The 72,089-nt window shown below is 44.5% G+C and overlaps 1 protein-coding gene and 2 pseudogenes across 1 annotated transcript; 1 reads left to right on the top strand and 2 right to left on the bottom strand.

The window, feature by feature from the left end:
- LOC132533717 (polycomb protein EED-like) overlaps positions 1 to 2,008 on the bottom strand; it is a 6,927-nt pseudogene extending 4,919 nt beyond the window's left edge.
- A 26,822-nt stretch (positions 2,009 to 28,830) lies between these two features.
- On the top strand, positions 28,831 to 41,252 carry LOC132533718 (NADP-dependent malic enzyme, mitochondrial-like; annotated as a pseudogene).
- A 4,044-nt stretch (positions 41,253 to 45,296) lies between these two features.
- On the bottom strand, positions 45,297 to 51,437 carry LOC132533985 (coiled-coil domain-containing protein 81-like). Its single transcript, XM_060177405.1, has 8 exons — positions 51,321 to 51,437; positions 50,404 to 50,497; positions 49,969 to 50,112; positions 49,319 to 49,423; positions 48,293 to 48,465; positions 47,090 to 47,168; positions 46,664 to 46,884; positions 45,297 to 45,468 (listed from the first exon to the last, which is right to left on the bottom strand). Exons 3-8 carry the CDS (start codon positions 50,092 to 50,094, stop codon positions 45,339 to 45,341), a joined length of 834 nt encoding a protein of 277 aa, XP_060033388.1. The 5' UTR covers positions 50,095 to 50,112; positions 50,404 to 50,497; positions 51,321 to 51,437; the 3' UTR covers positions 45,297 to 45,338.
- Between the last annotated feature and the right edge of the window lie 20,652 nt (positions 51,438 to 72,089).

A 72,089-nucleotide genomic window follows, 5' to 3' on the forward strand; every position in this document is an offset into this window, starting at 1 on the left:
AGAAAAAAGGGGAAGGTTGGGGACAGCAGATGGCTTACCAAGGTGCCAGCACAAGTCACCACATGGTAACATCTTGGATGGATGGGGGGTTTGCCAAGTGGTGGAGTGGTGTTACAGTCTATCTCATTCTCTGTCACTTACCCTTTATCACAAGAAGAAAAAAAGAATAAACTGGACACTACAAACAGTAGAGTCCTCTAAGCATTAAAGTCCCAAGTGCATTCTAGAATTGTTGACTTGACATATCAGCAAAAAATACAAAGAAAGCACCCCCAGTGAGAATGGTCGGAATGATACTACCTCTATGTGGCCTCATGTGTGCCAGTCTCTTTAATATTCTGGCTTATTTCGCATAACTGATCTTTTGCTTGGGAGGGCTGCAGGTTTCAAACTCACTTGCACTTAACCTGCTGTGATACCTCCGACTCCCTATCTGTGGGAATTCTAACCTACTAACTGTATCCAGTCTCAGCTTCTAATCACTACAAAAACTTGCCTAACAAAATTTAAGAGAATAAAACATTTCCCAAGGACAGGAGTAAAAGAGGTAAAAAATGTCAACTCCTGGTGGTGCAAAACACAAGGACTGGTGTAAGGATCCCAGTTCAAGCCCCTGCTTCCCCTCCCGAAGGGGAGTCGCTTCACAAGCAGTGAAGCAGGTCTGCAGGTGTCTTTCTCTCCCCCCTCTGTCTTCCCCTCCTCTCTCCATTTCTCTCTGTGTCCTATCCAACAACAACGATATCAATAATAACTACAACAATAAAACACGGGCAACAAAATGTAAACTCCCAATACAGAGTAATATTGGAACTCAAGCAGGAAAGGAAAAATGATGTAAAATGCAGTCTCCAGAAATTTCAAGTACAAATACCACAGGCAAGCCCCCACTATCTTGTATACTTTGAAAGTCAAGGCCTAGCTTGCAAAGGCTGTGTCTGTGCTGGTGTATTTCAGTGATGGAGACTCTAGGGACTAGATGTGTAAGATGTAACCTTACTCCTAACAGGGGTCCAAAGCAAATAAACATCACACACCCTGAGAAACTTACACCAGCCTCCTGTGACAAACCAGTTTAAGCTATGATCTATCGATCTATCAGAAGAGGCTTCATATTTTAGAAGAGCAACTTTGAACACATCGTCACTGAGACAGTTTGAGGACCTCACTGGATAGAAACTTCACAATGAAACTGGGCTTAGTGGTAATATTCTTTTTTTTTTTTTTTTCTTTTCCTTTTTATCAGAGTATGGCTCAGCACGGGCTGCTGGTGGTGCTGGGGGCTGAATTTGGAACTCTGGAGCCTCAGGCAGAAAAGTGATTGTGCAGAACCATTATGCAGGTCTCCCTTGCCCTAATAATGCCAACCTGTTATTATTATTCCATGTCTCGTGACTGCCTCAACACAGTCAGTCAATACAGGCCTAGATGATTCACCAAGGTTCATGGCAGAGCTTAAAAAATTTAGTAATAGTCATCATAATCATAACAGTAATAGATCCGACTCTGGAAGTTGGGGAGGAGGCACAGCAGGCAGGGTGCAGGTTTTGCAAACGCAAGGTCGCAGGTTCGAACCCCCAGTCCGCACATGCCAGGTTCCTGCTCCAGTCTCATTAACAGAACTTTTAACAATGTTTTAGAAAATTATCAATGTTATTTATTTTATTAATTTATTTTATTAATTTAATTAATTTAATTTATTAAATTATCAATGTCAATTATCAATGACCAGGGGTGGTGAAAGAAGGGGAAGGGAAGAAAGGGAAAGGGAGATAAGTCTGTAAAAACCAGAACCTCAAGAAGCCAGGAGTCCTTGCTCAGACTCCCTGCTGCCAGCGGGGTGGGAGCAGAGCACAGCCAGAGCCCTGTGCTGCCAGCCCCAGCGCCACACTCACAATCTCATCCCCAGACAGGTCCGGGTTGCTGTTCTCCTCTCCTAGCTGCTCAGCTTCTGCTTCTTAGCGGCAGGTATGTAGCTTCCTGCCTTCACAGCCGCCTCCCTCTTGGACATGTTCCCCTGCTGCCACCACTGTGGCAAAGGGCTCCCAGCCTCCGTGGGCGGGTGACCGCCACACTGCTGACAATGGGGCGCAGGGCGCCTGCCCGCACGTGTCTGGCCCGTCCACGACTGAGAGTGATTGCCGGGCTCTGAAGGCAGCGCCTCGCCTCGCCTCGCCTCGCCTCGCCTCGCCTCGCCTCGCCTCGCCTCGCCTCGCCTCGCCTCGCCTCGCCTCGCCTCGCCTCGCCTCGCCTCGCCTCGCCTCGCCTCGCCTCGCCTCGCCTCGCCTCGCCTCGCCTCGCCTCGCCTCGCCTCGCCTCGCCTCGCCTCGCCTCGCCTCGCCTCGCCTCGCCTCGCCTCGCCTCGCCTCGCAGGACCCCTGCAGGACCCCTGGCCACCGGTGCTTGGACAGCAGAGGCGGGCTCCGAGGGTTTCCCCTCAACCCCAGCTCCTACGCAAACGCTGCAGGAACACTGCCCAGCCCTCTGCGCTGGGCCTCATTGAAGACACTGACGTCTGGGTTGTGGACTCGCCCATTCGGCCTTGGTGGCCCACCGCACTGCTCCATATTAAAACCCTCACGTTATGCACAGGGATGTTCACAGCCCAACTTTTTAAACTGAGACCGGCATTGAAAAGCTAGAGGAAGCCGGACTGGCCTTCCCCATCCTGTTGGTGGAAGAGTCTCTGGCAGGTGCGCAGGCACCAGTTGAGTTCTCCCGTGGGCGCTGATCCAGGCCACGCCCCATCGGGCCAAGTCCCCTCTGGGTTGTGCTCTCAGACCAGGGGGATGTGACCTGGGATGGGTTTCTAGGCGCCGCCCCTTGTTCTGCTCAGGGCCGCCCTATTCAGCCCTCATGGATATTTATGAGACTGAGTGATAGGTGTCCTCCAGGTGGTGCTCCTGCTGGGTCAAGTGGAAGAAATCAATCTAGAACTAGGAATATTGGTCTAAACTCTCAAGTGCTCTTTTTATTATTTATTTATTTATTTATTTTTAAAAGTTAGCCAGAGCACTTTTCAGCTTTCCTATTCTTTACTCCTCTGGGAGTATGGACCCAGGGTCATTATGGGGTGCAGAAGGTCAATGTCCGGCTTCTGTAATTGCTTCCCCGATGAACATGGGCATTGGCAGGTTGATCCATCCAGTCCTATATAGGACATACGCCCTGAAATGCTCCTGCACCCGCATAAGATAATGTCACATGTAGAGCAAGCCCCGTTCTTTGAAATGCCCCCTGCAGACCAGCATAAGATAAAGTCTTGTGCAGGGCAAGCCCTATGCGGCCCCTGAGTTCTCTCAAATGCTTCTTACACCAGCATAAGATATAGTCCTGTGCAGGGCAAGCGCTACATCTGTATAGCCTGATAAAGTTAGACGTACATGTCACGAAGCCCCCAATTTTCATTGACTGGAAATGACCTAATCCACACTCCAGCCTAGCTCAGGAATAAAAAGCCCCAGACTTTTGAACATGGATGGCAACTTTTGAACTGCATGGTAGTCTGTAAATACATCCAGCATACCCCGTGGCAATCAACACACTGACATCAGTCACGGAGGCATCTGCAGATTCCGAACCAAGCCAGTAAAGGATTCAGACCATCTCCCTGGACCAGAAATGGACCAGATCAGGACCAAAACCAGACCAGATCAGGACCAGAACCAGGACCCAGCCGGACCAGAACCAGGACCCAGCCGGACCAGAACTCTGCCTGGACCAGCTTTCTCAACCTGAGGACATCACTTGTTATGACCTTACCTGCGCACCTACCTGTCTTATACTGAGGAGGTATTTGGGATACATAATTGTAATTATAAGAATTTGATGTCAGAATATTATTGAGATTTATAAACTGCATTTAAATAATTTAATGTAAGAGTGTGATGTTAAAGTGTAACATAGTGTTAGAGCCGCCCCATCTAGTGTCACTAAATGAGTACTGCAGCACTTATAAAATAACAGCCTTGGTCTCCACTGGCAGAATTCTTTCTCCTATTTAATTAATGAATATCAGGGTCATTTTTTCGGTCTATGCTCACGACAGTCTGGAAATTGGTAGCTGAAAAAGAGTTAAGATATAAAGAAGATCAAATTTTTGACTAATCATAAACCTAAAGGCAAGAATATTGCAGATATAGATTTGGGGTCTCTGTCTTGGAAAAAGCAGGTAGGTATATTTTATTTACTAGTTTTTGCCTGAGCCTGAGATCTGATATGCAGGTGGACCCAAATTATTGTCTGGGGAGATGGCATCATAGTTGCAAAAAGGACTGGAAAGCTGGATGAGGGAAGAGAGTAGTTCCCAAATATGGGAAAACTATATAAATATTGTTAACTGTAAATCCCACCAGTTTGATCTGAGGCCCATATTCATCACAGGAGCCTATGTAACCTCTGCATCCCTGTAGGTCTGAGCTCAGATTCTGTGGTCACTACTAGAAACACTCTAGGCTGCACTAATTTCAGGACCTATCTTCCTCGGCTGGTAGGTAGGGTAAGTTATCCAACCTCCCTTTGGATAATTGAACAGTCCTACCATTGTTGATCTACCTTGAGGGAAAGGTCCTCAACATAAGAGGCCCACAAAGGGGTCCATTATGTTGGTCCTGATGGAGATGACCAGTGGCAGTGGTGACAGGGATCTCTTAGAGGTCTAGGCCCATCGTGTCTCCGTGGGAATCCCAGGACTCCCTGACTAGGGTGATGGGGTGGCCTGGTAATGACTAAAGAGTCATCATTAAAGTATGCCAGTCTCTTGCCCTTTTTCAGCTTTAGTAGTCCTTATTTTGACAAGGTTAGCTTTGGAGTGATGGAGGGAAGTGTAATAGGAAATAGATGAAATAGGTATCTAGGTCTAAGTAGAAACTATTTGATTAGGTACTTTATGGTGTCTTTTTAATTTTTCTACTTTGTTTCACTTATAGACTCACTGCAAAATATTGTGCACCTTTGCTTAAAGGTATTTATTCTCCCCTAATTTATGAATACATGTGTATATATGCCCTATCTCATGGGCCCTGGTCTATATCTAGGTTTTGAGACTTTGTTAAGAAGTAGACCGCCTGAAATGGAATTTAGGAGACCTATGAGCTAGGAAAGGTAATGAAGCTGAAGAGTTGACATTCAACGCCTGACGTCTCTGAACACAGGCTGAAGTGAAACATGCCAAGGTGGTACTGGTTGCATTGATGAGGTTGATGCAGTATCAGTTGGTATGACTTGAGAGAAGCATCCTGGAAAGTGAGCCCCACCCTTAAGGTTCCAGGACTGAGAGAAATACTAGCTTTATAGGGAAAGGGGAAGGTTCCTGATGTCTTAGGGTTTAAGAAGGCAATAGATTGCTCTAACCAAATTATTTGGCAATTGGGTTAACTTTGAGAACCCCATTCTTAAGATTTGCTATATCATAGAAAACCTTACCATAATTTATGTCCTTTAATGCTATTTTTATAAAAACCATGTCTTAGAAAGTAATGCAAACAGTTGTCTCTGTACTCCTTGGTCTAAGCTTTTAGGAGATTTAATATTTCAAAGAACAAGTCATTATTAGAAATGTGTTAGCAAATGAGCACATCCAAAAATGGGCAGAGGAGATGAACAGAATATTCACTACAGAAGAGATAAAAGGTTAGCAAACATAGGAAAAATTGTTCCAGGTCACTGATTATCAGAGAAATGCAAATAAAGACAACAGTGAGATACCACCTCACCCATGTAAGAATGGCATATATCAAAAAGGACAGCAGCAACAAATGCTAGAGAGATTGTGCAGACAAAGGAGACCTCCTATAGTGCTGTTGGGAATGTAAACTGGCCCACCCTCTGTGGAGAGCAGTCTGGAGAACTCTTACAAGGCTAGACATGGACCTTCCTTATGACCCAGTAATTCCTCTCATAGGGATATACCCTAAGGACTCCATAACACCCAACCAAAAAGATATGTGTACACCTATGTTCAACAGCACAATTTGTAATAGCTAAACCCTGGAAACAACCCAGGTGCCCAACAACAGATGAGTGGTTGAGAAAGTTGTGATATTTACATATATATATATATATATATATATATAATGTAGCTATTAAAAATAACTATTATGGGAAAGAGATGAACACAGAGTGCATACTCTCCTGATTTACCCATGTGAATATTTTAATCTATGTATCTGGTAAAGAAGTGCCTTTCCTCTCTAATATGGAGACATAGCCTCAGACTGCATTTTCTTTGTGCTTGCTCTCTTGGCAATTAAAACAGTGGCTGTAGTTGCTACCCCTCCTCCCCTCCACATTGCTAAGCTAATGGGCCCCAGACAGCAGTGCTAAAGGTACCTGATGACTAGGGAATAAATTGAGCTGTCTCAAGACTGATCCATAATAGGCACTATTTTCTCCCCCTTTTTAACCAAACCACGGATAAGGAAGATCTATAGCAGTTACTGGAAAGATTGCCTTTGTCTGTTTCTGCCTACTTTGTAATTGTGAAACAAGCCTGCTCCCTCCACCCCTCTGCTGAAGGGGGCCTCACTAAAACTGTGTGCTTTACAAAACTGTGGGGAGAACTTCTCAGAGGGACCTGGAGTCTCTTATACACCGGTGTAATAAAGTCCTCTAATGCACCAAATACTGGCTCAAGTCTTGCACTTTGGGAATCATTTCTGTAAAATAATGGACCCACATTCTCTGACCCATCTTGGAGGGAGATAGAAGGAATTTTTGCCTGAGCCAGACATCTAATATGCAGGTGGACCCAGGCTATCTAGGGATTTTGTGTCATAGTTGGAAAAAGGACTAGAATGCTGGGTCAGGGAAAAGAGTAGGGAGAACATTCTTTATTGGATGGTAAGCTCAAGGCTTTAGTCACTGAGCACCCAACAAGAAAGCCTTCCAGTAGCATTGCTTTCAGAAAGCCTGTGAGTCATCTATAGACCGGCTGTAACACTCCTCTCTCCTTAGTTTCCAGAAACCTCAAACTGTGGATGTAAGTATAGCAAACACAGAAGCTTCAAAGAAATATCCAAACAGTGTTCCTTCCTTTCCTAGGTGAATGTAATGCCCCACAGGTTCCACGAGGCTACCAACACTGACCTCCAAAGTTCTCTGCCAAGTGCATACCACTCTGACACCACTGTACTGGATCTGGTGCCAGAACTAGAAAAAGGACATTCAAACTAATACCAAAACCCAAAGTCAACCCCATCCACCCTGCATAAGATTACCTTTTCAGACCTCAGTTTAGAAGAGGCAGGTCACAGTCAGACTCAGGCTAAAAAGAGAATGGGCCTAAGGCTGTGACTTCTGCATAACCAACACCAGACACTCCCTCCTGGGAGACGGGCTTATGTCAGAATTATCAGGCTGGCTGGGGTGCTGCTCGGAAATGAGTATTCTCCTAATGTCCTATTCAGATCCAGTGAACAACATTTTGACCCATTCCTAGAATTGAATTCAAGTTAAAAACCAACAATGAAACATTGGACAGTAGTCTGTGACTTCTACATAACCAAGTACAGACACTCACTCCAGGAAGACAAGCAGGTTAATTTCAGATTTATCAGGCTGGCTGGGGTGCTCTCAGAAGTGAGAATTCTCCTAGTGCCCTATTCAGGTCCAGTGAACAGACAAACTTTAAAAAAAAAAAATTTTGTAATTTTATTTATTCATCTTCCCTTTTTATTGCCCTTGTTGTCTTTTTATTGTTGTTGTAGCTATTGTTGTTGTAGTTGATGTCGTCGTTGTTGGATAGGACAGAGAGAAATGGAGAGAGGAGGGGAAGACAGAGAGGAGGAGAGAAAGACAGACACCTGTAGATCTGCTTCACCACCTGTGAAGCGACTCCTCTGCAGGTGGGGAGCTGGGGGCTCAAACCGGGATCCTCATGCCAGTCCTTGCGCTTAGTGCACCTGCGCTTAACCCGCTGCACTACCGTCCAGCTCCCAAGATAAACATTTTGACCCACTACTAGAATTGAATTCAAGTTAAAAACCAGAATTATATCATTGGATAATATTACTGAAAATATCAGACCAAAAGGCAAACCAGGCAAAGACGATCTTCAAGATTTTAGGTATTATCTCCTAAAACCAGTGGGGAATGTGGCACGATCCCCACTTCCTTAATGTAACTGACTCCATCTTGACTTAACCTGAACCTATTCAACCACTTTACTTGCCAACAAAAAGTAGATACTAGTGTTCTGAAATTATTAATTGTTGATTGTTGATTGTTTCCGTAACAAGTTGTCCTGACTGCAGCAACAGACCGCCCAACCCCCACATCTTGGGCTTCTGTAACCTAGCTTGCTTCCTGCACTGGCCTCTATAAATGGTTGTGCTACAGTAAACTCCAGACAGCACTCTGAGCAGTAATTTTAGTTGTTGATATAATAAAGACTCTCAAATTTCTGGGCGTTGGGCAGTAGCACTGTGGGTTAAGCACACAGGGAACAAAGTGCAAGGACTGGCTGAAGGATCCGGTTCAAACCCCGGCTCTCCACCTGCAGGGAAGTCACTTCACAGGCGGTGAAGCAGGTCTGCAGGTGTCTGTCTTTCTCTCCCCCTCTCTGTCTTCCCCTCCTCTCTCCACTTTTCTCTGTCCTACCCAGCAATGATGATATCAATAACAGCAATAATAATAGCTGCAACAATAATAAAAAAGAGCAACAAAAGGGAATACATAAATAAATATTTTTTTAAAAAAGACTCAAATTTCACTGAACTGGCCTCAGGTGGTCTCTGATGCTTACCCTAAAACAACCTTACATATCTCTAACCTTACATTTGTGGTCAGAGGGTCCTTGGATAACAGTCTCGTAAAAGCCCAAGACTTCAAAGACAAGCTCCAGCTAGCCATGGACTCCACCACAGCTTCCCCGGCTTCTCTCCTGCACCAAATCTCCTCACATGCCAAGGTGGCTCTTCAAAATTGTCCTGAAGTAGACCTTCTGGTGGCAGAGAAAGGGGGGAATCTGTGTTTTCTTACAAGGAGAGTGCTTCTACTATGTTAATGAATCCGGCCTAATCAAGCAGATATTCTGGACACTCATAAAGCGTAGCAAAGACCTGTGATTCTACCATCTCTCTGCCACATCCCCAGAGGACGGCTGTGAGAACAAGGATTCTGAGTTGATGTAGACACTGCAAATCAAGCAAAATTGTGGCCACTGCCACAAACCAAGGAGCTCAGACTATCACACCCATCTTGCTGATTGCTGTTGATACCTCCTTTAATGAAACACACTTCATGAGAAATCCATTCTTGGGGGAGCACAAGAAGAAGTGTGAAGGTAAAAAAGCAAAAGGTAGGAACAGACACATGGTGTCATTGTAGGAAATATACTATCTCTGCATGTAGTGCAACAAGGTCAATAGTGCGGTATATTACAGTGTGGGCAAACAAAAATGGAATTAGAGGATGAGCAGATTCTGGAGATATCGGATGCTTAAGGAGAAGGAAGCAGTGTTCAAGAACCAGGTAGTGCAATGCTTTGATTTAGAGGTGGTGCAGTGGGGGCAGCAGACAAGACAAGACCACTGCAGATGTCCTGCGCATGTCTGCCTGGCAGTGTGCCAAATCAGGCGTTTCATGTGAGAATGAAGTTTGGGTCATGGCCAAGTCTCCAGGAACAGACTAAAGGCATGTTTGGTGCACTACGTTTAGGAGCTGATGCTACTTTCTGATCTCCTCACAGCTTATATAAATGCATTGGCGAAGGGCTTGGAGGATGAATGGAGGGTTTACTCTACACTGATGCATGAGTGCAGGAAAGAACATAGATGGCCACACATTTTCAGGTGCCATTCTGCTTGGCTTACTTGGGCCAGACCTTGGATTTGAAAATTAAAGGCCTTGACTGAAAAACCTCTCCTCAGCCAAAAAACAAAACAAACAAACAAAAAACACAGAAAAGCTGATAATTTGGACTCCTATGAAATGTAGCCTTTGTAGAAAGAAAGATTAGAAAATTAGTATTCTGCGTGAACAGAATTACATTTCCAGCCTTTCAAAATTTATTTTCTTTTTCCTTGCAAAGTTGAGACTAAATGCCAAAAAGGAATATTTTATGAAGTGTGTGGCCTAGTGGTCCAGAGGTGGCATAGTGGACAAAGCTCTGTTTCACAAGCATGAGGTCCTGAGTTCAATCCCTGGCAGCACATGTACCAGAGTGATGCTTTGTCCTTTCTGTCTCTCTCTCTCTCTCTCTATCTCGCTCTTTCTCATTGATAAAAATAAATAAATATTTAAAAAAATGAATGCAGCCTATAACCTCAGCCTTGCAGAAGCTATCAGAGCAAACAAGAACAAGAATGCCACTTTTATGTAAGAGTTGTTTCTGCCTCTCTATTGAATATAATCCTGTCTTGGAATGTTTGAACCCACTCTCTGGAGGGCAGATTGAAGGGATGCCAGTGGCCTTTCAAGAGTGACACTTCCTCTCTGGGTGGGAGCTTATTCCATAGAATCTTGGGCCCCTCCCCATACCCCCAGAACTGAGGTCTCCACATGAGGAAGAATCTCAGGTGGACTGTAGGTGCAGAAGGTTCTAGAAGCCTCATTTCAGATGGTAGTGAACATGCTTCACCACCATTTTTATGTTTTTAGTCACTATGCCTTCTTTTTGTATCTGCCTAAATCATCCTCTTTTCAAACCATTATCTAGTTAACCTGACAACTCTCTGGACATGATAGATAGTCCACTGTATTGTTCACCATGCAGGGCTTTGGGCCAGGGGTAGAGCTTAGTAGTGAAAGACTCTGTGATTGCACACCTGTGGATCTGGTGTTTGATTGCTCACACATACACACACACCCCATAGGGAAGAAAAAAAAAAGAAATACAACTTCTGTCTGTCACTGTAGCCCAAAGCTGCAGCCTTCACAGTGGCTCTATGTTCCAGCTGAGACATAGACCTTAAAGACTGTCCATCTATAAGCCCATGGGCACCTACACCATCGTTGGGAAGAAAGAGAAAGCAGCAGTGAAGCATAGAATGTATGAAAGAACAGACAGAAGCCACTGTAGGAGATAAAAGAAAAAAATTATCTCGAGCCACATTGAAAGTCAGCAACAAGACAAACACATGCTGCAGAAAATCTAATAATAGTAAGGGGTGTGGGCCTTCCTTCCCCACCATAACCCTCTCCTCCTTCCCCTCCCCCTCCTCCCCCACCCCCTTGACACTGTAGTAGAAACATGGGTGGACAAATGGAGAGTTCATGACTGGCCCTAGCTCACCCCACCCCTGGTTCTCATCTCACTCTCCCCAGTCACACTGTGAAGCTGTCACATGTCACATGTCACCCTATGAGATGAGATTTTAAATCAGTTAAAGGAAATGAACAGTTTTGAGTGGTAATTGATTGACCAGAAGAGGGATTTGGCTGAAAGCAAGCAGTCCCAGACCCCTCAGTTATCAGAGAGCTAGAGTTCGCTGTTCCTTCTCATGTCATTGACAGTTTTTCTTTTTTTTCCTTTTATTTTTTGAAAAAAATATCGATCTTGTATAGAGATAGGGAGAGAGGCAGAGAGAAACCTGCTGCACTTCCCTCTTGAAGCTGGGGACATGAGGTTTGAACCTGGGTCCTTGCACACTGTAATGTGTGCCTTTAACTAGGTGCACCACCACCTGGCCTCTGCCTTTACCTCTTATTTAAAAGAGCGAGAGCAAAACTAGATTTCCCACTGAATCCAAAGAAGAGAGGACTTGGGGGTGCGGTGGTGGCAGTGGATGGAGTCAGACTCTTGCCTTCCCTCCAGGCATTTAGCAGAAAGATGTGCAGAACAGGATAGAAGGAATAAAATCAATTTCAGCCTACAGAAAGAATGGGATAAAGACTTTGTGCTGAAGCAGCAGTGAGATGAAGATGCCATGGCTTTTGACAAGTAATTGCCCTCTGGGGTTGTAAGTTGCCTCCTCTCCTCGTTTCTGCCACTCTGATCTGGGGCTTGACAGGGCTTCATGCAGGTGAGTGGGGGCTGCCAAGTGAACTCTATGGAGGATAGAACTCTGGGTTTAGTGTGGGGATAGCTGTGTTGCCTGTTAAAAATCTACCAACAGTGGGGGTTGGGCGGTGGCGCAGTGGGTTAAGCACATGGGGTGCAAAATGCAGGGACCGGGAGCCCCTGGCTCTCCACCTGCAGGGGAGTTGCTTCACAGGCGGTGAGGCAGGTCTGGAGGTGTCTATCTTTCTATCCCCCTCTCTATCTTCCCTTCCTCTCTCCATTTCTCCCTGTCCTTTCCAACAACGAACAACATTAACAATGGCAATAATAATGACCACAGCGAGGCTACAACAACAAGGGCGACAAAAAGGGGTAAAAAATGGCCTCCAGGAGCAGTGGATTCATGGTGCAGGCACCGAGCCCAGCAATAACACTGGAGGAAAACAAAAATCTACCAACAGTGTTTTGGTCTGTCTCTACTCAGAGGAAATTGGTTTTCCTTTTATGGAGGGTGGGCAAACCTGGGTGGAATCAGATGACAGGGCATTTCTCTTAGGAAATAACAAGTTGGAAGCAAGGAGAGTGATTTTCCATCCCAGGCTTATGGAATTTTCAATTTAGAGCAGAGCTGAAGAATCATGGGTAAATGGGTGCTTGGTTAAGAATGGAGATGAACCCTATGGTTTTGTTAATTTATCATTTCTTAAATAAAAATCAATTTTAAAAAATGGAGCTGAATAGTCATGGGTAATGGGTGCTATACAAAGTGAGACTCCTAGCAGGGAACTGGCCCAGAACATCCTACCAGAGGGCTTCTGTCAGCTCTCCTCAATCTTCTGTCTCTACTCACCACCCAGGAGCAGAGCCTCTAGCCACGGGCCATGGAGGTTGACAGCTAGCCTGTCTTATTTTCATTTGTCAACAGGGAAAGTTAACACGTGCCTGACTGAAAATGTGAAAAACGTGCCAAAACAGATGGAGATGCTATCAAAGCCTCAATATTCCAAACTTTTTTCCCCCAGAGCTCAGATCAGGCTTATAGTGGATTTGGGAATCAAACTGGAACATAAAAGGGAATGAAAGTCGTTTGAAGAACCACTGTGCTATATCCCCAGCCCCCAAATATTCTAAATGACCAATTAACAAATTGTTATCATGAGTAACCCATGGATAACTCCTTCTCCTCCTTCCTCTCCTCCTACTCTTCTTCCTGTCTCTACTCCTCCTTCACTCTGGCTGTATTCAATCTGTATTCCTTTGATTTCTTTCTCTTGCCTGATTGCTATGGCAAGAACTTCTAATACTATGTTGAAGAGTAATGGTGATAGTGGGCATCCCTGTCTAGTCCCTGATATGAGGGGAAATGCTTTCAACTTCTATCCATTGAGTATGATGTTGTCTGTTGGTTTGCTATATATGGGTTTCATTATCTTTAGGAATTTCCCATCTATTCCCATTTTTTGTAGAGTTTTCAGCATGAATGGGTGTTGGATTTTGTCAAAGGCTTTCTCTTCATCTATTGAGATAATCCTGTTTTTTTTGGCTTTGCTTTTATTGATGTGGTGAATGACACTGATTGACTTATGGATGTTGAACAAGCCTTGCATTCCTGGGATGAATCCCACTTGGTCGTGATGAACAATCTTTTTGATGTGCTGTTGTATCCGGTTGGCCAAGATCTTGTTGAATATTTTGGCATCTATGTTCATCAGAGATATTGTTCTGTAGTTTTCCTTTTTTGTTGTGTCTCTATCTGCTTTGGGTATCAGAGTGGTGTTGACTTCATAGAAGGTGGAAGGGAGTGTCCCTGTTTCTTTGATCTTATGGAAAAGTTTTAGGAGTATGGGTATCAACTGTTTCCTGAAGGTTTTGTAGAATTCATTTGTGAATCCATCTGGTCCAGGACTTTTATGTTGGGGAGATTCTTTGTAACAGTTTCGATTTCTTTGTCTATGATTGGTGCATTTAAGTTTTGTAGTTCTTCTTGGTTCAGTTTTGGAAGGGCATATGCTTCTAGGAATTCTTCTATTTCTTCCAGATTTTCCATCTTGGTGGTGTATAGTACTTCATAGAAGTCTTGCATGATTTTCTGGATTTCTGTGGTGTCAGTTGTGATATCTCCTCTATCATTTACAATTCTATGAATTTGAGTCTTCTCCCTTTTTTGTTTAGTGAGTCTGGCTAGGGGTTTGTCAATCTTGTTTAATCTTTCAAAGAACTAACATTTGGCTTCATTGATCTTCTGTATGGTTCTCTTATTTTCTATGTTGTTTATTTCTGCTCTAATTTTAGTGATTTGTGTCTGTCTGATTGCTTTAGGGTTCCTTTGTTCCTCTTCCTTTAAGTCCTTAATGTGTGCAGTAAGGTTGTTTATTTGAGTTTTCTCTTGTTGTTTAATATGTGATTGTATGGCTATGAGTTTCCCCTTCATTACTGCTTTAGCTGTGTGCCAAATATTTTGATAGGTTGTGCCTTCATTTTCATTTGTTTCCAGGAACACTTGTATTTCCTGCTTGAGTGTCTCTCTGACCCAGTGGTTCTTAAGCAGTATGTTGTTTAATTTCCAGATTCTGTGACTTTTAATAATTTTCTGTTTGTTGTTAAAAGTTAGTTTTACTCCACTGTGGTCTGAGAAGATACTTGAGATGATTTCAATGATCTTGAATTTTTTTGATGCTGTCTTTCTGGCCTAACATGTGGTCTATCCTTGGGTATGTGTTGTGTGGATTTGAAAAGAATGTGTATTCCAACTTTTTGGGGAGAAGAGCTCTGAAAATGTCCAAGAGGTCTAGTCTGTCTATCTCTTCATTTAATTCTGTTGTTTGTTGATTCTGTGTTTTGTTGATCTAAGCGTGAGAGTGGGGTGTTAAAGTCTCCCACTATTATTGTATTACTATTGATATATTTTTGAAGTTCTTTGAGAAGGTGTTTGATGTATTTAGATGGTCCCTCATTGGGTGCATAATGTTAATAATTGTTATATAATAATTGTTATATCGTCTTGGCTGATTGATCCTTTAATCATTATGTAATCACCTTGCCTATCTTTTATTACTTTATTTAATTTAAAATCTATTGTGTCTGAGATGAGAATGGCTGTCCCTGCCTTTTTTTCTTTCTTTTTTTTTTGTAGTCCATTAGCCTGTAGGAGTTTTCCATCCTTTCCTAAGTCTGTGTTTTTCTTGTTGGGTCAAGTGGGATTCTTGCAAGCAGCATATGGTTGGATTATGTTTTCTGATCCAACCTTTCACTCTGTGCCTATTGATGGGTGAGTTTAAGCCATTGACATTTACTGATATTATAGATTTAATGTGTTGTGGTGCCATTGTTCAACAAGTTTTTATATGATAAGTTGCAGGTATTATAGTGATGTTCTTGTTTAGAAGAGGTCTTTTAGAACCTCTTTTAGGGTCATTTTGGTGGCCATTGCTTCCTTTAACTGTTGTTTGTCTGAGAAAGTTTGGATGACTCCTTTTGGTATCAATGAAAATCTAGCGGGACATATTATCCTTGGTTGAAACCCGTTTTCATTCAGGGCTCAATAGATATCTTGCCATTCTCTTCTGGCCTTTAGAGTTTGGGTAGAGAAGTCTGCTGATCGTCTTATAGGTTTTCCTCTGCATGTGATTTTGTTTTTCTCTTGCAGCCTTTAGGATTCTTTCTTTATGCTTACTTCTTTTCACTGTGACTATGATGTGTCTTGGTGTCTTCAGGTCTGGGTTGATTCTGTTTGGGACTCTTTGAGCCTCTTGGGTCTTAATTTCCTTTCTGTTGTTCAGGTCTGGGAAGCTTTCTTCTATTATTTCATCTAGAATGCTTGCTCCCCTTCCTCTCTGTCTGCCTCTGGCAGGCCAATTATGTGAATGTCACTTCTTTTGAGACCATCCCATATGTCCCTGTTTCTGTTTTCAGTGTCTCTCAATATCTTTTTGAGATTTTTCACCTTTTTCTTAGTTTTCTCTAGCTCATCCTCTGTCTGGTTAATTCTGTTTTCTACCTCTGCTAGTCTGTTTTCCCTTCCCTTGGTTGCTTTCTTCATTACAGCTATTTCAGCTTTCAGTTCTCTAATTGCCTCAAGGTAGTTAGTATTTTCCTTAAGGGTCTCATCTGTTGTTTCCCTAATACTGTTATTCCTTTCCTCCAAAGTTGTTTTCATTTCTGTGATTAATAAATTTATTATTGCTTGCATGCTTTTCTTTTTTGTAAACTTTTGAACAAATTATGAATTTATGGTGTTTATTCATTTTTTTAAATTTTTTATTTAAGAAAGGATTACTGAACAAAAACATAAGGTAGGAGGGGTACAACTCCACACAATTCCCACCACCCAATCTCCATAACCCACCCCCTCCCATGATAGCTTTCCCATTCTCTAGCCCTCTGGGAGCATGGACCCAGGGTCTTTGAGGGTTGCAGAAGGTAGAAGATCTGGCTTCTGTAATTGCTTCCCCGCTGAACATGGGCGTTGACTGGTCGGTCCATACTCCCAGTCTGCCTGTCTCTTTCCCTAGTAAGGTGTGTCTCTGGGGAAACTGAGCTCCAGGACACATTGGTGGGGTCTTCAATCCAGGGAAGCCTGGCCAGCATCCTGGTGGCATCTGGAACCCAAGTAATGAAGCTGAAGGATTGTCATTCCGCACGTGAAGTCTCTAGAACAGTATGAGGTGAAGCATGTTGAGGTGGCAATCGTTGCGTTGGTTAGGTTGTGATCGGCGGATGCAATATTATTTGGTTTGGATTGGGAGATACATACGGGAAACTGGGCCCTATCCAAGGGTTCCAGGACTGGGGGAAGTAGGGGCTCTATAGTGGAGATGTGAGGTTCCTGCTGTCTTAGGGTTCAAAAAGACAATCGATAGTTAATGTTATCATCACATTATTCGTTAATTGGGTTATCTTTGAAAAAGTCCTTTTGTTATGGTTTGCTGTACAGTATCCAGTATCTTGCATATAGCTGTGCTATTGGATGCTTCTAATCTACTTGGTCTAGGCTTTTGAGAGAGTCCACATATCAAATACACAGCCTATATATTAAAAGGATTCAGTTTGTGTTTTGAGAAACTTTGAGACATACAATTGATTTTCCCCCTCTCATATTTATTAACTACTGATTTATATGTCTACATTTTGCTAGGAGTGTACATAAAAACCATTCCCACCACCAAAGGACTGTGACCCATCCCTCCCACCCACTACCACCCCCCACTGGCCCAGGAATCTGAATGTCTACCCCTCACCACTGGGTTTTTACTTTGGTGCCCTACTTACAATTTGATCAGGTCCTGCTTTTAGTTTCCCTTTCAGATCCTCTTAATCAACTTCTGTTGATGAGTGGGATCATCCCATACTCATCTTTATCTTTCTGACTTAGCTCACTTAACATAATTCCTTCTAGCTCTGTCCAAGATGGGTCAGAGAAGGTGGGTTCATTGTTCTTGATAGCTGCATAGTATTCCATTGTGTATATATACCACAGCTTTCTCAGCCACTCATCTGTTGTTGGGCACCTGGGTTGCTTCCAGGTTTTAGCTATTATGAATTGTGCTGCTATGAACATAGGAGTACACACCTCTTTTTGGTTGGGTGTTATGGAGTCCTTGGGGTATAAGCCCAGGAGAGGAATTACTGGGTCATATGGAAGGTCCATGTCTAGTCTTCTGAGAGTTTTCCAGACTGCTCTCCACAGAGGTTGTACCAACTTACATTCCCACCAGCAATGTAAAAGGGTTCCTCTGTCCCCACATCCTCTCCAGCATTTGTTGCTGCTGTCCTTTTTGATGTATGCCATTCTGACAGGAGTGAGGTGGTATCTTAGTGTTGTCTTAATTTGCATTTCTCTGACAATCAGTGACCTAGAGCAGTTTTTCATATGTTTGTTAGCCTTTTGGATCTCCTCTGAGGTGAATGTTTTGTTCATATCCTCTGCCCATTTCTGGATGGGGTCATTTGCTTTTTTGGTGCTAAGTTTGCTGAGCTCTTTATATATTTTGGTGATTAGTTTCTTGTCTGATATATGGCATGTGAAGATCTTCTCCCATTCTGTGAGGGGTCTCTTTGTTTGTGTGATAGTTTCTTTGGATGTGCAGAAGCTTTTCAATTTGATGTAGTCCCATTGGTTTGTTTCTGCTTTAGTCTTCCTTGCAATTGGGTTTGAATCATCAAAGATGTCCTTGAGGTGTAGGTGGGAAAGTGTTTTACCAATGTTTTCCTCTAAGTATTTGATTGTTTCTGGTCTGACATCTAGGTCTTTGATCCATTTGGAGGTGATTTTTTTTTCTGGTGAGATAAAGTGGTTCAATTTCATTCTTCTGCATGTTTCAACCCAGTTTTCCCAGAACCATTTACTGAAGAGAGCCTCCTTTTTCCATTTAATCCTTTGGGCCCCCTTATCAAAGATTAGATGCCCATAGGTGTTGGGATTTACTTCTGGGCTTTCAATTCTGTTCCACTGGTCTGTGTGCCTATTTTTGTTCCAGTACCATGCTGCTTTGATGATTATGGCTTTATAATATAGTTTAAGGTCTGGGAGTGTGATGCCTCCATTTCTGTTTCTTTTCCTCAAGATGGTTTTGGCAATTCTAGGTGTTTTCTGTTTCCAGAAATGATTGTAGTGTTTGTTCTATTCTCTTAAAGAAGCTTGGTGGAACTTTGATGAGTATTGCATTCAATTTGTATATAGCTCTGGGGAGAATATTCATTTTGATGATATTTATTCTTCCAATCCATGAGCATGGGATATCTTTCCATTTCTTGGTATCAGTTTCTATTTCCTTGAGTAGCGACTCATAGTTTTCAGTATACAAGTCTTTCACTTCTTTGGTCAACTTTATTCCTAGGTATTTGATTGATTTTGCTGAAACAGTAAATGGGAGTGATTTCTGGATGTCTTCTTCTTCAGATTTAGTGTTTGCATACAAAAATGCCACTGATTTTTGTACATTGATTTTGTAGCCTGATACCTTGCCTAATATATTGCCTAATAACTTCCAGTAATTTTCTAATGGATTCTTTAGGTCTTTCTATGTATACTATCATATCATCTATATCATATCATATCATCAAATAGTGAGAGCTTGACTTCTTCCCTTCCAATCTGTATTCCTTTGATTTCTTTCTCTTGCCTAATTGCTATGGCAAGAACTTCCAATACTATGTTGAAGAGTAACGGTGACAGTGGACAGCCCTGTCTAGTCCCCGATCTGAGGGGGAATGCTTTCAGCTTCTGTCCATTGAGTATGATGTTGGCTGTTGGTTTGCTATATATAGACTCCACTATCTTGAGGAATTTCCCATCTATTCCCATTTTTTTGTAGAGTTTTGAGCATGAATGGGTGTTGGATTTTGTCAAAGGCTCTCTCTGTATCTATTGAGATAATCATGTGGTTTCTGGCTTTGATTTTATTGATGTGGTGAATGACATTGATTGACTTACGGATGTTGAACCAGCCTTGCATTCCTGGGATGAATCCCACTTGGTCATGATGCACAATCTTTTTGATGTGTTGCTGTATCCGGTTGGCCAAGATCTTGTTTAATATTTTGGCATCTATGTTCATCAGAGATATTGGTCTATAGTTTTCCTTTTTTGTTCTGTCCCTATAAGCTTTTGGTATCAGAGTGATCTTGTCCTCATAACAGGTGGAAGGCAGTATTCCTGTTTCTTCAATCTTATGGAATAGCTTAAGAAGTATGGGTATTAACTGTTTCCTGAAAGTTTTGTAGAATTCGTTTGTGAAGCCATCTGGTCCAGGGCTTTTGTTGTTGTTGCATGCTTTTCTTATCTAGGGTTACTTCTGTCTGATTTGTAGTTTCTTCTAGGCTCTTGTCTTCATTCATCGGAGTAGCAGTTTTATTTGCCCTTGATCTACCCATTTTAATGTGTTTTTATTTTTATGTTCTGCTGTTCCTCAGTTGCTTTGTTTTATGTACAAGTCACACTATACTAAATACCTTTATGACAAATGCAATCACCACTCTCAGAAATTACAATGGTAACTAAAGCAATGACTGAAGAAGTTTAACCAATACTAGTTACTCCCACAATGTCTCCAGTTCAAGAAAATATAGCAACCAAATTTAAATGGAAAAGAAAGAGAAAGGAAAAAAGGGATAGCAGGAATAGACAATTATGCAAATCTACTGTCTACTGTAGATTCTAGGGTAGCAAGAGGGGAAGGGGAAGTAGAGCAGAGACACCCACAGAGTCCCCTCTGAGTCAGACTTCTTTCCTGAAATAGTTCACAAATAAGGATCAGTGAATTCAGAAGGCAGAGGGAGGAGGAAGGAAGAAAGGAAGACAGGGGGAAAAAAGAGAGAAAAGAAAAAAGAAAAGGAGAAAACAGGAAAAAAATCAGTGAAAGGAGAGTTTATATATATATATATATATATTTTTTTTTTTTTTAATTGGCTTGGACGTGAGAGAAGGGCGATAGTGTATAGAGAAGGTATGAAAAGTGAGACAAGTTTCTCTCACAGTGGGTGATAATTCTTGTCATCTAGCAATGGAAAGTATACTAAGAGTTAATTTTGGTCACCTGAGGGGGGGAAGGGATATGCGTGTATATATAATAGTATTTGTAAAACAGAGCAGAGTAAAAGCCCAAGCAATGAGTCTACAGCTTGGTCATCTCCCTGTTAGCCTATGTAAGTTTAGTCTAGACAACTGATTGAGAAAGAAAACACAATACAAAGCTAATGTGAAAAAAAGAAAGAAAAAACTTTCAAGCAGGCTGGGAGAGGCTTGCTTGATCAGCTAATTGTCACTTGAATGGGTCTAAGTCCCTAAATCAGAGAAACAATAAAAATAGCCTAGAAATTAGGAAGCAGGGTTTATTGGCACCCTGGTGGGCCATGAATCTTGGTAAAGAAAGGAGCTCCATGGGGAACCTGCTAGCAGCAGCTCTCTACCCCTGAGGTCTGGTTATGGGGAGAGGAGGGCTGAGACAAATAATCAAGAATTTTCCTTTCTTTTTGATCTAATTTTTAATCCAAATTGAATTATAATCACCTCCCTGGTCTACCTTTAGGATGCCTACTTGCTTGTCCCGCTGAAAGCCAGGATTTCAATGCTTTCTAGCAGTTGATGTCACAGCCCACTGGTGCTGCTACATTCCAGTCACCATCTTGGATCTTCCTCTCAACATATCTGTTTCTAGTGTTCTGAAGAGTCTACAGGTGCTGGGTGGTGGCACACCTGGTAGAACACACACATTACAATGTACACGGAGCCTGGTTTAATTTTATATGTGTCAACAACTATAGTGTACACCATTATCCCCCAACAAAATGATTAAAAATATTGATAAAAAGAAAAATAAGAAGAATCAAAATAATCTCCAGACTGCTTCCCACAGGGCTTGGATTTGCATTCTCCCAGATGTATAGAAGGCTTTCCCTCTCCCCATCCCCTCGCCAGCACTTGGTGTTTCTGTCATTTCTGATGTCTGACATCCTCACAGCTGACATCTCATTGTTGTTCTTACTTGCATTTCTCTGATAACCAGTGACTGAATGTTTATTCACATGTCTACTGGCCCTTGAGATCTCCATCTATCACAAGGAGATAAGAAACTGTCCTCAGGTGTCAGTAACTGTCCTGTAAACCATGATTTCTCCCAGGAAAATTGCTTGTGGTGGGGGATGGACTGCAGAGCTAGCTCAGAGGCAGAGGACATGCATGAGTTTGATTCCTCAGTATCTTGTTTCTGAAAAATACATCAGAAACTTGTGGCTTCAAACAGTGAAATGTCTCATCTCACTGCTGGAGGCTTGCATCCTGGAATGAAGGTAATGGTAGGGTCATGAGCTTTCTAAAAGCTATGGGGGGGGTCCTGTCTTATCTCTGTAGCTTGTGAACTTCACAAGCAAGCCTAGTCCATCCTTAGTTTGTAGATTCTCCTGCAGTCTGCCATCATCACTACATGCCCATTTGCCAGGAGCCATTTCACTGCTTTATAGATGATAAGCTTTCAGACAATGGAACCCCTCAAGACAAGTGTTAATTCCCCCCTGGGCAGGCCATTTCTCCTTAGGTAAACCATTTATCAGTAATCAAGTGAGTCAACACAAGTGAGTCAACACACAGTTTGGTTCCTGCCATTTGTTGCAAGGAACATTCCGCTTTGAAGGTTGCTCCCCCTCCCCCCTCCTCCAGCATTCCCTCTCCTTCCCCAAAGCCTTATAATGCCTGTATTCACAATAAAATTTTGCTGCTTGATCAGAAACTTGTCTTGCTGTCATTCTTCGTGTCTCATGTTCTTTGATTTCAGGTCTCATTGGGTTCCTAGCCCCTGTTCACCGCCCTGCTGGTCGGGGCATTCTGGCACCCAGAACGTGGGGCGAAGAAGCCTTCTGGACCTAGAAACTCCGCTGATGGAGAGGGTAGGCCTACCCGAATTCAATGAGTCACCTTGGCCGAAGGAGGGTAACGCAAAGACTCGCATAGATAGCCACAGAGATACTGGACCGTGAGTAGCATCTGGAGGAGAGTGTCACAGCGGCTGAGGTAAGCAAAACCATGGGACATGAATTTAGCAAACAATATTTATTCATTATAGGACTCAAGGAGTCACTCAAGACACGAGGAACTAGGGTTAAAAAGAAAGAATTAAAGAAGTTTTTACATTATATTGGAAATATTTGCCCCTGGTTCCCCCAGGAAGGCACTATAGATGAAAAACATTGGAGAATTGGTGACTGTATTAATGATCACTATCAGTCTTTTTTCCTGAACATGTAACTGTTTCTGCCGTTTGTTACTGGAATTTAATGATATCTTAAACATTTATAATAATCACCCTGATATTAAAAACCTTATTAAAGAGGGTGAAAAGGTCCTCCGGCAACTTTCTAGTCCGCTGTCCAGGACAAAGTCCCCATCCCCATGCCCTTCTGTGATTATTGATCTTGATCCCCCAGTACCCAGTCAAAATAAAAGCCTCCCAGCACCAGATGAAAGTAAAAGCCCTGTTCCCCTCCCTACAGGTTCCACCGCACTCACTGAAGTTCTCTCCATTGACCCTCCTATTGCTAATTCACATGAGAATGAAACCCAGCATTCTTTCCCCGCCTCTATCCAGTTTTACAAACCCCCCCTCTCCTGAAGCACTTCCCTCAGAGAATGAGGCTTTGCTAGAAAAAGAGGCTGCCAGATACTACAATCCTGATTGGTGTCCTCCTCCCTTTAATTTCCCTCCCTATATCCGTGCCCCTGCTCTCCAGCCTGACCCTCTTCTTGACAATTCTTCTATCAGGCAGGCACGCTCAGGAGCCCTTACAGGAATTTCCACCCTCCGCAAGGTCCTTGCTGACCGGAGAGAGCAGCTTCAATTAATGAAAGAAATAGCTGCAGTTACAGAAGAGCTTACATTCTTAGCCTCACCAAAAAACCCAATCCCTAAAACTAAAACTAAACCATCTAAATCAAGACAGGTTTTGGCTTTCCCTGTTACTCGGAGCCAGGCTCAAACTGGCTAACCCTAACCCCTATGCTCTTCCTTGTCCAAACTGCCTCCCTACACCACCGCCCCTCCGTTTTGTGCTCTGGTCCTTGATTTGGCCAATAATACTGATTAGACCACTTTCTTTAAAACTGTAAAATGTACCTTAGCCTAGAAAAAAAATTTCAAGGATTTTTCTCTGTTCGGCGGCGGTAAACTAAGCCCGCCTGTTCCGCCTGCACAGCCAATCACGGCTCAGAGCCCCTGCTCCACAGATTGGCAAAGACTGCAGTCAATCATTCCCTAGTTACAAAAGCGCCACCTGGTTAGATAGTCTGTGAGTTAGAAATCCAAAAAACAAAGCGGTTTTTCAAAGGGAAAATTTTCTTTTCACCAAAAATGTTTGTTTTAAGTCTGTGCTAACCTTGTTTTCATTAATGTATTTTAACCCCTAAGTAACTAAAGTTGTTTTAAGTTTTAAATAAGATTTAGTTAAGCTAAATGTGGTTTTAAAGATCCGGACTCATAGAGTTGGCACACCTTTACCAGAGTAAAATATAAGACAGTTTCGTCCTTCTGATAGCTAATATCAACATCAATTCATTAGTTAAAATATTTTCTGAGATCTCTAGGCATGGTAAAATGCCTCTACAGTCTCTCTCACTCTTGTGAAAATTGTAGATATTACCAGCACCCCAATATCAACTGCCACTGTTTGTTAATTTAATTCCATGCTTGAACTGACTTTCTAATAACCCAGTCAGTGTAGAGCAGTGGCCTTGCCAGGAAAAAAAAGGGTTAAACATATTCCTGGCCTGATAAAAAATTTTCATTCAACAGATGTGATTCAACAAAATTATTTAGTGTAAAATAATCATCTAAAAGAAATGTTAACAGTAAAAATTTATTTTAACATTTTAGTTATAAGTTTTATCTTAGCTTTTTAAGTTACCTATCCAAGTCAAAGTGAAAGATCAATTAAGTCGTGTACCCACCCTTGTTCATAGCTGCCTTAAGGGTGTGATAGCTTCGTGATAAACAAAGGTCCTAGCAAATAAAGTTTAACATTTTACTTAAAATTGTTTTTAATACTGGCTTGGGTTAGTAAAAGATAACACAATGGTTATCTTAATTATTTACATGTCAGAGGCTTTTGCTCTGGTTTTCCTCTTTATATCTTTCTGCTTTTAAAAATTATCTGGTTTTAAGACACTGCCAGAGGTTTATTCTTGATAAATTAAGGTAATAAATGGTGTTTTTGGTCTGATAGAAGATTTGTTTTGGCAAATCCTGATTTAACAAAATTAATATTTTGAACATTTAAGTTATGAGGTTTTATTTTAGCCTTTTAAGTTGCCATATTAGAGTTCTAAAGAACAAAATCTATTAAGAGTTTTATATCTATGCTTACCCATGATAGCCTTGTGATGAGTAAAGATCTTAGTAAACTAAAGGTATAATAGTGTGCTTAAACTGTCTAATCAGTTTAAAATAATGCCAAAAAAAGGTAAACATTTTATCATGTCAACACTTTAGGTATTGACTTTCTATAACATATTGGTATATTCTAATAAAAAGCCTTCTAAAATCATAGAAAAAAAACTCAAGCCAATTCTAACCATTAGATCATCAATTAACTTGGTACAAGTTCTCTCTCTAAGTAAATAATTATAGGTACATCTGCACATGAAGAACTGACTGCTCATATGGTAAGATTTAAAACTAAATATTTTTTATTTTTATTTATGGGTGTGTGATGACTCCTAAAGTCACTCATATCCTAAAATTTTTCTCATTTTTTTTACAAGCCTCTAAATATTTTAACGCTTGACCTGCCATAGTGAGAGCACTTTACTGGCTCCTGCATTGATTAATTAAGATCCTGTTATTCAGACTTTTAAGATTAATCTCCATTGATAAAAGCCAATGCTCTCTGACAGATTGATGTAATTCACCTGCCCATGTTTAGTAAACAAAAACTTTTTTTTTCTCAGTTGATATTTTTTCTAAATTTATTGGGCTACAGCTCAAACAAGAAAAACTAAAACCCTGGGAGTCGGGCTGTAGCGCAGCGGGTTAAGCGCAGGTGGCGCAAAGCACAAGGACCGGCATAAGGATCCTGGTTCGAACCCCGGCTCCCCACCTGCAGGGGAGTCGCTTCACAGGCGGTGAAGCAGGTCGGCAGGTGTCTGTCTTTCTCTCCTCCTCTCTGTCTTCCCCTCCTCTCTCCATTTCTCTCTGTCCTATCCAACAATGAGAACAACAATAATAACTACAACAATAAAACAACATGGGCAACAAAAGGGAATAAATTAAATAAATATTAAAAAAATTAAAAAAAAGAAAAACTAAAACCCTTAAGCTTAATTAATAAAAAAGGGAAATGCACCCCCCAGTATTCAGTTGGCTAAAGTGTCAATGAAGTAACATACTAAATCTTCTTAATATTTACAAAAATTCGAATTGTCCATTTATTGTATCTCATTGACAAAGCCACCCACTTTTCCAGTCACAGAGACATATTCTTTTTCTCTTTTTCAACACTGGATGTCCATGTTTGTTTTCCTTTTATTATGGTGGATGACATTGCTCTTGCAAAATCCACAGAGTCCCTGTTGGCAAGTCCTTACCACAAAGGATGCCATGGCAGTAGATACTCCAGCTAACCTCACCAGCCTATCCAAGTCTTCTCTTTCTGCTGACCTACCACTGCTGACTTTATCTTTGCATGTTTATTGACTGCTCACTTTTCTCAAAATATTCCTCGATGTTCAAGGAACCTCACCTTGACTTCTAATGTGTATGCACCTCCTCTGTGTTTTGGTACAACACCATCCTATATTTTCATGTCAATTCTTCTCTACCTGGTCCTTGCCTCCTAGTTTTGCTTGTTCCACAGCTGACCCTCTATGAAGAGAAAAATTTCATCAGTTGGCGCTGACCAGAAGACCAGACGTGCTGTGTTTCTTCCCCTAGACATCACATCCACTGACTGCTTCCCTTAGACTTGCTGGTGGCACGCTAGGACACTCTATATATGTCTCCCATGAATTTTCTGACAAATTACAACAGGTTATAGACTCCACCACAAATAGTCTTGAGTCACTACAGAGCCCCTTATGAGACCCTTATTAGTCTTTTGTTAATGATTACCTTAAGGTCCTTTATTTTAATAAGATTACTGATTTTATAAAATGGCAGATTGACTCCTTGGCATCAAAACCTTTGAAAATACATTATCACAGACTTGATTTGGCTGACAGAGGCCTGGCTAAACCTGAGGATGACAGACCCCCTTTTCAGATGGCATAAAACTCAGAATTATGCATCGAGACATCCAACCATGGCAGGGCAAGGACACCAGTAAGGGGTACAAGGCAAAGCACTGCAGGGGGACCCTATCGTCCGCCTCTGAGTCCCCCGTGAAGCAAACCTGATTTGCATGGAGGTTGGTGTCAGCAACAAAAATTGTTTCCCTAGAAACTGTGGCTCTGCCTCCCCTCCCCAAAAAGACACCGAGAGCCTTATAAGATGCGGGAAGGTTGGTTTTGCACCCACTCCACGGGAGGAATCAGGTCAATACTTCCTTCCTCTGGTTGCGCCCACCAAACCTGCTGTTAGGGTCTCTGCTCCTCACCCCCATTGCCTGCCTCAATTTTAAATTATAAAAAGGGAGGATATGCCAGGAGCCATTTCTCTGCTTTATAGATGATAAGCTTTGAGACAACGGAGCCCCTCAAGACAAGTGTTAATTCCCCCCTGGGCAGGCCATTTCCCCTCAGGTAAACCATTTATTAGTAATCAAGTGAGTCAACACAAGTGAGTCAACACACAGTTTGGTTCCTTCCATTTGTTGCAAGGAAAATTCCGCTTTGTAGTTTGCTCCCCCTCCTGTTGGGTAGTATACCACCTCCCCCTGGCTTCTGCTTAACCATATGCCTATATAGGGATTTACTGAACCCATTCAAAGCTTTGGTCTATTTACATAAATCACTTTTACATTTACATAAAGCACTCCCTCCAGGGCATTGGTGGTTCAGTGATAGGATTCTTGCCGGCTCTGCCCCCTCCTTGTCACACTCTGATTTTCACCAGTCACTTTTCTCTCCACCCTCTCTATATCACATCCTGTTTCCACCCTACTTGGAGAGTATAAAAACAGCTGCTCTTCTGATTAAAGACACTTGGAAATTGCTTTCCGGCTCCGAGAGTTCCAGAGTGTATCTCCTGCAAAGTTGGTGCGGCACGAGTTCCTGATCCCTCTCCCACGCAGCAGCCTAGATCGGCTCCAGTTGAGTTCTCTCCAACCCAGAGAGCACTAGCTCAGGAAGAAGTACCCTCAGGCTATCCCAGCACCCTCCCCCCTCCTCCAGCATTCCCTTTCCTTCCCCAAAGCCTTATAATGCCTGTATTCACAATAAAATGCAGCTTGATCAGAAACTTGTCTTGCTGTCATTCTTCGTGTCTCATGTTCCATCATTTCAGGTCTCATTGGATTCCTAGCACCTGTTCACCGCCCTGCTGGTTGGGGCACCCATTTCTCCCTGTGTGTCTCTCTCTTTCCTCTTTTTGGGAGACAACTGACAGACTAGATGACAGCGCCTCTTACCTTAAATTGTCGGCAAAAACCCAATTTCTAAGTAAGGTCACTAGGATTAGGGTTTCCACATGCCAGTTAGCTGGATCTAGTTCCTCCGAGGGGTTAGCAGGATATATCTAGCTATAGTATCACTCTCTAGCAAAAGTAACCCACCTCCATCCTCATTTATGGACTGCTAGGTCATGCCCCGGCACTTTTTATCCCATGTCATCCTCATTTTGAAGTCACTCTGATCATATTCCCAGAGGCTTTATTCACTAAATACAAAAATAAAAACTAAAACATAAGATGCAGACCAGTGCACTTGTATGTATGTGAGTGTCCTGGATCCAACAAGCTCATAAGTGCCCTGTGGAGGGTGATGGTAGGGTAGGCTATGGGTGTGGCGCCAGTGAGAAGACAGGTGTTTTCTGGCCCCACAGAATAAACAGTCTAGTGGGAGGCCATTTGCACTCAAGATGTGGCTTCCTAAATGATAACCTCTAGACAGGCCTGAGGACAGAGCCTGGTGATTAGCATGCCTGGCCTCTGGCGCCCTCTGGTGACTGTGGCTGTGTCTCCCATAGTGGGCTGTTCATCACCATTCATGACAAGGGCCACATTGCTACCATGCTCAACTTCTGCCTGAGGATGACATTAAGGTAGGGTTCTTCTCTTCTGTGCTGTTACTTTGTGGTGCACTGGGTCCTCTCAGCCTGGACCAGAAAGAAAGCCAACGCAGCACCAAGGGAAGAGTCATCCTGTCTTAGCTAAGACAGGCTCACACACCTGATAGGCCTGACAGAGTTAGAGTGGGCCAGAGAAAGGCTTCCAGGGATAGTGGGGGCTGAGGGTTTGAACCCATATCCTGGTGCATGGTAACCTTGGTTTTTCTGAAGGATGATGACAGATGGGTTTCCTCCACTGAGCCTGCAGAAACCACAAATCCTCAGAGGGGAGTCAAGGGGTCAGAGTCCTACGCTGGCTCAAGTAGGCTGGCATCCAGAGGAGGACCACTGCAGAAGCATTCCCCCTGTCTTGCAGGTGTCGTGGTGACAGATGGGGAACGCATCCTTGGCCTGGGGCACCTGGGCTGCTATGGCATGTGCATCCCTGTGGGAAAGCTGGCACTATACACAGCATGTGGGGGCATCAACTTACACCAGTGCCTGCCTGTGATGCTGGATGTGAGCACCAACAACCAGGTAATGCCCCCAACCTGAGTCACAAGGGCAGGGATGCTTCTGCCTCAGGGCACCTCCTCTGCACAGGCCACATCGGAGAAGGAGAGAGAGAGACAGAGCGAGAGAGAGATGCCAGGCCAGGCAACATATGTGTCCAGCAGAGAAGTAGTTACAGAAGCCAGAACTCCTTTGTTGCCCCAAAAAGAATTTTGGTTCTTACTCCCAGAGGGGGAAAATGTTAGGGGAAGATGACCTGAATTCCACTGGGACCTGAAATGTTTGTCACCAAGTATCTTTATTTCTATACCATCACTGAGAGGGAAGAGAATCTCAAAAACCAGAGGAAGTCAGGTACTTTTTTGCTTATCTTGGAGAAAAGGGGAAAAAGGGAGGACATTTGGAAGAAGTAATAGGTGTAGGTGTGACTTAGAAAGGAAGTGAATAAATAATTAAAATGAATAAAAATGGGCAAAAATATAACTACATACACACCTATATATAGACACAGAGAGAGAGAGAGAGAGAGAGAGAGAGAGAGAGAGAGAGAGAGAAAGAGAGAGGAAAATATACTCAACCGACACCTATGACCTCAGAACTATAGCAATTTCTGCTGGAGAGGGATGGAAACACAGAACTCTGATGGTAGGGGTAGTATGGTATTAGACCCCTATTATCCTATGATTTTGCAGCACACTATTAAGTCACTAATAAAACATCAAATTAAAAGGAACCAGGAAAAGAAGCCAGACCAAGTAGGACAAGGGCCTGGCCCAGGTGTGAGCCCCCACACCACACAGGGATGCTTGGCACCAGGGGAAATTCAGGTGCTGTGATGACTTTACTCATTCTTCACCACCTCCTCCTTTTCCTATCTCTCTCTCTCTCTCTCTCTCTCTCTCTCTCTCTCTCTCTCTCTCTTCTGAAAAATGTGGTCCTGGGCAATGAAATTACCCATGCCTTAGTCCTGGTTCCAAAAAGCTAAAGTCATGGAGAACATGAAGAGAAGTGGTGAAAGTAGAATAGTGGTTCCCATTCTAGACTCTTTTCTTCAGTCTTTTTTCCACCAAAGCCATCCTTAAGGCCTAAGATGCCTTTTCCCAGCCACCAGAATTCAGCTGTTCTCAAGGTCATGTGTATTCTGAGTTCCCTCCCAAGTTACCTTTTGTCCTCCTGTGTCATTGCTTTGTTTGTTTGCTTGTGTCTGTCTGTCTGTTTGTTTGTTTTGCCAGGGCACCAATCAGCTCTGGCTTATTGTTGGTGCTAAGGATTGAACCTGTGACCTTGGAGCCTCAAGCATGGGTTTTTTTTAGTATTACCATTAAGCTGTATCCTTTGCCTCCCTGCTGAAAGGTGTCATTTGATCAGATGCTGGGTGTATCCAGAGTTCCATAAAGAAATTCCCTCCCACAACTGGTTTCTCATCTCCTGGCAAATAGAAACCCAGTTCTAGCACTGAGTATCTACGGATCAGTGTTTGTGTTCCATCCTGATTATCTTCTTAGGATAAATTCTTAGAAACATAAGGCTGGGGGGATAGCACAGGGATTCTACACAAATACTTTCCTGCCTGAGGCTCTGAGGTCACAGGTTCAACCCCCAATCACACCATAAACAAGAGCTAAGCAATGTTGGAGGGGAGGGAGACAGAGAGAAAGGAAGGAAGGAAGAAAGACAGAGAGAGAGAGAGAGAGAGAGAGAAAGAAATGAAGGAAGGAAGAAATAAAAGGAGAAAGGAAAAGATGGTCCTGCAGGTGTGGATGGGAGGGAAAAGTTAGGAGCTATGATCCAGTGTCTCTCTTCTGTCTGTCTGTCTCTACCTCTGAACAAGTAACTAAAAGAAAAACAGTTGGGGAGAGAGGCAGGCAGTGGTGCACCTGGTTTAGCACACACTGCAGTGTGCAAGGATCTTGGTTCAAACCCCTGGTCCCCACCTGCACGGTAAAACTTCACAAGTACTGAAATAAAGCTGCATGTGTGTCTCTGTCTCTTTCCTTCTCTATCTCCCTCTCCTCTCTCAATTTCTGTATCTATCCAGCAATAAATAAATAAAATAAAGTTATAACTTACAAAAAGGAAGAAAAACAAGTGACTGCCAGAACCAGCGGTTTTGTTGTGCAGGCACCAAGCTCCAGGACCAACCCTGTGTCAAAATTTAAACAAAGAAACAATTAACTGAGCTGACCTCACCTCTGAATTCAGAGACAGTAAGGGCCATCAGTGGTGAGTGTGTGTGGGGTGTGGGCTTGGGTGGTTCCTGAGGCACATAGGGGAGGGAACCCAGCATCTAAAGTCCAAAGAGGGAAACCTCCAGGCCCGAGCTGTTCTGACTGGAGGCAGGCTTCAGGATGTTATGAGTGGAGGGGAAATGTGTCCTTCCCACAAAAGGTTCTAGCATTCAGGATGCCTCACCCCTACCTGGGGCCAGGTTGAGTGAGTGAGCAGGTCCTGTGGATACTGGCTGTGAGATTAATGAGGGGACATCTCCTCCCTGGAATGAGGGTGCCCTCACTCTGTGGAGAACTGCCCAGGGGAAGCCCAGCTAAGGCCAGTGAGTTTCTTGCTCTGTCTTGCCCCAAATCACATCGACCAGCTACACACACACACACACACACACACACACACACACACACACACACACACACACACACGGAGCCAAAAAGAAAGATCCAGAAAAAGGAGCTGAAAATGTATCTGAAGGGACGAGTATGCTGAGGAGGACACATGAGACTGAGGCTCAAAGGGGCAGGAATGTGGTAGATGTTTGGAGAAGAGCCAGAGGGATGTCATCCAGAAATGCCCAGAGAGGTTGTCCTCTGGCCTAAATAAGCCAGCACCTCCCACAGTGCTCTGGCTTCTCTTGGGGCAGAGCACCCTGACACAGGATGAGGAACTGAATGAACTGCGTGTCTCAGTGGCTCTTCAGGGACTCTTCAAGAAGCTGGGAGTAGCTGCAAGTGCTGGGTTCAAGCCCCAGCACCACGTGAGAGCATCACAACACCAGGGGCACTTTATGCCTGGTGGACCAGTGCTGTTTCTTTCTGTTTCATGCCCCCACCCCAAACAAAAAATAGGGAGCAACAAGGCACTAGGGGGCTTGTCTGGTAGAGTGCACATGTTACGTGGCCAGAGGACCCTGGTTTGAATCCCAGGCCACTGTGTGTGAGCACCTGCAGGGGAGACACTTCCTGTGCAGAGGAGCAGTGCTGTGGAGGTGTCTCCCCTTCACTAGCTCTCTATCCCTTTCAGTATCTCACCCTTTCAACTCATTGCTGGGGTTCAGTGCCTGCACAGCTCCACAGCTCACAGAAGCTTTTTATTTTCTTTCCTCTAGATAAAGGGTGAGTGACAGAGAGATAGAGAGGAGAGACACAGAGAGAAGAGAAACCACAGTGCTGGTCCACTACTTGTGAAGTCCCTCCCCATCCACATTTGCCCACATGTTGTGGCTGAGGTTCAAACCCAGGACCTCTTGCATAGTAGCATATACTCTCACTGACTTCTCCACTCAGATACGGAATCCACTGCCTCATCCAGTTTGAGGACTTGGCCAGTGCCAATGCTTTCCGTCTGCTAAACAAGACTGAGACAAGTACTGCATGTTCAGTGATGACATCCAAGGTAGGTTCTGCCTTGGGACTGAGTATCTGGGACTGGCTCCCTCACACAGGACCACCTGCTGCCAGCGTGCCACTGTGGCTCCACTGCCTCATGACTCAGGCTTCCCTGTGACCTGGGAGAGAGTGCTGGGGCTTTGCTAAACCACTGCTCCTTGGAGACCATAGCTGCATCCAGGGAGATGAGTATTACATGACTGCATATATCTGTGACTGTACAAGGACGCAGGGTCGAGCCTCTGGACACCATATGGGAGCACCTACAAGAGGGAAGCTTCATGCAATGGAGCAGTGCCATGGTGTCTCTCCTCTTTCTATCTCTCTCACTCTTAATCTATCTCTGTCTCTTGACGTCTATCATACCATATATATATATATATATATAATTTAGGCATTGAGCCCTATGAAGAACACTGGTGACCAAAAAAAGGAATGAAACATGTAAAGGGCATTCTAAATAATGCAACCAGCTAGTACAAGCTGGTAGTGAGCTACAGTTTCAGCCTCTCTCCACAGAAGAAGCTAACAAAGACCTGGGGCAGATACAGTAAATGTTTAAAGCACTTAATATATAGGGGTCCTATGGTGGCATGGCTAGTAGATCATACAGGTTACCATGCTCAAGGACCCAAGTTCAAGCCCTCAGTCCTCACCTGCAGCAGGAAGCTTCATGAGTACTGAAGCAGTATGGCAGATGTCCCTCCTCTCTCTCTCTCTCAACCATATGTCTGTCATGTCTGCATTTACAGGGAATGACGAACTATGAGTAGTGTGTCCCCTTTCTGGTGGCCTTGAAGACCCCAGGGGTTGGGAGGGGCTTCTAGTAGACACTGATAAGCACGACCTGGATTGGAAGTGCCAAGGAGGATCCAGAGAGGGGTCCTCAACAGTGGGGACTAGAAAGATGTCCCTAGGGCCTGTGACTGCAGATAGAGGACACTCCACAGGGACAGGACTCTCTGGGGAGCATCCATGCTCACTGCCAGTCCAGTGTCTGGGCATGCTGCACCAGATGTTCCTGCCTTTCTCTCTGGTCCCGGCAGAGCTGCCAGCATGCTGAGTCAGAACAGGCCAAGTAAAGCAGTCCGGGGGTTGAGGTTGGGAAGTAGGGGTGGGGGCATGTGTCCTTCATCCTTGGGTAGACTCACTGCAGAATTTGGGAGGAAATACGTAGCTCTGACTCTGGGGACTACTGCTGGTCTGTCTGGGACCAGGAATGTCCCAGAAGACACCAAAAAGGGGGTGGTGATAGGAGAGTCCTTGCTGGAGTCCAGTAACTCTGCACTAGGCTGGGGAGAGGGAAGCCCACCTGGTCTTCCCTGGTTTCTCCCTGGTCCCTGTATCTATAGGGGTAGATGGGGGAGGGCACATCAGGTCCCATCACCTTTATGCCTCCCAGTGGCCACTTGTGGCTTCCATTAAGTGACCCAACTCAGCCTCACTGTGACACGGGGCTGACAATGGGCCCACAGGGACAGCTGGCCAGTCACTATGGCTAGCTTCCAACAAGCCCACCTTCTACAATAAATGGTTCAACTGGAGGCCACATTGGCTCCCTATTCAGCCCTCATTCCCTAGTTGATCTGAAGGGTCTGTCAGGTGACCAAGAATCTGGGGATTAGCATCCTGAAAGGACATTGCAGTGGTTTTGCAAAAGGGTTTTCACTCCTGAGCCTCTGAAGTACAGGTACAATCCCAGCAGAACCATAAGTTTGAACTGAGCAGTGCTTTGTTTAAAAAATAAATGGATAAATAATGAAATCCCTCTTGAATATACATATTTGAAATACACACATACAGATATATCAAGTATTGGGGCCTGGGTGGTGGTGCACCTGGTTAAGGGCTTTATTATCATGCGCAAGGACCCAAGTTCAAGTCCTCAATCTGTCGCTACCTGCAAGGGGAAAGCTTCGTAGGTGGTGAAGCAGTGCTGGAGGTTCTCTCTACCTCCCCCCTCTCAGTTTCTCTCTGCTCTATCAGATAAAATAAATAATGTAAATAAATAAATAAATGTTAGCAAGAAAGATAAACTACATATATATGAAATACATATACATATTTGAAAGAAACATGGTTAAGGTGGGAGGCTTTGAAGGAGACAGGCACAACAGCTCATTCAGATAGTGCACTCCTTTCTCCTGTGCACAACTCAGGTTTGAGCCCAGCCCCCACACACTGGAGGTGCTATGGTCTCTCTCTCTCTCTCTCTCTCTCTCTCTTTGTCACCAGGGTTATCACTGGGGTTCAGTGTCTGCCTGACTCCACTACTCCCAATGACCATTTTTTTACTTGAGATGGAGAATGAAAGACTTCAAGGGAAGGAGAGATACCACAGTACTGTTCCACCACTTGAGAAGCCCCCACCCCTCTGCAGAAGCTCCCTTAGGGTGGCTGGGGGACTTGAACCCAGGACCTTATATATGGTAATGTGTACACTCTACAGGGTGAGCCAACTTCTGATCCCCCCTTTCTAAGTCCTTAATATGTCACCCAAGAGCCACCCCCAACCCCCATGAAAGTCAATGTTGGAGAAAAAAACAAACCTTCTGTTGTAGAGCTCAAGACTTGTTGTTCAGCCTTTGAGGTTCTGGGCTGAACTGTGTGTTGTGGGGGGAGTAACTTTTTCCTCCAAAGGCACCCCAGGGAGAACACCCAAAGCCAGCTAGGCAGCCAAGGGGTTGGGGGGCTCAGGAAGCCACATACACTGCTGGATATAGAGAGTACCAATGGTCAAAGGTCAAGGTGCTGCTCAGAAGTCTAGGAAAATTATATTTGGTGACCTGGGGGAGCAAATTGCCTGTCAGTAGAGCAGAGAGCACCTTGGCAGTGGATACTGTCAGGGTTATTCAGATTCCAGCCACCAGAGAGAACATTCCACTCCCAGCACCAAGGCCCTGCCTTGGGGCTGTTCTGCTGATGGTCTTTGAGCCATCTGCTGGTCAGAGCACAATCCCTCCTCCAAGAGGCAGAAGGCTGTGCTGAAATAGGTTCCCAGGCTGAGGAAACCCTGGAATTCTTCTAGGGAAGATTTACAGGCGCTCAAAAAATCATCAAGTTGGCAGAAACACATCTTTAGACTCCAAGAGATCAACATTAAAGAGGGCTCTGGGGAAATACCTATCCAAAAAAGGGGACCAGAGACTTCTTTGCTGGATTTCGAGGGCCTATTGTCATTCGGGGAAAGATATCTATCTTTTGTGTCATAAGATCTGTGAGTTCAGATTTGTGACTCCCTGACTTGGCTTTGGAAGTTTCTTTGAGTTGAGTATGATTTCATCAGCCCAAGAGACCTACTCCTACTAGGTCCCCAGACAATCTAAATGCTCTGCAAACCAAGCTGTAAATTCATGTTCGAATCTTTTCTCCCCTGTCTGCAGTAGTGTAAGGCCCTGGTGATCCACTGGGATAAAAATGTAGGCCAAAGACTGTGCTTGAGTCCCCACACAGCAAATCAATATAAAGGGCTGGTGTGTGTGTTTGGGGGGCGGGGTTTATTGGGAGAAAGAAAATCAGCATCCCCTGACCCTGATTTCCTACCTCTCCCTAAAGAGCCCCTCTTCTCTTCTGGTTCCCATTCACTGGTTTTAATATCCACAAGATTATCATTATTTGATCTGGTCCATTACTATGTTTGCTTCTGAGTGGGAGGGCTACACAGCAGCTTCTGTCTTTACATAACAGACTGTTAATTAGGTCTTCTTCGGTCTCTCTAGGAGCCAGCTGGACACACGGGGCACCCCCCACCCCCACCAAGTAGCTGAGCCCACTCTGCTCTGTCACAGGCACAGCCTCCATGGCAGTGGCTGGGATACTTGGGGCTCTGTGGGTCACCAGAAGCCGGCTCTCTAGCCATGTGTTCGTCTTCCAAGGAAGCGGGGAGGAGTCGGGGTTGTAGGTGCTGCCAGGAAATGGAGAAGCCTAGAGGCAGCCTGGCACGATGCCTCATCTGGACACTGCGCTCCTTTGCCATGTGCACGGGCACTGCATTGGAGGAACATCCAGACCTATGGGCTTTTAGCACCCTCTCTCATTTGAGGATCCTTGCGTCTCCCAGGTGTGGAGGGAGGAGGGCTGGCTGCTGCCTCCCTGGGTCTGAGCCTGTCCTGTATGGCACCCCCAGGCTGCCCTGGGCATCACTCACCTCCTGGTCATTGCCCTGGAGCAGGAAGGCATCCCTGCGGCTGAGGCCACCAAGAAGATCTGGATGGTGGACTCCAGGGGACTCATTGTCAAGGTGGGTTGGCCTGGGGGCAAGACATGGGGTATCTTACAGTAGCTGGAGATGGGGTGCTCACCTGTGAGGAGGCAAGTCTGGCAGGCAGGAGAGAGAGGAGGAGGATGAGGGCAGGGCCTGCTCTTTATTTGGATTGATGGATTGATTGATTTTGCCACCAGGGTTACCACTGGGGCTCGGTGCCTACACTGCTTCATTAGTCTTGGCTGCCTTTTTTATGTAGAGAGGAAGAGATAGAGAGAAATAGAAAGGGGAAAAGGAGAGAGAAAGATAATTACCCTGCAGCACAGAGTGACCCCACTCAGATGTCACTTAGAGCCTGAACTCAAGTCCCAGATTCCACTAGCTTAGAAAACTGGGGAGAGGGACCCACGAGACTGTTCAAAGGTCAGAGATGAAAATGTAAAAACTGGGGCTAGGAGGTGGCACACCTGGTAGAGCACAAAGGTTCCCATTTGTGAGAACCTGAGTTCAAGGTTTCAAGTGCCTGATCCTGACCTTCAAAGGAAAAGTTTCCCAAATTATAGAACAGGCTGAAGATGTCTCTCCTTACTCCCTTTCTGTCACTCTCTGTCTCCATGAAAGAAAGGGAGAAAAAAGAAAAGAAAAGGAGGAGGGAGGAGGAAGGTAAGAAAGGAACAAGGAAATAGTGACCACCAAGAGTAGTGGAGTTATGTAAGCACTGAGCCTGGGCAATAACACTACTGGCAATAATAATAATACTAAAGTATAAGTACCATGGACACCTGCATCTGAGAGCCATATATTTCAGTGGGCAGGGTGTATGCCTTGCCATGCACTTGAATCACATTCAAACCCTAGCACCACATGGGAGGGTGTCATTACTGGGAGAAGCTCTGAGGCTGTGATGGCTACCCTTGTGTGTGTGTGTGTGTGTGTGTGTGTGTGTGTGTGTGTGTCCCTCTCTCTCTCTCTCTCTCTCTCTCTCTCTCTCTCTATTTCTCTCTCTCAAAAAGAAGTACAGAGTGCTCTCTGTGGCTCAAATGCAGCAACTCTCCCCAGGTTCCTCACAGCTACACCCTTTCTTTCTGTCTTTGCAGGGGAGGAGCCATCTGAGCCCTGAAAAAGAGACTTTTGCCCAGGACCATGCTGAGATGGGCTCCTTGGAGGAGGTGGTGCAGCAAGTGAAGCCCACAACCATCATAGGTAGGAGGGTCGGCCAGGCTCGGAGGTATTGAGACTCCATGCTGGCAAAGCTCTTTGCTCAGGCCACGTTTTTTGTTGAGCAGCTACTGGGTAAAAGTCTTGGGACTATGGGGACAGCAGGGGCCCTCCTGGCAGAGTGCACACGTGACCAGACTTAAAGGCCTGAGTTCAAGTCCCATGTCACCAAAGGGAGCAGCAGCAGGAGGGGAGATTCCCAAAGTTGGAGTTATTCTGCAATGTCCCCCTTATCTCTGTGTTTCTCTTTGGAGGAAATAGGGGAAAGGGGCCACTGGTGGAAGTGTGCAGACACAGAGTCCCAACAAGAACCCTGATGGCAAAAAATAGAATAAAATAAAATAAAATATCGTAGTATTGTAGGATTGGACTGAGAAGAGAGAGTTTGTGTCAATCACCTGATTATGCTTAGTGAAATAAGTAAGATAAAAGATATCTATCAGATGCTTTCCCTCAGGGACATGGCCTCCTTCCATGAGCGCTCCATAATTTTCGCACTGAGCAACCCCACCAGCAGGGCCGAGTGCACAGCTGAGCAGTGCTACTGCAACATCCAGGTCAGAAGGCCCTTACCAGGCGGGCAGATGAGCCCTCCAGGGGAAGATGATCTGGGGCCTGGGAGCCTGGAGGAGGCATGGACATGACCCAAGAGCTGTGGGGCTGGCAGGCAAGTGGGTGGGTATCCAAGTGGACAGGTGAATGGTCAGGCAGGTGGGCAGCTGGAGGGCAGGTAGGTGGGCAGGCTGAAATAGGCAGGCTCTGGGACCTAGAGCCTGCATAATCACTTCCAGTTCCATCCATGTTGCCCCAAAGATCACAATGTCAAGTTTTTTTGGACGCAGAGTAGTATTCCATGGAATATATATCCTGGTACTTACTCAGCTTATCATTACATTTAGGCTGCTTCCACTCTTAGAAGACTCTGATGTGCTTTATGGATTCTTTCTGGACAACTCTGGGCATTCATAAGAACAGCTATATTTGACTAAATATTTATTTTGATGAGGGGAGAGAGAGAGAGGGAGAGAGAGACTGCTGAGCTCTGGCACATGCAAGGCGTACCCTCGGGCTTGGGGGACCTGTACTCAACTGCTGGTGTCTCCCTGTTGTAGTGAGTGAAGCTGAGTGTTTCTGAGAGTTTAGTCAGTGCCAACCTCCCCCCACCCCCCACCAAGCCAAGGCTCAGACTTTGGCTTTGTTCTGGAAATGGCCAAACTCAACTTCTTTCTCTCTTCCCATTCCCTACTCCCCTCCCCAAGAGCACCCCACCCCACCCCCCCAGCAAAATGTCCAGGAGGTGTCAGAGCAGCACCTGTCACAGGGGAGACAGTACCCGCCCCTCAGCTCCATCAGAGATGTGTCTCTGAGAATCGCCATCAAGATGAGGACATCTGCCCTGTGACACTGGCAGGGAGGCAAGTGGCCTTCTCTGTGGCTTGCGGAGAGGAGGGGAGAATGGTGCAGAGGAAGCTGGAACTGTGCTACCTGGGCTGTCCCCTCCTTGCTTCCTGTCAGCCATGCTCTCACCCAGTGCTCCCACATATGTTTGTGCACACACAGGTATGGAAAGACATAGCTGCACATGTGTGTACATGTGCATCTTATGCATGCACATATGTGTTAATGTACATGTGTATACACAGAAGACTGTATGGAACCAGAAATGGAACCTGAGAGCCCAGGCCATAAGCGTAAATCAGAGTGGCCAGGTGGTAGCTCACCTCGTAGAGAGCACAGGTTACCTAGGTTCAAGCCACGATCCCCATCTGCAAGGGCATCTTCATAAGCAGTGGAGCAGTGCTGCAGGTGGCTCCAATTCTGTCTCTCCCTCTAATTCTGTCTCTCACTTCTATCTATCACTATCTCTGTCTCATTAAAAAATAATAACCACAGGGAAGAGTGGATCCATGCAGGCACTGAACCCCAGAAATGCCCCTGGTGGAAAAAACAAATGTGGAGCAGTAAAGTTATCTTTGATGATTCCAGGAATGCTGAGGACATTATTATATTGTTATTTATATTAATATACATATACATATATACCTTACATCTTTTTTGCTGACTAAACCAATTTTTTACTGTTATGTTGGCTGGATAGTGGTTTACAGGACAGTTGTTGACACATGGGTGCAATCTCTCACCTGCAGAACACTCTCAATCTTAACTTAGGTCCTTCTGTTCCATCATGCAACAGAAATCCTCCCTTCAAGCTCCCCCACGGCCATTTTCCCACAACCTTCCCCAGAGTCCTTTGCTGTTTTTGTGCAATACATGAAACTCAGTTCAATTTTACTTGTTTTCCCTTGCTGTCCTTGACTGTTAAGATCTGCCTGTGAGTGAGATCATCCAGTATTCATCCTTCTCTTTGGGGCTGATCTTATTTCACATGATTCTTTCAAGTTCCATCCACAATGAGGAAAAGGAGATGACCTTGTCATTTTTCACAGCTGATCAGTGTTCCACCAGTGCTCCACTTTCTTAGCGACTCATCTGTCATTGGGCATCTGGTTGCTTCGAAACTTGGGTTGATACAAATAGTGCTTCTATGAATATACCTGAAGTATTTATTTCCCCAATCATTTTTAATATTTGCAATATTTGTTGGATAGAATCAGAAATTGAAAGGGAAGAGGGAGATAGAGACAGAGAGATGCCTGCAGTACTGCTCAATCACTTGTGCAGCGTCCCTCCTGCAGATGGGGACTGGGAGCCTGAGCCCTTGTCACTGGGCATTGTATCAAATGTGCTCAATCAGATGTGTGATTACCTGGCCCCAATTATTATTTGTGTTTTTTCATTTCCTAGAATTGAGGAGCTTCATAGTATATAGTCCTCCTAACTGTCCCTGCTCCCCTAGCTGGTGCCCTCCTTAGGGGCACACTAACGGCCGTTCATCCCCCACCCCGACCATCTCACAGGTCCTCACATATGCCTACAAGCACAACCTGGCCACTTACTGCCCGGAACCCTTGGACAAGGAGGTGTTTGTTTTCTCCCTGGTCTACACTCCTGACTACGACTCCTTCTCACTGGACAGCTACACCTGGCCTAGGGAAGCCATGAGTGTGCAGATGGTCTGATGCCATTTCTGCAGGGCTGGGGGCAGGGACAAGGGAGGGACACCCACAATACAGATGACCTCTGATGGCTGTCCTTGTCACTGTCTATCCCTAAACTCTCTGCTCAAGAGCAGAAGCCCAGGGACATCTTGTCCCACAGGCCCTAAGTGCCCATCTTTTTAGAACCTCCCTCCACATCTGGCTTAAGGATTTCTCCAGACTTTCTGTTGCCAGCTCTGAACCTAAGCTTGTGAGAAATCTAAAAGCCCCACCTGGAGCTCAGCCCTGACAGTGCCCATAGCTGCTGGTGGGGACAGAAGTGTGCCATGTGGGGAGTCACTTGGACGGGAGGAGAGTGGTTCAGGACATGCAGCTGAGAAGTGAGAGAGCAGAGTGGTGGAGCAGTAACTAAAATACACGAGTCACAAGCATGAGATCCTGACTTCAATCCTTGACATCGAGTGTGCCAGTGATGATACTGCATGACACAGGAAGCAGACACTCAGGAAACCCCTGCTGCCTGCTCTGCCTAGAGCCACACTGCCATCTTTCAGCCACAACAGGCCCCTTTCGTGCAGGTCTTAGTCTCTCCATATCTCCCAGTGTGCTGACACTCAGTGTAGTGTCCCCAAAGCATAGCTCTGTCCCATGACTCCTGGATTCGGGCTAAAGATTCATGGGGGTTGGGGGTTGTTCCAGAACATTCATTCCTTCAGAAAAGTCCAGGCTTAGGGAGGCATGATCAGATTCACAAGCAACTTTTCTGGAGGAGAGAGGCAGAAAATAGCTCTTCATACTAAGGCCCTGGGTTCGAGCCCCTGTACCACATGAGAGTACCATGAATGGTAAAAGGGGTGGGGAGCTTCATGGTCAGGGGACCGGTGCTAGGGTAACTTTAGTCTCTCTCCCCCTCTGGACACAGTGGAACATTTAAAGCCAGGAGGCCTCTGAGCAATGGAATTACACAAGCACAGGGCCTTGGGTTCCTTACCATTAGCTACAGAAAGTTGTTACATGCAGGGACCCAGGAGGGAGCTGTGATAAAGCCTTGATGCAGGAGGCCCTGAGTTGGAGACCTACCATTACATGGGAGCACCCTGGATAAAGGCCAGTGGAAGGCTGGCAGAAAAGCTTCCCTGAACAGACCCTGCTTGGCCCTACACTCAACCCTGCTAGAGCCCAACCCCCACCACACTGGAGGAAGCTGCCCTACTGGGGTCTTTCCTGCTCTCCCTCTGTCTGAAAGAATTCCCTGGAGGGCTGAAGCCTTGGATTGGGCTCCATGGATGGTGGGACAGTAGTTTGATCTTGTCTTCTCTCTAAAACATACAGACTTACAGGTTGTCCGAGGAAGGTAGCTCAGTCACAATGAGCAGGCATGAGGCCCCTGGATTCCACCTCGAACAAGGCACCACATTAGACAAAGAACTATGGACTGGAAAAATAGCTCACTAAAACAGTGTGCTGCTTTGTCATGTGCATGACCCTGGTTCAAACATGGCACCCACAGAATTGAGGGAAATTCAGTGCTGCTTCTGTCTCTCAAAAAGTCAGCCCATAGTGGTTAAGTCTTGATGAGAAAAAAAAAAGATTAAGAGCAAGCAGGCACATAGAAATGCTTTATTATTTTAACATAAATTCCAAGAGGAGGTTGTGCTTTTTTAGAAAAGGACGGGGGTGACACACAAGGAGGGTACATGCACAAGCAGGAATACACCCCAGGCGAGGTGAGGCTGGGTGCCTCTTCCCCAGCTTCTTTGGCAGATGCTCTGGGGAGCATGGACTGGGTGCCAAGGGCATGAGAATAAAGACAGCACTGCATAGCTAGGGGGTAAAGCTGGGGTCCCCCTCCCCAGCTGCCCTGGAAATGAGTGATATGGGGTCAAGGGTGAGCCTAGAGGACAGGAGGCTGCACTGGTGGACAAGAAGGGTTGGCTTGGACTGAAGGGAACTGGTGGAGTGGGGGGAAGGAGGTTGGTGGAGTGAGGTGGAATGGAGAAGGTTGGAGTGGGAGGAGAGAGGTGGTTGGGAAGGGAGTGGGTTTGGGGAGTGGTAGACTGGGGGAGAGTGAGGGGAATGGGGGGTGAAGTGGGGAGGGGTGGGTTGGGGGAGGGGTAAAGTGGGGGAGAGGGAATGGAATGGGAGAGGTTTGGAGTGGAGAGGGAGGGGTAATGGGGAGGGGGTAGGTTCAGGGAGGAGTAGAGTGGGAGGTGTGGGATTTGAGTGGGGGAGGGGTGGGATGGGGATGGGCTGGAATAGAGGAATGGGGAGGGTTGGGCAAGGGGTTTAGACTGGGAGATAGGGAAGTTTAGTGGGAGGGATGAGAGTGGTCTGGTGCAGGCTGGAGGTTGAGGTCAGATGCATAGTCCAGAGTTAGGCTGGGAGCACTCTCACCAGCTGTCCTGAAATCAGGGCTGTGAGGGATAGGGATGTGGGGGCGGGTGGGTGTGAGGGCAGCGCACCACAGCTCAGGTGAGGCTGGGTGCCTTCACTCCTGCCACCTTGGCAGCAGGTGCTGTGAGGTTGAGGCTAGATTGATGTTGGTGGTGTGGGTGGAGGACAGCACTACACCCTAGGTTGAGGCTACATAACTCCTCCCCACAGCTGTCACATTATGCTCTGGGGTGCAGGTGGACTAGGGGGAGGCTGGGGGTGATCAGGCACACATGGATTCACAAAAGGTGGGAGGACAGACACAATCTCCTCCGCAAGCTCCCAGATGGCATCCTGCTGGAGTCCCAAGACAACTGAGAGGCGAGGATCGGACTCTGGCATCACAGGAGCATGCGATACCCTGGCAAGTGTTTGTTATAAGGCCAGAAGTGGGTCTTGCCCTTGTTGGACGGGTCTCGCTGACACTGTCTGCAGTGTTTGTAGTCATTACACTGATCCAAAATAAATAGTTTGTCTGGGGCCCTGCAGGGGAGGAAGCACAAGTAATAGTGAGAGGCCTTCCTCAAAGCTGTGAAAAGGAGACAAGGACAGTGACCCCCCCCCCCAACTACATGTTCCCCTTGCCCCCAGCCTGCCCTTCTCCTCTCACTCACTGCCACAAATGACGGCCCTACATGGGAGAGGGGGAGGAAACACCTTCCACTAAAATCAAAACATCTTCTCTAGAACAGATTGTATCCCAGTGGGAAAGCTAGCATGGCAGTTGTGCAAAAGACTTGCATGTCTGAGGCTCTGAGGTCCCAGGTTCAATCCTCTGTATCATCATTAGCCAGAGTGAAGGAGGAGTAGAGAGAGGAAGAAGAGTAGGAGGAGAGGAAGGAGGAGGAGGAGTTATCCATGGGTCACCTAGGATAACAAGTCGCTAATTGGTCATTTAGAATACTTGGGGCTAGGGAGATAACATAGTGGTCTGCAAGTGACTTTCACTTCCTTTTAAGTTTCAGTTTAATTCCCAGCTCCACTATAAGCCTGACCAAAGGTCCAGGAAAAAAAAGTTTGGCATATTGAGGCTTTGCTAATATCTGAAGGGATAGGCTCCATCTGATTCTGCAGGTTTTTCACATTCTCAGTCAGGCACATGTTAACTTTCCCCATTGGCAGATGAAAATAAGACAAAAGATCATCAGACTTTCCCAGGCTAGCTGTCAACCTCCATGGCCCTAGGCTCTGCTCCTGGGTGGTGAGTAGAGAGAGACAGGGCTGAGGAGAGGGGACAGGCACCCTCTGGGAGGATGGTCTTGTTTCCTGTTTCCTGCTGGGTGTCTCACTTAGTATAGCACCCATTACCCATGACTCCATTCCTAACTGACTGCCCATTTACCCATGATTCTTCAGCTCTGCTCTTAACACTCCATAAGCCTGGGTTGGAAAATAACTCACTGCTTGAAACTTGTTATTTCCAAAGAGAAATGCCCCACACTCTGTTCCCCACCGTCCACAAAAGGAAAACAAAGGTCCCTTGAGTAGAGGCAGAGGAAAACACAGTTGGTAGACATTTAGCAGGCAGCACAGCTGTCCCCACACTAAACCCAGACTTCTGTCCTCCATGGAGTTCCCTTGGCAATCCCCACTCATTTGCATGAAGCTCTATAGACCCACAGATCAGAGGAGAGGAAATGGGGAGAGAAGGCAACTTGCAACCCCAGAAGGCAATTACTTGTCAAAGGCCTTGGCATCTTCATCTCGCTGATGCTTCAGCACAACATCTTTATCCCATTCTTTTCTCAGGTGTTGATTGATGGTGTTCCTTCGATCCTCTTCTGCACATCTTTCTGCTAAATGCCTGGAGGGAAGGCAAGAGTCTGACTCCATCCACTGCCACCATCTCCCGCCTAGTCCTCTCTCCTTTGGATTCAGTGGGAAATCTGGTTTTGCTCTCACTCTTTGGAATAAGAGGTAAAGGTGGAGTCCAGATGGTGGGGCACCTAGCTGAAGGCACACATTGTAGTGTGCAAGGACCCACGTTCAAGCCTCAGGTCCCCAACTTCAGGAGGAAAGTGCAACAGGTTTCTCTCTACTTTTCTACCAATCTCAACCCAAAATAAATAAATTTTTTTCAACAAAAAAAAAAAAAAAAGAAAAAGAGTCAATAACATGAGCAGATAGAGTGAACCCTAGTTAAGGGGTCCAGAACCGCTTGCTTTCAGCCAAAACCTTGTTTCTGTCGATGAATCCCCACTCAAAAGCTGTTTGTTTCCTTTAACTCATCTAAAAACACATCTCTTGGATCTACCCTATGATCCTGCAATTCCTCTCCCTGGGATATATCCTAAGGAACCCAACATACACATCCAAAAAGATCTGTATACACATATGTTCATAGCAGCACAATTTGTAATAGCTACCAGCAACCCAGGTGTCCAACAGATGAGTGGCTGAGCAAGTTGTGGTCTATATACACTATGGAATACTACTCAGTGATAAAAATGGTGACTTCACCATTTTCAGCCCATCTTGGATGGAGTGTGAAGAAATTAGGTTAAATGAAGTAAGTCAGAAACAGGATGAGTATGGGATGATCTCACTCCTAGGCAGAAGTTGAAAAACAAGATCAGAAGAGAAAACACAAGTAGAACCAGAACTGCAGTTGCTGTATTGCACCAAAGTAAAAGACTCTGTGGTGCAGTGGGGGGAGAGTCCATGTCCAAAAATGATTACAGAGCATCTAGTGCAGTTTGTATTGTTATGTGGAAAACTGAGAAATGTTATGCATGTACAAACTATTGTATTTACTGTTGAATGTAAAACATTAATCCCTGGATATATACTCATCCCATAAGGTGGCTTGTGACATGCAACAGCCTCAGAAGTTGACAGGGGAGTAGAGATGAGAAGCAGGCTGGGGCGAGCTAGGGTCATTCATGACTCTCCACCTGTCCACACATGTTTCTACTAAGGTCGGTGTCAAGGGGTGGGGGAGGAGAGGGAGAGAAAGGAGGAGAGGATTATGGTGGGGAAGGAAGGGCCAGGCCCCTTACTTTTCTTGGTTTTTCTGGAGCATTTCTTTTTCTTGCTGCAGATTTTTTATGTGGCTGAGGATAAGCTGTCTTTTGTGGCCTGCAGCGGCTTCCACCTGCTGCTTCATGTATTCAATATTTCTCTGCCGCTTTTCGGCCTCCAGGGTCTTCTCATTCTGCCCAAAGTTGGTGAAGGTGCCCATGGGCTCATAGATGGGCAGTCTGGAAGGCCTGTGTTTCAGCTGGAACAGAGAGAGCCAGTGTGAAGGCTGCAGCATTGGGGTACACTGACAGACCCACTGTTTATAGGAAGGAGCCAGGGCACCCAAACTCACATGAGGAAACCTGCTAGGTGGGTGGGGGCCCAGTATTCTACCCTCCACACACCTATGTTCAGAGTGCTAGGAAGCAGTGTACAGTTCTCAAAATAGCAACCCGTCCACTTACCTGGTATTCCAGTGCTTTCTTATACATTTCTCTCTGCTCAAATTGATGTTTCTTCAGTTCAGCTTTTTGTTCATCAATCCTGATAATTGGAAGAGGAGGAGGTGAGACCACAGTTTATTCTAATGGAGACCAACATCATCAAAACACACCCAACAAGTTACAGTGGGAATACGTTCCAAGGAATTAACAGCTGGCACTTCCTTCTGGAAGCCTCCATTACACCTGATTGAGACGGGCCTTGGAGCCTGGTGGTGTCTTATCTGGGAGAGCACACATGCTGCCATGTGTAAAGACCTGAGAGCTCAAGGTCCTCACCTGGAAAGAAGATGCTTCACAAACAGTGAAACAGTGCTGCAGGTGTCTCTCCTGTTCTCTCCCTCTCTCTCTCTCTCTCTCTCTCTCAGTCTATCAAAGAAAGGACTGTCAGGTTTATGGCCATACCACCCTGAACACACCCGATGTCATCTGATCTCAGAATCTAAGCAGGGTCAGACCTGGTTAGTACTTGGATGGGAGAAAGGACTGTCAAAAATAGTGAAGTGTCAGGGCACCAGGCCCCAAATAACCATAGTGGCAAATAAGGAAGGAATGGAGGGAAGGAGGGAGGAAGGGAGAGAGAGAGAGAGAGAAAGAGAGAGAGAGAGAGAGAGAGTCTAGCTTTATGGAGGCAGGAATTACCTCCATTTGGGGGAGTATTTCCCACAGCAGTTTCCTTCACTTCTCTCCTAACCTCCTCCCTGACTCAAATGTTCAGCCTCAAGTCATGTGCAACAAAACACTCTCTTTCCTCAGAAGTGGGAAATGAGAGAAATGTTCATCCCTGTCTGAGCTACAGGAGAATGGCAGGTATGAGTATGTTGAATGCTTTCCATGATGGCCTGAACCCTGCTTCCAGTCTGGGCCCCCACACTCCTGACCTTGGCTCCAGGGCCCCCAAGAGACTGATGATAAACCTACACTGGGAAGGGTCCCTGCCTCAGACTGGCCCCTTCTTCCTCTACTAACACCACTGACCACAAAGCCAAAGGCCATGGTGCTGACTGACAACTGTGCCTGGCCACTAAGGCTGTCCTGACACTAAGCATGGTGGCGATGACGGGCTGCATGGGGATCCTGGTTGGCTGCCTGAGATGTGCTGAAGCACTAGCTGTGCTGCCCAACCCTTCCCCACCGGAGTCTCCCTGCAAGTCCACCAAAACTCACTCTTGTTTGAGTTGCAGCCATTCTAGCTGCTCCAAGACTTCCTGGCTTTCTTGTTTTTTCTTGGCCAGTTTACTATTGGCATCTATTTGTTTAAGAAGGTTCTTAGTATACTCATTTTTCTTTTCAGTGACAATAGCAGCACTTTCTGGTCGGTTCTCAAAGATGTATGGATTCTAGGATGAAAGAGGAGCAGTTCATTTCTTTGAGCTGAGCAAGAAAGCAACTGATGGGCTAGGAAACTAGCTGGCTTATACAGTGACTGCTTTGTCGTTGGTAAGACCTGGGTTTCAGCCCTGCGCTACCACACTGAAGGAGCCTCAGTGCTGTGGTTGCTTTCTACATCTATCTAAAAGAAAGAAAAGTCATTTTTCAAAGTGCTGATGAAGCAGCTACATGTTGAACTCACCTGCTCCAAGGTGACTCTGAGCAGAACTGACCAGAGGTCACAGGTCTTTTTTTTCTTCCCCATGGTATGTGTATGTATGTATGTATATGTGTGTGATGTGAATATGTGTGTGTGTGTGTGTGTGTGTGTGTGTGTATGTGAACAATATAACCCCAGGGCCAAAGGTGTGCAATCATAGGTTCTTCTACTAAGCTCTACCCTAGGCCCAAAGCCCTGCATGGTGAACAAAGGCAATACAGTGGACTATCTATCATGTCCAAGAGTTCTCAGGTTAACTAGATAATGGTGTGAAAAAAGGATGATTTAGGTAGATAAAAAAAGAAGCCAAAGTGACTAAAAACATGAAAATGGTGGTGAAGCATATTCACTACCATCTGTAATGAGGTTTCTCGAAACTTCTGCACCTAAAGCTCACCTGAGGGTCTTACACCTGTGGAGACCTCAGTTCTGGGGGTGTGGGGAGGGGCCCAAGATTCTATGGATTCTATGAGCTCCCACTCAGAAAGTAAGTGTCACTCTTGTAAAGCCCACTGGAATACCTTTAATCTGCCCTCCAGAGGGTGGGTTCAAACATTCCCAGACAGGGTTATATGCAAGTGAGAGGCAGAAACAATTCTTACAGAAAAGTGGCATTTCTGATTCCTCTGTGATTTTATAGCATCTGCGACACCAAGGTTATATGCAGCATTCTTCATGCATTCTTCTTTTTCTGATTTTAGTCTCAACTTTGCAAGGAAAAAATAAATAAATAAATAAAACCAACAGACACTGAAAATGTCATTCTGTTTCTGTGGCTACTAACCTTTCTCTCTACAAAGACTGTGTTTCAAATGAGTCCAAACTGATTGGGCTTTTCTATGTTTGTTTTGCTCCCTGACAAAATGTTTCCCAGTCAAGACCTTTCTTTTTCAAACCCAAGGCCTGATGGGTCAAGCAAGCCAAGCAGAATGGCAGCTGAAAATGGTGGCTATCTATGTTCTTCCCTGCACTCATGCAGCAGAGAAGAGTAAAGGCATTAATCCTCCAAACCCCTCCCCAGGGCATTTATATAAGCTGTGAAGAGATCAAAAATTAGCTTCAGCTCCTAAACATAGTGCACCAAACAAGACTTTAGTCTGTTCCTGGAAACCTGGCCATGACCCAAACTTTATTCTCACATGAAATGCCTGATTTGGCACACTGCCAGGGAGACATGCGCAGGACATCTGCAGTGGCCTTGTCTTGTCTGCTGCCCCCACTGCACCACCTCTCAATCAATGCATAACACTACCTGGTCTTTGAATGCAGTGTCCTTGTTGTTCATTATCTGGTATTGATGTAGAAATTGCTCGTCCTGTTCTTCTTCTTTGTTCTCGACTTTAGAATACAGTGCACTGTTGGCCTTAGTGCGCTGCATACACACGTAACAAAGTTCCTACAATGACACCAAGGGTCTGTTCCTATCTTTTGCTTTCTTATCTTCACACTTCTTCCTGTGCCTCCCCCATGACTGGATTTCTCCAGTCTCAGGAGTGTGTTTGATAAAAGGACATTTAACAGCGATTGGCATGATGGGTTTGATAGGCTGAGTCCTCGGGTTGCAGGAGTGGCCACAATCCCACTTGATGTGCAGGGTCTATGTTCACTCAGAACCCTTGTTCTCCCAGCCCTGTTTGTGTTCAGTGGCACCCACCCCCATCATTTGCTTGTCTGAGGAGACTGGTACCTGTCCTGCTTTCTCATGATCCCTACAAGTTGTAGTCTCAGAGGTCTTAGGTTCTGTTTTGGTGTTCTTTGATGGACTGGGTGGATGTGGCACACTATAAGAAAACAACAACAGGGAGTCGGGCAGTAGCACAGCGGGTTAAGTGCACATGGCGCAAACAAAAGGAGCGGCCTAAGAATCCCAGTTTGAGTTCCTGGCTCCCCACTTGCAGGGTAGTCGCTTCACAAGAAGTGAAGCAGAACTGCAAGTATCTATCTTTCTCTCCCCTCTCTCTGTCTTCCCCTTCTCTCTCCATCTCTCTATGACCTATCCAACAATAAAGACAACAATAACTACAACAATAAAACAACAATGTCAGAAAAAAGGAATAAATAAATAAATAATTAAAAAACAACAACACATTTTCACATCTAGAGTGAAATTAGAGGCAAATATAGCCAATGGAAGACAGCTGAGTGGTTCTCTTCTGAGCTCTGCATTGTATAGGTTAGTGACCTATGTGTCTGATAACCCTGGATTTCAATCTCAGCATGCTTGTTTACACTTGACTTTTGAGCATTACTGACTGCACTTTCTCAGGCATGGGAGGTACAGTGAACACGCACACACACACACACACACACACACACACACACACACACACCTTCTGCCTGTGGAATTAACATTCTAAAGCAAAGTTAAACAAGGTAAGTGAGGTCTCCAGTGTGTTTGGCACTGCTGACGACCATGCACACCTAGCTTCCCTCTGATAGACTGTGAGCCCTGGACATCCCTGCAGTCCTCACCATGGAGCACAAATGCAGGGACACCATGTGAAGGCATGGATGGAAACATCTAATATCCCTGAATCAAGATAAGACTCAAACTACACTTAGTACAGTGTAATCCCCACACTCCACAAAAGACCAGCATGTTACCTTTTGGTCCCTGTTTTTGTAAAGACAGTCTTATTAGGCTCCACTGAGATAGGCAATATTATGGGAACAATATTTCCAGTTGCTGGAATGGGTTTTTGACCTGGAGGTCTAGGTAGAAAGTTGTCTGCGGAATAAGAGATAGAGTTAAGTTTCCTTTCAGTCGTTTCCTTTGAGGCTTTAATGGTCATAGATACAATGAAGAGAGAAAATTACAATAGGAACATATAACACATTCTTACTCTACACCAACTGTGCTAAGTGCTTAATATAATGCATAATGGGCCAGGGAGATCGCATAGTGGTTATGCCAAAGACTTTTTTGTGTCTGATGCTCTGAAATCACAGGTTCAATCCCTGGCAGAGAGACACAGAGACAGATACAGAGAGAGAGAGAAAGGAAGAAAATGAAAGGAAAAGATTGCATAAATAACAACTTAAGATAACAAATAGTATCTCTTTATGAAAGGAACAGTCCTCAAAACATTGTCTGGCAACTTCTAGCTATCTCTAGTAACTTAGAAAAAATAAATAAAACCTTTGTTATTTCTACATATGTTTCAACCAAAGTCACATCAGCTACAGACATGAGAATCCTACTATTTTCTATTAAGCCATATAAGACAGTTGTAAAACTCATACTCAGAATATATATATGGAACATGTTACATGCAGCTCACTTGATGTATTTCTGTTACCTACCTAGGCCACTCCACTCCCCCGGTAGCCATATGAACTTGAGTCTTTTAAGTAGTATAGAGACAGCAAAGAGTCTTAGTTGAGAATCTCATGGATTTTAGTTAAGGTGTGATAGAAAATTCTAGAAGAGCTCTTCTTTTTTTGTTTTTATTGTTGTAGTTGTTGTTGATCCCATTGTTGTTGGACAGGACAGAGAGAAATGGAGAGAGGAGGGGAAGACCAAGAAGGGGAGAGAAAGATAGACACCTGCAGTCCAGTTTCACCGTTTGTGAAGCAATTCCCCTGCAGGTGGGGAGCCGGGGGCTCGAACCGGGATCCTTACACTAGTCCTTGTGCTTAGCCACCTGCGCTTAACCCGCTGTGCTACCGCCTGACTCCCTAGAAGAGCTGTTTCTTAGAAGAGCATATTTCTTGGGAGTCGGGCAATAGCGCAGCCGGTTAAATGCAGATTGCACAAAACACAAGGACGGGTATAAGTATCCTGGTTCAAGCCCCTGGCTCCCCACTTGCAGAGGAGTCCCTTCACAAGCAGTGAAGTAGGTTTGCAGGTGTCTGCCTTTCTCTCCCCCTCTCTGTCTTCCCCTCCTTTCTCCATTTCTCTGTCCTATCCAAGAAGGACATCAATGACAATAACAACTACAACAACAATAAAAAACAGGCAACAAAAGGGAAAATAAATAATTATAAAATTAAAAAAAAAAAGAAAATTCTAGAAGACCAGTTTCTTAGAAGAACACATTTCTTATAACTCTAATGGTACTGATTTTCGGCACAGGAGTTGCTCAGCAACAATGCCCTGCTGCTTAGCAGAAAAGAGAAGACAGCTAAAATCTTTGGCTTACCTTGCACATCATCTTTGTCTGACTTCATTCTTAACACGGATTTCCTCAGTTTAGGTTGTTCAATTTTTTCCAGTGTTTCATTATTTCCTTTTAATTCAAATTCAATTCTAGGAATGGACCAAAATGTTTGCCTGCTCACTGGATCTGAATAAGATACTAGGAGAATTCTCAGTTCTGAGCAGCACCCCAGCCAGCATGATAATACTGAAATAAACCTACTTCTCTTCCATGAGTGAGTGCCTGGACTTTGTTATGCAGAAGTCACAGACTGAAGACTCTTTTCTTTTTTAGCCTGAGTCTGACTGTGACCTGCCTCTTCTAAACTGAGGTCTCAAAAGTACTCCGGGGGGGGGGGGGGAGGGGGGGATGCCTCTGGGTTTTGGTTTCAGTTTGAATGTGTCTTTTCTAGTTCTGTCACCCGATTCAGTACAGGGCTGTCAGAGTGGTATGTGGTTGGCAGAGAGTTTGGGATGCCAGGGTTGATAGGTCCATGGAACCTATGGGGCAAGGCACTCACCTGGGGAAGGAAAGAACACAGTTTGGATTTCTCTTCGAAGTTTTGATGTTTGCTATAGTTGAATTGACGTTTTGAGTTTTCTGGAAAATAGGGAGAGAGGAGATTTATACCTGGTCTACATTCCAGGACATAGATGACTCAAAGGCTCCCTGGAAGCAATGCTACTGGAAGGCTGGCTTGTTGGGTGCTCAGTGACTAAAGCCTCAAGCTTACCGTCCATTTAATAACGATCTCCCTACTCTTCTCCCAGATCCAGCTTTCTAGTCCCTTTTCCAACTATTACACCATTTCCCCAGACAATAACCTGTGTCCACCTGCATATTACCTGTTAGGTTCAGGCAAAAATGAACCCCTTGGATAAACCTAAAATAGACCTGCTTTTTCCAAAATAGAGACCCCAAATCTTCATCTGCAATATCCTTGCCTTTAGGTTCATGATTAGTCAAGAATATGTTCAGCTTTCTATATTAACTCTTTTTCAGCCACCAGGTTCCAGATGATACCATGATGCCAACCGACTTCCCTGGACAGACGACTCTACCTGGAGCCACACCTATCTCAGATCTCTGCCCCACTAGGTAAAGAGAGAGACAGGCTGGGAATATGGATTGACCAGCCAATGCCAATGTTCAGTGGGGAAGCAATTACAGAAGCCAGACCTTCCACTTTCTGTACCTCATAATGATCCTGAGTCCATACTCTCAGAGGGATAAAGAATAGGGAAGTTCGTTCCCTATTTCCTATTATACTTACTGCCAAGATATCCTTATCAAAGCAAGGACTGCAAAAGCTCAATAAGGGCAAGAGACTAGCATACTTTAACAATGACTCTTTGTCACTATCAGGCCACCCCAGCATGCTTCACTTCAGACTGTGTCCAGAGACTTCAGGTATGGGACAACAACCCTTCAGCTTCATCACTCAGGTAAGACCTTTCCTTTCATAGTATTCTCTAATTCCATTCCAGGTGGTCCACTCCCCAATAAAGTCCCCAATCCTAGATATAGACCAGATCCCCTGAGATAAAGCACATGTTCACATGTGTCCATAAACCAGGGAAAAATATACACCTGAAAGCAGAAGTACACAAGAGTCTGCAGTGAGTACCCCCCCAACACCTCATCTGCACTATTCCAGCCTTTAAGTCCATGATTGTTCAACAATTTGTTCGGCTTTGTATGTTAACTCTCTTTTTAGTTACCAGGTTCCAGATGCCAGAATGATGCCGACCAGACTTCCCTGGACTGAAGTCTCCACCAATGTGACCTGAATCCCACTTCCCCAGAGACCAACCCTACTAGGGAAAGAGAGAGGCAGACTGGGAGTATGGATTGACCAGTCAGCACCCATGGTCAGCAGGGAAGCAATTACAGAAGCCAGACCTTCCACCTTCTGCAACCCACAATGACCCTGGGTCCATACTCCCAGAGGGATAGAGAATAGGAAAGCTATCAGGGGAGGAGATGGGTTATGGAGATCGGGTGGTGGGAATTGTGCGCAGTTGTACCTCTATTATCCTACAGTTCTGTTAATGTCTCCTTTCATAAATAAAAAAATAAAGCTAGAAAAATGAATATAACTAAAATATGCCCATTAGATATCCACAGAATGGAGACCAACCCCAACTCTTCATCTGTACCACTCAAGCCTTTAGGTTCATAATCAGTCAACAACATGTTTGTCTTTATATGTTAACTCTCTTTTCAGCCACCAGGATGCAGATGCTAGCATGATGCCACCAGACTTCCCTGGACAGATAACCCCACCAATGTGTCCTGGAGCTCTGATCCCTCAGAATCCCACAGCCAAAATCATAGTCAATGGTGAAAAACTGTAAGCATTTCCACACATATCAGGTATTAGACAGGGCTGCCTACTATCACCATTACTATTCAACATAGTGTTGGAAGTTTTTGCCCTAGCATTCAAGCAGGAGCAAGGAATTAAAGGCATACAGATTGGAAGAGAAGACATCAAACTCTCCCTATTTGCAGATGACCTGATAGTATACATAGATAAGCCTAGGAAATCCAGCAAGAAGCTTTAGGAAATCATCAAGCAATACAGTAAGGTGTCAGGCTGCAAAATTAACATTCAAATTCAGGTGCATTCTTCTATGCAAACACTACGTTAGAAGAAGAAAAATCGAGAAATCAGTTCTTTTTACTACAACAACAACAAACAATAAAATGTCTAGGAATAAACCTAACCAAAGAAGTGAAAGGCTTGTATACTAAAAAGTATGAGTCACTAATCAAGGAAATTGAAAAAAGGCACAAAGAAGTGGAAAGATAATTCCATGTTTATGGGTTGGAAGAATTATCATTATTAAAGTGAATATACTACCCAAGGCCATATACAAATTTAATGCTATCCCCATCAAGAATTCAAACACATTTTGTAGGAGAATAGAACAAATTCTACAAATGTTTATCTGGAACCAGAAAAGACCTAGAATTGTCAACAATAATCTTAAGATAGAACAGAACTGGAGGGATCATACTCCCTGATCTCAAATTCTTTTATGGTGCCATTGTAATCAAACATGCTTGGTAATGGAACATGAATAGACACACTACCCAGTGGAATAGAACCAAGAACCCAGAAGAAAGCCCCTACACATTGGACATCTAATTTTTGACAAAGGTGCCCAGACTATTAAAGGGGAAAGCAGAGTCTCTTCAACAAATGGTGCTGGAAAAATGGGTTGAAACATGCAGAGGAATGAATGTGAATCACAAAACACACAAGTAAATTCTAAATGGATCAGGGACTTAGATGTTAGAGCAGAACCTATCAGATACTCAGAGGAAAATATTGGCAGAACTCTTTTCCATATAAATATTAAAGACATCTTCAATGAAATGAATCCAGTTACAAAGTAGACTAAGGCAAATATACACCTATCGGACTTCATCAAATTAAAAAGCTTCTGCACAGCAAAAGAAACCAATACCCAAACCAAGAGATCCCTCACAGAATGGGAGAAGATCGTCACATGCCATGCATCAAACAAGAGGCTAATAACCAAAATATATAAAGAGCTTACCAGCCTCAACCACAAGAAAACAAATGACGCCATCCAAAAGTGGGGAGAAGACATAGACAGAATATTCACCACAGAAGAGATCCAAAAGACCAAGAAACAAATTAAAAAATGCTCCAAGTTTTTGACTGTCAGAGAAATGCAAATAAAGACAACCGTTAGATACCACTTCGCTCCTATGAAAATGTCATACATCAGAAAAGGTAGCAGCAACAAATGCTACAAGGTTGTGGGGTCAAAAGAACCCCCCTGCGCTGCTGTTCCTTGGTGCAACCTCTATGGAGAACAGTCTGGAGAACTTCCAGAAGGCTAGAAATGGACCTACCCTATGATCCTGCAATTCCTCTCCTGGAGATATATCCTAAGGAACCCAACATGCCCATCCAAAAAAGATGTGTGTATACCTATGTTCTTGGCAGCACAATTTGTAATAGCCAAAACCTGGAAGCAACAAAGGTGTCCAATAACAGTTGAGTGGCTGAGCAAGTTGTGGTCTATAAACACAATGGAGTACTACTCAGGTTTTAAAAATGGTGATTTTACCGTTTTCAGCCCATATTGGATGGATCTTGAAGAAACCATGTTAAGTGAAATAAGTGAAAAACAGAAGGATGAATATGGATGATCCCACTCTCAGGCAGAAGCTTAAAAACAAGATCAGAAAACACAAGTAGAAATTGAACTGGAGTTGGTATATTGCATTGGATCAACCTTCTCATGGTGCATCCCGTGAGTACCCATTTATTGGGGAAACTGACGATCCTTCCTAGCCGACTGAATCCACATTGGATCCCAGTCACTTTCAAAGCCAGCAACAAGCAGACATCAGGCTCAACCTGACGCTGTTGACTGGCTACGGAAGAAGGGCAAACGCTAGAAGAAGAATGTAAAAGATTCCGTGGTGCAGTGGTGGTTGAGTACAGGTCCAAAAAGGATGACAGAGAACCAGGTGGGGATTTTATTGTTATGTGGAAAACTGAGAAATGTTATGCATGTACAAACTATTGTATTTACTGTTGAATGTAAAACATTAATTCCCCAAGAAAAATAATCAAAAAGAAATTATGTGTGTGAGATACTTTTATCTATTTTTATATTTATTTATTCTCTTTTTTATTGCCCCTGTTGTTTTATTGTTGTAGTTATTGTAGTTATTGAAGTCTTTGTTTTTGGGTAGGACAGAGAAAAATGGAGAGAGGAGGGGAAGATGGAGAGGGGGAGAGAATCATAGACACCTGCAGACCTGCTTCACTGCTTGTGAATCGACTCTCCTACAGGTGGGGAGCCAGGGGCTGAAACCAGGATCCTTATGCCAGTTCTTGTGCTTTGGATCAACTGTACTCAGCCTGCTGCACAACTTCCCAACTCCCAATAAGATACTTTTAAACCATGTTTTTCCCCTGGCCTTGGCTCAGACCTTCAGATTGTTTTGTCCTTCTGACTATTTTATCTGAGTAAGACACTTAGAATCAAGCATTTCTTTGCCCATGGGGCACTTGTCATCTAAGACAGACCAACAACTGAAGGATGACACCTCTGTAGACAACAGAGAACTGTAAGAAAGAGAAACAATTAGAAGGTCAATATTACCTTTGCAATATCTTTCTCCAGATTGCCACTTGTATTCACTGCAGACAAGAAGTCCTGAAAAAATTTCATTTTTACTTTGTCATTTTCAATTGTAAGGATACCGATTCCTTGGAAAGTAAATTCAACTTTCTTTCGTGTGCAGATTGATCGTGATAAGAGCTGCAGAGTTTCTTTAATGCATCCTTCGACTGTGTCCCTGCTATAATGCCCCGCTATGGCAACCATGATAAAATTCAGTGGTACAACGGGGATATCCCCTGGAAGAGAAAAGGACAGTTGTGTGCGGGAAAGACAGTGAGCGGATGGCAGATACTCAGAAGTAACTGTCTCTCTTTTAATGGGAAGGCTTAGCCAGTAAAGGGACTTACCAGGTGTGTGGATTTTAGTTTGTCGTAGTCCGTGTAGCTGCAATAGCTTCTCTGACATGATAAAGATCGGTATCTGGATAGAGCTAAACCTGTTCCCAGCATCTAGTTTTTGCCACATAAAAGTAAATGTCCCAAAAGCAGGTATGTAGATCCCCTAGAAATGCAGCAAAAAGAAGGTGGGAAGAAAAGATGCTGACTTCTCTGAAGGGATAATAAAGAAGAATCCTGAGAGAAGTTTAGACTCAAAGTTTTCACATGATTTTTGCATAAAATATAACCAATTAGAAGGCTATGATATATTTTTTCTTTTTAAAAAAATTATTGGGGAATTAATGTTTCACATTCAACAGTAAATATAATAGTTTGTACATGCATAACATTTCCCATTTTTCCATATAATAATACAACCCCCATTAAGTCCTCTGTCATCCTTCTTGGATCTGTATTCTCCCCATCCACCCACTCTAGAGTCTTTTACTTTTGTGCAATGCACCCATTCCAGTTCAGGTTCTACTTGTGTTTTCCTTTCTAATCTTGATTTTTAACTTCTTCCTGAGAGTGCAATCAACCCACATTCATCCTTCTGTTTCTGACTTACTTCACTTAACATGAATTTTTCAAGGTCCATCCAAGATCAGCTGAAAAAGGTGAAGTCACCATTTTTATAGCTAAGTAGTATTATATATATATATATATGCCACAGCTTGCTCAGCCACTAATCTATTGTTGGACACCTGGGTTGCTTCCAGGTTTTGGCTATTACAAATTGTTCTGCCAAGAACATATGTGTACACAGATATTTTAGATGGGTATGTTGGGTTCCTTAGAATATATCCCCGGGAGAGGAATTGCAAGATCATAGAGTAGGTCCATTTCTAGCTCAAAGGCTATAATATTAAGAGAAGCTATAGGGATGCCATAGTTGTGTATATATATATATATATATATATATATATATATATATATATATATATATATATGGAGAGAGAGAGAGACAGAGACAGAGAGAGGTGAGAGAGCATGATACCAGAGCACCACACCAGCACAGTCAGTGCCAGGCTTCACACTCAAGATCTCAGGCATGTGTGCAGGGTCTGTGCTCTACTGCCTTGTCACCTTCCTAAGTCCTACCTTTTGCAGCCTCAGCTGTCGTAGAATAAAGTCACAAACATAGCTCCATATCATAGAGACTTCTGAAATTCAAAGAAAACAAAAACATAATTTTATTTATGTAAGTGCCCCTGTCACTATCCAAATTCAAATGGAAAACACTCTGTCAAATAGCAAGTCATTCTCAGGAACAGACAGAAAATAAGGTCCTTCCTGAAAGTCTGTTTCCCTGATTGTTTAACTTTACCCCTGCTAAGCTCTGTAAATATGTAAGAAATAGCACATCATGATGTGTGCTCGAAGAAAGTCTTTCTGGAATAAAGCAAACTCTCACTCAATTCATTGGAATATTTCCTCCACCCCCAAACCACTACCCGAGACAGAGATACCACAGTCTTTCACTTCCAGTATGTGGAGGTTATACACAGTCTTTCTGATGTCCGAGGAAGGAAGCACAGGTTGTTCAAGGAGAACTAGTAATTGCTCTTATGGACATTGGAGACAAACTGGGTGGTGGAAACCTACCCCAAAACATATGCTATGATAAGCCAAGTACTAAAGGTAAGTAAGTCAAATACTAAGATTTCTGCCCTATCCTCTAAAACATGGTCTAAATCATAGCTAATCAATGTATTAAAACTAATCAGGGCATGTGAGGGCAATCTGGCTGTGACATCTGTCACCCCATTGATTGTCAGGTTGATTTGGCTGATCTGGCTGGCTAGGCGGGTGTCACCTTCCTCCCTCACCACTCCATGTGTGACCCTCCCAATGTCGTGCACTTGGTCGAGGAGGATGGCCTTCCCTAAGTAGAAGTGACTGGTCTTTGGTTGAGGGCATAAGAGTAGCTGTGCTCCCCTGCTAGAACCTCCAAACAAGCTCTGAATCTGATCATTTATTTCCTCTATCCTGTCATATTTTCATCACCAAAGAATTCTCCTCCTGGAAGCTAAGAACAAAAGAGATCCTCCAACCTAGTCCAACTTGTACCCACCAAGTTAAAATTTTCATCATGATCAAATATACATAGGAATAAAACAGAATCTCACTATTTGGATCTAAGGGAGCCCTTTCCAAGTTAGTGCGTCAAAATCACTGTCTTTCACATAGATTTGTGGCAGGCAGCTCAGATTTCAGGAAACACATCTATTCAAAAAGAAAATGACCTAGTTGGGACCCAGAGAAACAGTATTTCTTGCAACCAAATGCGAGTAGAAAGGCTTGTGAGAGCTAAATTGGAAATGTAAGAGTCATGTTTCTTCATCTGGATACTATACAAATCCACTGTGTGGTTTTGCTTTTAAGAATCTAGTAGATGTTCTAATAAGAGCAACATTAAATTCCTTTGACCTGATATTTCCTACTTCTCATTGAAGACAGAGAACACATGCACAGTATTCACTCTCAGAAGTTTTTCTTTTTCTTTTTTTTTCCTCCAGGGCTGTTGGAGCTTAGTACCTACACTATGAACCCATTGCCCCTGGACACCTTTTTTTTCTTTTCTTGGATAGGACAGAGAGAAACTGAGAGGAGAAAATACTGCAGAGAGGAGAAAGGTAGGCACCTGCAGACCTGCTTCACCACTTGTGAATAGACTCCCCTGCTCATGGGGAACCAAGGGGTTGAAATGGTATGATTGTGCAGCTCCTTGCAGTTTGCACTATGTGCACATAAGCCGGTGAGCTACCGCTTGCCCCCCTCTAGAATAGTTTCAGGCCTCTGCAATTCAGTTGGTATAGATTTAGAAACCTTACAGACTTGATTTTCAACTAGTTTTTCTGATGACCCAATATGTCAGTGTGTCAGAGAATTGGAATATGACTTTTATATTTAAAAATACTTCTCTACCCTTCAACCAATGAGGCTTTTGCAGCAGTCACTGACACTGTTACCTTGCCAACAAGCTCACCAAGCCTGCATCCACTGTGCCCTGGAGATGAGGGCTTGTGGCATCAAAGGCTGGCTTTGTGGCATCATTCTCTCTTGGGATTCCCTATGTCTCTCTGCCATTTCTTTTCAGTTCCCTCAGCAGGTTCACTTGCTCAGTTTTGACATCAGTGCTGGAGCTTGTTGAGGTCTAGCCCCATATTCTCTTTTTTCCCTCCATGCCCTCTGCTTACATCATGCCCAGGACCTTGCCAACCATCACTATGCAGATCTCTGCCAAAGGCAAATTCAGAAGCCTAGGTTCCCTCCTGTCAACCCCCTACCACCAACATACACACAATCACCTTTTGACTTCCTACCTGAATATCCCACAATCGATATGCTTCGATTGGAGAAATAAATAGCACAATGGTTATACAAAAAGACTCAAGCCTGAAGCTCTGAGGTGCAAGGGTCAATTCCCAGCACAACCATAAGCCTGCAAAGGTCAGTGCTCTGGGAAAAACCACACACAACTCACTCAAAACTAGAATCGGGCTTCCATTAAATCTTGTTTTCGATTCAGGTTTTTGCTCTCGACGAATAGCATCATCACTTGATTCACTTGCATAGACCCGAGCTCTAAAGCTGCTTGGAAAGTTCCTCTCTGCTTTATCCTGTCGTGTACTCCATCAACGTAACCAATAGATTTTCATGTCCCACTGGACTTTAAGTCTGTCCACGTTCTACACTTCATTCTACCAATTCATTCCAAGTTGCCATCCTTTCTCTCTTAGATAACTCTGAAAGGAAACAATTGTTCCACGTTAGGTCATCCATTGTTGCCTAAGTGGCGCACATGCTTCACTAGTGCGTGGCCTTTTCATTTTCCTGATTAAAGTTTAAAACACGAGGAGGGGTGGGGAGAGGGAACCCTATGAGGAAAAGAATAAGTAGAGAGAAAGAGACAGAACCAGAGAACCATTCTGGCACATAGGATGCCATGGAATTATTCTCAAGACCTCAAGCTTGAAAATCCAACAAATTGAGTTAGCAAAATGCTTCCTTGGACAATGAAGTACTTTGCATGTGTGCTATCCAGGTCCAAGCCCAGCCTCCAACTCCTTAAATGAAATTTTGTTCTTGTGAGCTTTTGCACTCTCTATGCAAAAGTATAACAAATACACGAGAGTCCAACATCTTATCCACTGTGCCACCACCTGAGCTGTCACTTAGATCACTCTTAAAGGCACTCCCGACCTCCACTTAATTCTCGACACTACCACCTGAGCCAGTGTTTCCCAGCACAGATCTTGGGGGTTCATTCCTCTTCTACCCCCTCATTAGGATTATCCTCAATGCCAACCTATGTGATGTGACTGACAGTGCCCCAAATAACATGACTTTTTCCTCTCATTAAACAGACACTTTGGCTGCGTGTCATGCACCCAGTTAAGTGCACATAGTTTTTTGTGCAAGGACCTGTGCAAGGACCTGAGTTTGAGTCCTGGCTCTCCACCAGCAGTGCGGATGTTTTACAAACAATGAAACAGGACTACAGGTGACTATCTTTCTCTCTCCCTACTCTCTAAATTCTGCTGTCTTAAAAGGAAAATATGGCTGCCAAGAGTGCTGACTTTGTATTACCAACACGACACCCCAACTATAACCTTGGTGGGAAAAAAATCACATACTTCCATGCCCAGTCAGACAGCAGCCATAGTGTTGTCATTCACCTCCTTTCACACACTGTCCACCCACCCTCAGTCAAGTGTGTTTGTTCTCCTTGTTCCCTCTACCAAAGAAAATCCTCCCCTCCTGCTCCACTGATCCTAATTCTCACTTCACATCTCCCCCTTCTCTAGTCAACATTGAAACATACCCCACCCTCGCCCTCTGTAAAATTCTTCCTTGTAGTTCAGATCCTGGAACATGATGGCAGAGTACCTAGTGGGGGTTGTATTGTTATGTGGAAAAATTGAGAAATGTTATTCATCTACAAACTATTGTATTTACTGTTAACTGGAAAACATTAATCCCCCAATAAGGAAATTTAAAAAAATAGCATTCCTAGTAACCATACAAATTACAACTCACACTCACTGTACATGTGTGTTTATATCTGTGCTTACTGGGTTTTGTGTATCTCCCCCTACTAGGTTATAAATTAAAAAAAAAAAAGTTTGACTTTGATCAGTTCCCCAGTACCCAGCACACAGCCATACACTTGGAGGTGCTGGGAAATGTCCACCTTTATGACCTGGGACCTGGCATCCAGGCTGACCTTTGTCACATACTGGTCTCCCCAACAGTGCCCACGTTTTTTTTTTTTTTTTCACAGTTCACAAATGTCATTTTTTTTCTTTATTGGGGAATTAGTGTTTTACATTCAACAGTAAATACAATCGTTTTTACATGCATAACATTGCCCAGCTTCCCATATAACAATACAAGCCTTTATGACCTGGGGACTGGCAGTCAGGGTGGCCTTTGTGACATAATCATCTCCCAGGCAACCTGACCTCTAGCCAAATGGCTTGGTGGAAGGAATACTAGCAGAAATCAGAAAGAAATCAAGAAAAAAAATGAGAAATTTTCCCAGGCATAGATTTCTTAAGACACATAACATCGGGAGTCGAACTGTAGCGCAGTGGCTTAAAGGGGTGAAGCAGGTCAGCTGCAGCTATCTATCTTTCTCCTCTCTCAATTTCTCTGTGTCCTATCCAACAACTATGACATTAATAGCAACAACAATAACAATAAAACAAGAACAACAAAAGGAAATAAGTAAATAAATATTTTTAAAATATTTTTTAAAAAGAAGACCCATAAAACCATTACCTGTTATGTTTCATTTCAGAATTTGTTTGGGGGGAAAAAAATAACCGATGTTTAGTAAGAAATGTTTTAACTATAATTTAATGGAAATATGAAAACTGGGAAAGTAATTAAATGTCCAACAGAGGAAGATGACTTCCAGTGAACCAAAACACCATAGCTCTCCTGTTCCTGACAGCAGAATAAAGTTCTTATTAAAAATATGGAAGTCGAATAGATGCCAAGGAAGGGAAAGAAGAGATGCCTCTTCCTGGTTCATCTCACATAATTTAGTGAGAGTCTGGGCAAGAGCCCAGTGACTTAATGGTAATGGTGGTGCCATTCATGAGGCACCTGTTTTGCCAAGAGCTCAGCAACCCCTTGGGGTTCACTTTCAAACAAGCCTAGAAAGTCTTCTAGGAGATGCTGCTCTGGTCCTCTCCCAAACATTAAGCAGCTCTTTTTACGTTCACCCCCACTTACTTTCCAACAGAGGGGGAAAACAGAGAGAAAGTGCAAGAGAAACTGAAGAGATACCTGCAGCACTGCTCCACTGCTCCTAAAAATCTCCACCCTCTGAAGGTGGGAACTGGGGCCTTGAACCTGGGCCCTCCTCACCCCAGTTTCTTAACAAAACACAAGCCCAGGAATCAGGGATGCCACCGGCAGTCTTTTCCTGGCCAGGAAGCTTGGAGGTGGCTGTGGTGAGTGGCATTTATTGGGCACAGACTTGTTGCCAGTATACAGATCATATCAGATTTTGGGGCACCCCAGGCTGTCAGAGTGTGGGTTCCCCCTACCCGCCCCCCAGCCCCACCAGCCTGCCCATGGAGAGGGACACAGAGGGGTGGGTGGTGTCCTTACCATCCCGGCTCAGCCGAGCTAGGGTGTGCAGCTTGTTCTTATTCATGTGCTGTCGCCAGATGGTCAACTCTTCTGCAGTGGCACCCATGGCGGCAGAAGGGCCGAGGCCTGTCTTGTCCGCAGGGCGCATGGTTTCCACCCTCCCCACGGAGGTAGGCGGTGGGGCTCGCCCACCAAGGCAGGCACTGGGGTTGTCTGACTTCTGGCTGTGCCTCCAAATTACACTAAAACTGAATGGGCAATTTGATTTTTTTTTTTAATATAGGGCAAAGGCTCTTCCTAGACTCCCCTCCACACCCTCTGGGCTCAGTATTTAGAGCAAGAGTGCCAGAAGGGCAGTGCTACAATGGAGCTGGGTTCCTGCCCTCCTACACTCTCAGGATTCAGAGAGAAAATGTGGGCAACCTGCCGAAGGGGCGTGGCCAGGCAAGCAAGCAACAAAGAACAAAGGCTCAGAGGTCATCACCTGGGCCCCCAGCCCCCACCCCGTTGCTAGAATGCTGCTGTCAGATCTGCTCCACAGGTTGTCATTCTGGCTTTCTCTGTTGAAGGTTTTTCCCCCTTTCATACTTTTTTATTTCATTTTAATTTTTTATGTTTTCACTTATTGGGGGATTAATGTTTTACATTCCATAGTAAATACAATAGCTTGTACATGCATAACATTTCTCAGTTTTACACATTACAATACAACCCCCACTAGGTCCTCTGTCATCCTTTTCCAGGACCTGTACTCTACCACTCACCCACCCCATAATCTTTTACTTTGGTGCAATACACAAACTCCAGTTTAGGTTGACTTTTTTTTTAATGTTCTGTTCTTAACCTAAAAAATGAGTTTATAGCTGGGATGAACTTTTTTCAGTATTATCATTATCAGTGATCTGATAGTGGCTGACAAGATGATAAGATTACAAAGGTATAGTTGCACATTACACCCACCACCAGAGTTATGTGACACCCTACCCCCACCACAAAATAACCATAGTTCTCACAAAGTTTTTTTTTTTTGTTTTGTTTTGTTTTGTTTCTGGTGTTATTGCTGGGGCTTGGTGCCTCCACCAGTCCTAGAAGTTTTTGTGGCCCCCCCTTTTTGTTGCCCTTGTTGTTTTATCATCCTTGTGGTTATTATTATTGTTATCGACATCGTTGCTGGATAGGAAAGAGAGAAATGGAGAGAGGAGGGGAAGACAGAGAGGAAGAGAGGAAGGTAGACACCTGCAGACCTGCTTCACCACTTGTCAAGCAGCCCCCTGTAGGTGAATACCCTGGGGTTAAAACCAGGATGCTTACACTGGTCCTTGTGCTTCAGGTCATGTGTGCTGCCACCTGACCCACCTCACAAAGTCTTAGAGACAATTTGGTTCCTCTTACCACCCACCCCCTTCACCTGTCTCCTCCTTTCTTCATTCTCCTTCATTATTTATCATTTCTCCTCCTCTTTTCCCCCTCCCTTCCATCCCTTACCCCCTCCTTTCCTAAGTTTGTGTTTCAACCCTCTATATTCCACACATGAGCAAAACCAAATGGTAGCTGCCTTTCTCTCCCTTATTTCACTCAGCATCATCACCTCCAATGGTCTTTTTTTAAATTACAAAGCAGTATTTGTCTCATCGCACTTGACACTTCTTTATCCAGTTGCCCCTCCATTCCCTTACCTGCCAGACCATCCTGCACTGTTGTTTTTCACACTCTTCACTGCTAGCTATGACTTCTCACACCTTAAACACAGTCATGTATACCTTGTTGTTGGTATGCATGAGACCCCTTATGTTTCATTTGGTTTAAATCCCCCCTGCTTAACACTATTCTATTTACATAACCACTTCATTCTATTTACATAACCACTGTTAACAAGTACCACCCTCCCTCCAGGGCATTTGTGGTTCAGTGATAGGATTCTCGCCTGCTCCACCCCCTCCTTGTCACACTCTGATTTTCGCCAGTCACTTTTCTCTCCACCCTCTCTATGTCACATCCTGTTTCCACACTACTTGGCAAGTATATATAAAGACAGCATTGTGAGTTGTACTGTACTGTACTTTGAGTTTAACTTAGCTCGTCTTAGTGCTGCGTCCTGCATGAATAAAGAGATACTGCCTACAGCTCAACCATGAGTCCCTGGTCGTCTGTTACCCGCCCGTGAAGCCAGCCTGGCGAAAACAACATAACCCGTCGAAAACAACACCTTGCCGAAGGCAAGAACTAGAACTTCATCAGTAATAGAAACAGCTGCTCCGGGGAGCTGGGCAGTAGTGCAGCAGTTTAAATGCACATGGCGCAAAACCCAAGGGCCAGAGTAAGGATCCTGATTCAAGCCCTAGCTCCCCACCTGCTGGAGGTAATTTCCTAAGTGTTGAAGCAGGTCTCCAGGTGTCTATCTTTCTCTCCCACTCTCTGTATTCCCCTCCTCCCTCCATTTCTCTCTATCCTATGCAACAACATCAACAACAACAGCTATGCCAACAAAAACAACTACAACAAGCACAACAATAAGGGAAACAAAATGGGGAAAATAGCCTCCCGTGGATTCGTAATGCAGGCAGTAACTCTGGAGGAAAAAAAAAAGAAAGAAACAACTGTTCCATCCTGCTCCCCAGTCTGTCCCAACAGAGACTAGAGACTAGTTGGACTCTACTCGGGGTGCAGAACACACAGGCTTCAGTCCACAGCAAAGCTAGGGCACCCAGGCTATTTCCCTGCCAACAATCTGCTCTGCAAAAAACAGGAGAAAAGTTCAGTGGGAACAATGCCAAACTTATATGCCAGGTGGTACAAAGTTAACTATGAAGTTTGTTCCCTGGCATAAGTATACTGTGCAAGCCTGTATAAGTCTTTGAGGAAAGATACACTAAAGTGTTGGCTGTGATTGTTTGGGAACCATGTGACATCATATGTGAAGGGGGAGGAAGAGTTCAGGGAATTATTTTGCTTATTTTTCTCTCTTATTTATGTTAGCGAGCATAAATCAAACCACCATCCACTGTAAGGAAGCAAAGATGTTTATTGACGAATTGCAATCCGGGCCGAGATGGTGACTGGTGTTAGTCTACCAAGCTCGACCCCGAACAGGGCTCAAACCATACAATTTATAGGAATTCAGACTACACTCAGGGAGGGGGAGCACATCACCTTATCAACCTACATCCAATAACAGGCTATAGCAAACACAAGATCCAATCATTTCAAACTTAGCAAAAGCATGATCCATTCAAAGCAAAGCGCGGGCTATTTTCAAATATAGTAAGATCACACAACCAATAGAATTCAACCAGGCAGGGTTGCCACATCCTCCTGCCATCGGCTATGACCACCCATCCGGTAGACAGCACACCACAAAGTCTGTGCAAAGGTCCTGATAAGGCTTGTCCCCATGCAGGGTCCTTCGAACAACTTACAAGACAATGGGTGGCCTTCACTGATTAGGTCCTGATAAGGCTTGTCCCCAGGCAGGGTCCTTCGAACAATGGGTGGCCTTCACTGATTAGGTCCTGCTTATTCAAGGGGGAAGGGGCAAGGAATTTTCCACCTCATACTATAAGCAACTCATACTAAAAGCACTTAACAAACAACTGCATAAAAAGGGAATTTCAAGGCTACTGCCTTTTACAATTTACCGATCACCAAGAGTATGGGTTACTTTTCAAGTAGTCCAAGAGTTGGTCAAGGTAAGAAACACACAGAGTAAAGTGCAGGGAGAGTATAGGGATTTAAGCAAACAGACAGAAATGAACTGGGTCAGAGTTTTCTAAGCTGCCTCAATGCACATATGCTTTTCTGCAAGCTCTGACTTGCATTGCAAAACCCACGTGACAGTCACTTTTTCATTCAGATCCCTCAGCAGCCACACAACCCAAAGACTCACACTCTGAATAAGGACAGTCTGGGGATGTATCTGAAAGAGAAGACATTTACAATGCCCTCACTTTTGTAGTATTCAAAACCTGCCAGAAAGTTAACCCATGTCTACTGAGCATATATTAGCTTTTACCAGGCACTTGGCTGGTTGCTAAGATACAAGAGGCAAGATGGTGAGGCAGAGAGAAAACCCTCCATGCAAGAGGTAGACAATTCATTTATTCCCCACTTGACACATATTTATTGAAGAAAAAATAATATAGTGAAGGAAAAAACGGGAGCACTTAATATCTCAAGGAGTGGTGGGTAAAGCAGGGGAGCACAGGACCTGCAAATATGAGGTCCTGAGGTCAATTACTCAGAACAGTGATCTTTCTCTCTCATTAATAAATAAATCTTTAAAAAAAAGTTGAGGAATGTGGGAGAAAGGCATTGGCACATACAGTAGAATGCACACATTAATATGCACAAGAACCCAAGTTCAAGCCCCAGTCCTTACCTGCAGGAGAATGTAAAACTTTTTTAAAAAAAAACTCTTGGGTGGGGCAAATAGCATAATTGTTATGCAAACAGACTCTCAAGAGAGAGGCTCCAAAGTCCCAGGTTCATTCTCCACACCACCATAAACCAGAGCTGAGCAGTGCTCTGGTGAAAAAAAAAAAAAAAAAAAAATATATATATATATATATATATATATATATATATATATATATATAAATTCTCTTCAATATTAGCTATTTTAACTTAAATTTCTTGTCATTCTTTCCTGTTAAAATATTTCCAGGATCAATAAATATATTTTCTGTAGCATGTATTTATTAATGAACATCAAATAATATAACTTTATGAACTTCTGCATTATATTAATCCTTGCATATTAAATCAGTGTATATAGTACACAGAAAATACATTTAATTATCATATATGGCATAGAACTTGCTTTCAAACCACTCATTAGGAAGTAACTCTTATAACTACCCTTTAGTTTGGTTTTCTTCATGGTCTGGTCTTCTTCTTCTTCTAGCGTTTGCCCTTCTTTCGAAGCCAGTCAACAGCGTCAGGTTGCGCCTGATGTAAAGTTTCGAGACCTCCTTTGAATCTGGAGAGGTGGCAGTTGTTGACTATGTGGGTCATAGTCTGTCTGGAGCCGCAGGGGCAGTTCGGGTCTCTGGCTCCCCAGCGATGGAACATAGCGGCGCACCGGCCATGGCCTGTTCAATAGCAATTAAGGAGGGCCCAATCATAACGTGCTAGGTCAAAGCCGGGTTGACGCTTGCAGGGGTCTGTGATGAGGTGTTTGGTCTTTACCTCAGCTGACTGCCAACTCTGTTTCCAAGAGTCTGGAACAGAGAAGTTCAGTGTAGGTGTAGGGGACCAGATTGGGTGACCAGACTTCAAGCTTTGGACAGGGTGGGTGAAGATATCCACGTATATTGGCAGGTCTGGTCGAGCGAAGACGTGGGAAATGAACTTAGATGACGGCACATCCCGACGAATATCTGTTGGGGCAATGTTGCTAAGAACTGGCAGCCATGGAACTGGGGTGGAACGGATGGTTCCAGAAATTAACCTCATGGAGGAATATGATTTGGAATCAACCAAGTGGACATGGGGGCTACAGAAGCATACTGGGGCACAGTATTCTGCAGTGGAATAGCATAATGCCAGAGATGATGATCGTAGTGTGAAAGCGCTCGTGCCCCATGAGGAGCTGGCCAGTCTTGCAATGATGTTATTCCTCGCGCCCACCTTTGCCGCAGTTTTTATGAGATGTTCGTGAAATGACAGAGTGCGATCGAGAGTAATGCCAAGATAGACTGGCTGGGCTTCATGACGGATTCTCGTATCGGCAAGCTGCACATTAAGCTCACGCGAGGCCGAGGCATGGTGTAGATGGAAAACAGATGATACCGTTTTTGCAGTGCTAGGATTAGTCGCCATTTTTTACAGTAATCAGATATCAGAGACATGTCTTTCATGAGTGTTTCCTCGAGGATGTCAAACTTGGATGCCTGAGTTGCACAGCAGATGTCATCGGCGTAGATGAACTTCCTTGAAGAAGTTTCTGGGACGTCATTGATGTAAATATTAAATAGCGTAGGAGCCAGAACAGAGCCCTGGGGGAGGCCACTTGAGACAAGTCTCCATCTGCTAGACTTGTCACCCAGATGCACCTGGAATCTTCTGTTTTGGAGAAGAAACGATATAGTGTTGGCCACCCATGGAGGCAGGCATCTTGAGATCTTGACTAGGAGACCACGGTGCCAGACCGTGTCATAGGCTGCTGTGAGATCAACAAAGACAGCCCCCGTCTTTAACTTCTTCTAGAATCCATTTTCAATGTACGTTGAGAGGGCCAGGGCTTGTTGCCAGGTAGATCTTCTGGGCGGAAACCAGCTTGGGCGGGTGATAGGAATTTCTCTGTAAGAGGAGAAATACGTGACAGAAGCAGCCTCTCAAGGAGTTTGTAACACACGGAGAGGAGAGAAATTGGTCTATAGCTGGCGGTCAGTATTGGGTCTTTCTTTGGTTTCAAAACTGCTATTATCTTGGTACGACACCAAATTTTGGGCATAGATTCGGATTCCAAGATGTGGGACAGGAATGTAGTGAGCCACTTCTTTGCCGCGGGGCCCAAGTTAAGAATGAGTTCTGGGGTTATGTTATCATAGCCAGCAGCTGTTCCCGGTTTAACCCTCTTCAAAGCATCTTCCAGTTCAGACAGTGTAAAGGGAGAGAGTTTTGGACATAGACAAGACAACCGGAAGTGGGATGACCACTCATGGGAAATTTCTCTTTTCCAGACTGGGTCGATCTTAGCACGTCCAACTTGAGTTAGGTGACTGGCCACTGAGTTTGGAGATACGGGAGGATGGGAGACTGGAGGGGGTTGGCTACCGGCACCCAGTCTGTGAAGAAGCTTCCAGGCCTTCCATGAGTTGTTGCCAGCGGGCTTGGCGTGCTGCATCCAGGGAGGCAATGAGATGGTCAGCCACATCTGGGTCACCCAACTCATCATACTGCTTTAGTAGTTGCTCGCATTCAGCATCAAGACAAGGCTTATAGTTAGCACGTCTCCCACGAGGAATAGCTTGGGAAGCTGCTTTGAAGATGGCTTGGTGGAAGCGCCTGTAGGAGTCTTCAGAGGGGATAGAGTTAATTGGAATTGCAGGAATAGATTTGTTGGTAAGATCA

The sequence above is a fragment of the Erinaceus europaeus genome, chromosome 17 (genome assembly GCF_950295315.1).
Source record: "Erinaceus europaeus chromosome 17, mEriEur2.1, whole genome shotgun sequence".
Classification (NCBI taxonomy): domain Eukaryota; kingdom Metazoa; phylum Chordata; class Mammalia; order Eulipotyphla; family Erinaceidae; genus Erinaceus; species Erinaceus europaeus.

What these genes read in the sequence shown, in the direction of transcription:
- LOC132533985 (XM_060177405.1), bottom strand. Translation starts at nt 50,094, where the DNA reads ATGCAGCGCACTAAGGCCAACAGTGCACTGTATTCTAAAGTCGAGAAC. An exon ending in ACACTGCATTCAAAGACCAG is followed by an intron (nt 49,424 to 49,968) that starts GTAGTGTTATGC and finishes TTCCTTGCAAAG; the next exon opens with TTGAGACTAAAATCAGAAAA. An exon ending in TGGCTGCAACTCAAACAAGA is followed by an intron (nt 47,169 to 48,292) that starts GTGAGTTTTGGT and finishes TCCAATTATCAG; the next exon opens with GATTGATGAACAAAAAGCTG.